At 35.9% G+C, this 72,089-nt stretch overlaps 3 protein-coding genes, 2 long non-coding RNA genes and 1 other non-coding gene across 10 annotated transcripts; 3 read left to right on the top strand and 3 right to left on the bottom strand.

The window, feature by feature from the left end:
• Positions 1-27,471: 27,471 nt before the first annotated feature.
• Positions 27,472-30,427, bottom strand: LOC113333537. 2 transcript variants are annotated; one of them, XR_003352124.1, is made up of 7 exons: positions 30,214-30,427; positions 30,088-30,136; positions 29,872-29,944; positions 29,186-29,497; positions 28,827-28,898; positions 28,368-28,638; positions 27,472-28,085 (listed from the first exon to the last, which is right to left on the bottom strand). It is a non-coding gene; the product is annotated as an uncharacterized LOC113333537 (long non-coding RNA). The 2 variants fall into 2 exon arrangements; XR_003352125.1 differs by lacking the exon at positions 28,368-28,638.
• A 6,243-nt stretch (positions 30,428-36,670) lies between these two features.
• LOC113333533 lies at positions 36,671-39,162 on the bottom strand. Its single transcript, XR_003352115.1, has 5 exons — positions 39,012-39,162; positions 38,309-38,355; positions 37,629-37,715; positions 37,411-37,517; positions 36,671-36,939 (listed from the first exon to the last, which is right to left on the bottom strand). It is a non-coding gene; the product is annotated as an uncharacterized LOC113333533 (long non-coding RNA).
• A 2,600-nt stretch (positions 39,163-41,762) lies between these two features.
• On the top strand, positions 41,763-43,175 carry LOC113304521 (probable dolichyl-diphosphooligosaccharide--protein glycosyltransferase subunit 3B). Its single transcript, XM_026553656.1, has one exon. The coding sequence runs from the start codon at positions 41,905-41,907 to the stop codon at positions 42,946-42,948; it is 1,044 nt and encodes a 347-aa protein (XP_026409441.1). The 5' UTR covers positions 41,763-41,904; the 3' UTR covers positions 42,949-43,175.
• A 2,389-nt stretch (positions 43,176-45,564) lies between these two features.
• LOC113304494 (syntaxin-132-like) lies at positions 45,565-50,549 on the top strand. Of its 4 annotated transcripts, none has more exons than XM_026553641.1 (13): positions 45,565-45,618; positions 47,465-47,575; positions 47,721-47,777; positions 48,021-48,069; positions 48,268-48,356; positions 48,463-48,536; positions 48,624-48,666; positions 48,738-48,798; positions 48,903-48,928; positions 49,003-49,080; positions 49,270-49,350; positions 49,429-49,494; positions 50,159-50,549. In XM_026553641.1, exons 2-13 carry the CDS (start codon positions 47,519-47,521, stop codon positions 50,318-50,320), a joined length of 843 nt encoding a protein of 280 aa, XP_026409426.1. In that variant the 5' UTR covers positions 45,565-45,618; positions 47,465-47,518; the 3' UTR covers positions 50,321-50,549. The 4 variants fall into 4 exon arrangements, with proteins under 4 accessions (XP_026409426.1, XP_026409420.1, XP_026409434.1 ...); XM_026553635.1 differs by lacking the exon at positions 45,565-45,618 and adding an exon at positions 45,625-45,849; XM_026553649.1 differs by lacking the exon at positions 45,565-45,618 and adding an exon at positions 46,550-46,614.
• Positions 50,550-50,636: 87 nt separating this feature from the next.
• Positions 50,637-53,622, bottom strand: LOC113333522 (isocitrate lyase). Its single transcript, XM_026579961.1, has 3 exons — positions 53,543-53,622; positions 51,134-52,736; positions 50,637-51,022 (listed from the first exon to the last, which is right to left on the bottom strand). Exons 1-3 carry the CDS (start codon positions 53,570-53,572, stop codon positions 50,925-50,927), a joined length of 1,731 nt encoding a protein of 576 aa, XP_026435746.1. The 5' UTR covers positions 53,573-53,622; the 3' UTR covers positions 50,637-50,924.
• TRNAW-CCA lies at positions 52,902-52,973 on the top strand. The gene has a single exon. It is a non-coding gene; the product is annotated as a tRNA-Trp (tRNA).
• Positions 53,623-72,089: the final 18,467 nt, after the last annotated feature.

Here is a 72,089-nt window from a genome sequence, read left to right as displayed (position 1 = left end):
GGACAGCGTAGTTTACGTGCCTCTACATTCTCTGTGCAGCAACATCAGCAACATTATTTTGAGCTAAGTATCTTCTTCTCAGTTACAGTTACATTATTAGTACTTTCACCAACAATCTAAAGGAAATATCCTCTTTACTATATTTTGTAACAACATGGGAAAGAGTACTGTAGACAAACCCCCAAAGTTTAGTGGCAAAGACTTTAAACGATGGCAGTCCAAAATGTTATTCTTCTTAAAAGACCAAAGGCTAGATGAAGTTTCCTTAGAAAGACCCTCAAGAAGGCTTCATGACCGTGGTTATGAAGATAGACTGGATAGGTGGACTAGGAAAAATTACATGTGCAAAAACCATATTCTTAACTGTCTGGATGACTCCTTGTACGACTTTTATAATGCAAAAGAGAATTTTACTGCTTTTGATTTATGGGAAGCCCTAGAAGAAAAATATCTTGCTGAAGCTGCTGGAAGCAAGAAGTTCTTGGTGGCTAGGTTCCTGGAATATAAGATGACTGATGAAAAGCCTGTTGTAGAACAATTCGTCGAACTCCAGCTACTCATCAACGAAATTCTTGCTGAAGGCATGCATATTGATGAATCTCTACAAGTATCTGCAGTGATTGAAAAGCTACCACCCTCATGGAACGAGTACAAGAGGAGGCTGCGACACAAGAATCGTGAAATCACCATGGTGGAGCTGGGGAAAAAGATCCAGGTGGAGGAACTTCTGTGCTGCAAGGACAAGAGCCTGATGCTGAGCAAAGACATGTCAAACAAAGCTCATGTCCTGGACGATAATGCTGCGTCAAAGAAAAGGCACGGAGAATCCAGCAAAAATGGTAAACGTAACAAACAACGTAACTCCAAAGGTAACCATCTTAAGCCAAAGGGTGGTGTCTCCAAAAACACCATCAAAGGCGACTGCTATAACTGTGGGAAAACTGGTCATATGGCCAAAGATTGCAGGGCACCTAAAAAGACCAAAAATGATCCTAAACAGAAAAATAAGGCAAACGTGTAGATGATTCTGGATATTTTACTGGCATGGTGTCTGAAGTCAACCTTGTCTCTAATGTGACCAATGTGAGAGACTGGTGGCTTGATTCTGGAGCCACTAGGCATGTCTGTAAATTCAGAAATGCTTTCTCCTCCTATAACAAAGTAGGAGACGATGAGAAATTGTTTATGGGAAACTCTTCTACCTCTAAAGTGGTGGGAAAAGGCAAGGTTGAATTGAAACTCACTTCAGGAAAAACTCTCGCATTGAATGACGTGTATCACGTCCCGGACATATGCAAGAATCTTATCTCAGAAACCATCTTACTTGGGAAAGGTTTTAAATTTGTAGCTGAGTCTAACAAGGTTGTAATCTCTAAAGGTGGTGATTTCGTAGGAAAAGGATATGTCACTGATAACATGATTAAGCTTAGTGTACTTTCTTTGAACTTGAATGATAATGCATCTTCTTCTGCTTATGTTTGTGACTCCTCACATGTTTGGCATGATAGACTAGGACATGTTAATTTCAAATCTATTGAAAGACTTGCTAAATTAGGCTGCATTCCTAAAATAAACTTTGACAGAGGTCATAAATGTGAAATTTGTGTTGAATCTAAATATGCTAGAAAACCCTTTAACAAAAAGGTTGAACGTAGTACAACTCCCCTAGAACTAATCCACTCAGATTTGGGAGATTTGAAATCAACACCAACTAGAGGAGGTAAAAAATGGTACATCACTTTTATAGATGATCACTCAAGATACTGTCAGGTTTATCTTCTTAGAAGTAAAGATGAAGCCTTAGACGCTTTCAAATTATATAAACTTGAAGTAGAAAACCAAAGAGGTGTTACTATTAAAACTCTTAGGTCGGACCGAGGCGGTGAGTATGTGATACCTATAGGAGAATTCTGCAAACTTAATGGCATCATTCATGAAACTACTGCACCTTCTTCACCTGAGTCGAATGGAGTAGCTGAAAGGAAAAACCGAACACTCATAGATATGGTGAACGCTATGTTAGCTAGTTCAGGGCTACCTTCGAACCTGTGGGGGGAAGCAATTCTCTCTGCTTGCTATATCTTGAACCGAGTTCCATTTAGAAATCCGAAAAACTCCATATGAGTTATGGAAAGGAAGACAACCGTCCTATGCATACTTTAAAGTGTGGGGGTTTGGCCAAGGTGGCCACTCCTCGTTCCAAGAAAACCAAACTAGGACCTAAAACTGTAGATTGTGTTTTCCTAGGATATCCTGAGCACACTAGTGCTTATAGGTTCATGGTAATTGGTGAGAACACCATAATGGAATCCAGAGATGCAGTGTTTTTCGAACACATTTTCCCTTTAGGGTCTGGACCTCATAAAAGGGTCCGCGATGATCTCTCAGATGTTCCTTCGACTAGTCAACCCCCGTCTCTAGATGCTGAAACCGAACCTAGAAGAAGTAAGAGGGTCAGAACCGAGAAAGGTTTCGGTCCAGATTTTGTGACTCTTACGGTAGAGTCTGAACCCCAAACCTATAAGGAAGCTATGACTTCTCCGGAAGCTCCCTTCTGGGAAGAAGCTTCAAATAATGAGTGGGATTCCATTCAACAAAATGAAACTTGGGAGCTTGTAGACTTACCTCCTGGTAGTAAAACCATAGGTTGCAAGTGGGTCTTCAAAAGGAAACTTAGAACAGATGGAACTATAGAAAAACACAAAGCTAGGTTGGTAGCTAAGGGGTACAGACAACAGGAAGGATTAGATTTCTTTGATACCTATTCACCGGTCACTAGAATCACTTCTATCCGGATGCTGATTGCTATTGCTTCTATTTATGATTTGCATATACATCAGATGGATGTTAAAACTGCTTTTTTATATGGTGAATTGAATGAAGAAATTTATATGGACCAACCTGAAGGTTTTGTTGTGAAAGGTTTTGAAGATAAAGTATGCAAACTGAAAAAATCTTTGTATGGTTTAAAACAAGCACCTAAACAGTGGCATGAAAAATTTAATCATGTAATGATATCTAATGGCTTCAAGGTTAATGAATCTGATAAATGTGTTTACATTAAATCTGTGGATGATTCTCATGTTATTGTGTGCCTATATGTTGATGATATGCTCATATTAGGTAGTAACCTTGATAGTATTAATACCACTAAAAGCATGCTTAACGAAAACTTTGACATGAAAGACTTAGGCCCTGCTGATGTAATCTTAGGGATGAAAATCAGAAAGATGTCTGATGGATATAGTCTTAGTCAATCTCATTATGTTGAAACTGTGCTTAAGAGATTTAATCATGAAAATGCTAAACCTGCAACTACTCCTTATGATCCCAATTGCAAATTGAAAAAGAACAAGGGTGAGGGTATTTATCAACTTGAGTATTCTCGTGTTATTGGCAGTCTTATGTATTTAATGAACTGTACAAGACCTGATATTGCCTATACTGTGAGTAGATTAAGCAGGTACACTTGCAACCCTGGGCAGGATCACTGGAATGCTCTCTACAGAGTTCTACGGTACCTGAGAGGAACTTCAAACTATTGCTTAAGTTTTGGGAAGTATCCTGCTGTGCTAGAAGGGTATTGTGATGCTAACTGGATATCAGACTCAGATGAGTGCAAATCCACTAGTGGGTACATCTTCACACTTGGTGGTGCGTCTGTGTCATGGAAGTCTACCAAACAGACATGTATAGCCCGATCCACCATGGAGTCTGAGTTTATAGCCTTGGAGAAAGCTGGAGAGGAAGCTGAATGGATACGAGGTTTCCTGGGTGGAATTCCACTCTGGCCCAAGCCTGTGTCTTCGATCGCAATCCACTGTGACAGTCAAGCTGCTATTGGATGCGCAAGAATAGTGTATACAACGGAAAGTCATACATCTTCGAAGAAGACACAAGACAGTGAAACAACTACTCTCTACTGGCATCATCTCTATAGACTTTGTAAGGTCTAAAGAGAATATTGCAGATCCTTTGACGAAAGGGTTATCTAGAGAGGTAGTTAGATCCACATCGAAGGGGATGGGACTCAAGCTCATAGAATAAATCGCCATGAAGGACACTCAACCTTGTGAACGGAGCTCCAAGATCAAGGTTCAATGAGATAACTAATTTTTGGTGATGTCGAGAGAAAGCACTATCTTTGTCCCTCCCTATGGTGTAACCGTATGATAGTGCTGCATGCATGTTTTAGGATGATCTGTCAAGATCTTAATGAGTTCCATGGCTTTGCTTAAAGCGGAGTGTGGCAGGACACTCTTAATGGACTCACCTATGTGGATGTTGGAAGTGGGGTCGCTTCCTATGAGAATTTGAGCTTTTTCTCTAGAGACATTCATTAAGTCCGGGATTTAGCCCACGGCCAAAACGGGCACAACGGCAAGAGCTTGGCAACCTTTTTTTTTCTTTGAGACATCAAAGTGTGGTTGTTATTTCTGAATTGCACTCACTGTTGACGGTTCAAGACATTGTGTTCACCGAAACAACAAGCAGTTCCGGTAACCTCTCACTATGTTAAGGTTCAATCTCTGGGACACCTTAGCCTAATATTGATGTATTATGTTTTCTCGTATTTCGTCGATATGTTTTATCATTCATGTGGGGGATTGTTAAAAAAACGCTTTAAAATTACCAATTTTTCCATGGACTATGTTTTGATCCCTAGACCTATTGCCCATTAATTGTTTTTTCTTTTGAATAGATAAAACAATAGTCCCCCATTGACTAAAATCTAAAGAGTTTTAGACATAAATACCATAGAATTGGCTATAAGGTCATGGCCCTTGGGTCATTAGACTTTTGTGCTTGGAGGGAAGGCTTAGACTAGGGAAAGGTTGCCTTTCCCGTATGCGCGGTGCTTCGCACAGAAGCACGCACGCCGCCGCCGTCCGTGCGGTCGGTCGGGTCGGGCTCGGGTTCGGGTGTGGGTGTGGGTGTGGGTTCATTAGATCCTATCTTTTTGATGAAACTTTTGGTACGTGTTTTACACACATGTAGAAGAATCTTCTTCTTTGTCTGCACATGTTTGTCTTGGCTTTCTTGTCTGTACGTGTTTGTCTTGCTTTCCTTGTCTGCACATGTTTGTCCTGGCTTTCTTGTCTGTACGTATTTGTTTTGGGTTTCTTGTCCGTACATGTTTGGCTTGGCTTCTTGACAACACACTGCTCTAAGCCTGACAAAAGCAACACTGTTTTTAACCCAACATTACCAGTATTTCTGTCATACGCATGGTTTGGTTGCATGCATTTTTCCTCTCGTTTGTAACGTCTTAAACACTATATAAGGGAGGAGTCTTGAGATCATTTTACACACCACAGAGAAACATCTCTTCTACTCTCCTTCTGTTTTTCTGTAAACATCTCTTCTACTGTTTTAAGTTCTGCCAAGCTCTAAGGGTACCCTATTTGTATGCTACATTGAGGGGTACTAACTGTAGTTGTATCCTGGAGGTGACTCGCCAACTGCTGTAGCATCTCAGAGGAGTGGCAGGCGATATTGCCTTTAGGACAGCGTAGTTTACGTGCCTCTACATTCTCTGTGCAGCAACATCAGCAACATTATTTTGAGCTAAGTATCTTCTTCTCAGTTACAGTTACATTATTAGTACTTTCACCAACATATACAGGCCCTGTTTAATCAGTTGAAGTCCGGCCCATCCAAATTTTGCAGCTGAATCTTCAGAAAACTCGTTGAAACTCCTCACAGCAAAATACGCAGGTGTGGAAGTTCTTTCCCGCCAATTTCCAATTTTAAAATGGTGAAGATGATGCCCCTAACCAGAGTAGGGGTGTCTGTAGACATGGGGTGTAAATAACACATCCGGGGTGCAAATAGCAGTGGAATGCCCCTTAGTAATTGAAATACCCCTTATCCAAATTGAGAGTCCGAATAGTATGTGTCCTCTTGGTGCCTTTATCAACTTTTCGAGCCGAATTTCTCCTCACAAGTGTATTTCTCCAAAAACACCTACAAAGATATAAAAAGCTATAATAAATACAAAATCGAGCACTAACGATACATGCAATTGAGATCATATTAGACACATAAATGCGTCTATCACTCTCTTCTTGTATGCATATAGCTATGTTTATAAGCTTCGCCTAGCTGAACTCAAAATATGTGTATATGGATAACAGTATTCACTGCGTAATGAAGTACCTAAATATGTAAAATTATCAGAACAGTATTGGTGCATGTTGCAATAATCCCAGGTGTCCTAATATTTTATTATGAAAACTCAAGCTCTAAGATGAATCGCTCACTAGTACAGATCCCAATGAGAACTTATTTAGTGTGTGTTCCCAGCTAAACTCTTAATACTAATATTCATGTTCATTCTCAGCTAAATATCATGAATTTTCCAGAAAGTCTGAATTAAGATATAGATGAAAGGCATCACAAATCGCGCCAACAAGAGAAAGTGTGCTACTCGTAAGAGTAGCCAAAAAATTTAATGATTTCCGTAAACGTGAAAAATCTATCATTTACGCAGTTTTGTGTTAATACACAAAGTTTAATTATTTGACCTAATTTTGCGTCAACTCGCAAAATTTATTTTTTGCCCTAAAAATGAAGCATGTAGGATATCTTGATTCCTATTGGTTGAAGACCAAACCTAGGCAAGCTAGGAAGTAGCCTATCATAGGGAGGTTAGAGTAAAATCCTAATGGAAGTTGGAAAACCAAATTAAAAGGAAACCGTGAGTCACGGGAAGGTGCACAATGGAGCCACTTGGCCGGTCAATTTATCCTGCCTCCCGCCTCATTTGGACGACCGACCATGTTCCATGTTAACTACCCATGTTGTTCTTCTTAACCGACCAATCGGATCGCTCCTAGCCTACATGCTCTGTCCTAAAGCGTCGACCAAAGTAGGCGCGTCGAGCTGCTTAATTTTTTTAAGGATTAAATCTTGCCCGTCCAAGTTAGTCGCAAACTAATCACGACCATCCAACTTGGCCGGTTGATTTGGCTAACCTAAATCCTTAAATACTCGGTAAACAAGGTGACATCGTGACTACTAGTCACCCACCTATTATACCGACCAAACAGAATGCTTGTAGCTTGCATGTGCCGCTTCCAATGTCCGTCCAAATTAGACTAGTCGAGCAGCTAGGCTTTATTTAAAATTTGATTTCGTCTATCTTAGGTCTCTTTATGGTTGGCCGATCAGGAGCCATAATGACTACTTATCGCTCGTCTATTATTCTGGCCAATCGGTTCATTAGTATCCTACATTGCCAGCTCCCAGTGATGGGCCAAAGTGATCTAGTCGAGATCATTACTTTTATTAAGGAACTAAATCCTGACGGACCAAGTCAGTCGTGAAGCAATCACGACCATCCAACTTGGTCGGTCAGTTAAGCTAGCTTAACTCCTTCCTTACATAACCGAGCAAGCTTCACAATGATCACCGGTCGCCCCTCTACTTTTTCAGCCAATAAGAACACTCCTAGCTTACATGATATGCTCCCAGTATATAGCCGAAGTAGGCTAGTCGAGTTACTTCAAAAATCCTAATTAGGTCAAATAAACGGTCCTGGCAGTCGCAAATTCACCTCGACTGCTCGACTTCGCTAGCTAATTTGATCGGTTTAGATTTGATTTTGGTCAACCAGTGAGGTACCATGACTACTACCAGTCATCCCTCTTCCCAATAGACCAATTACATTGTCTATAGATTACATGTGTGGCAACCATTGGTCGACCAAAGAGGGACGATCATGTTCCTAAAATTATATAAAAAATATTTAAAACGGACTGTGTAAGTCGCACGTGTCCAATCTTTAAAACATTAACTTTAAAGGATTTGCGGCAGGATCAAATTACTTTATTGTACATTACATGTATTGGTTTTGAATAGAACATAATAATGATACACTACATGTATCAGTTTTGTTCACAAACCTAATAACGACCAAGTGGAGATCCCCACTCCTGGCAAGCCATGAGAGGCTCGAATTTCCACCATCTATAATAGCACACATGTGATTGGTCAAAACTTGCATGTCCTACATGCATGATCAACACCACGCAATCACGTCTTCTTATCCACCTCTCATAGCTACTCTCAGTTAAGGAGAGGTGTTAGCATAACCACGTTCCATACAACACGACTTGTTGACCTAGTCATACAGGTCAGCCTAGTCATGCAAGACAAGCTAGTCATGTAAGATAACTTATTTCATGTTTTACTCGAGACATAATTATGTCACAAATGGGGTATTTTTATCAGGGTATTGGTCTGGCATCCTACAACGTGCGTTGTGCAATACACCCATTATGAGAAAGTGACGGGAAGAACGGGCAGTTAACGGGGAGAGGAGAAGTGGGTACACAATCGTCCAGTCCTACCTTCACAATATGGTCACGGTTTTTACCACTCTCACACGATATCCACTACTCCACTACTCCACAACTTCCACTTCCTATGAGATCACGACATTTGACTATGACTTGATATAAATAGATTTTTAATCTAATTTTCAACAATTAACATAAGTATTCAGAGAACACAGAGAACATACAACTTACACCTTGCAAACAAGTTCTCCCTTATGATACATAGTCGAAACAACCAGACCTTATAGAGTCTGTCTCTCTGATCTCAACACCTTTTCTGCTTCCTTCACTAAGATCAACCCTTGTCCTTCATTTCGTGACCGAAGCAAGACTAGAATGGCCATTTCTTGGTTTAGGACAGAATTCTACAGATTGATCTCTCAAATCTAAAGTACTCATGTGCAGTACATATTTTTAGGGTCTAGACTCGTTTCTCATCAACCTACCAACTTTTACTCTTTTCTCCAGAATCAGTTTTTACACTACTACACAAGTATTACAAGTAAGAATGGGTACCCCTTCAAGCTTGTAATCAATTTAAAGGGAAATTCATGGAAAGTAAAGTGTGGGTTGGTTTCCATAACCATCCGGATCGGGAGAATTTTGTTGGGGCACTCCATATTTGCAAAATTAAAACCTCATGAATTCAAGGAAGTAAAGAAATTTGTTAGAGCATTGCTCAGTTGTACCCACCAAGCGTTAGTATGTCAAGTTTTCCTGGCTCAGGATAAGTGTATGTGAAGAAAAAACTTCACTATTTATAGACCAAGGTAGTTTAGACACCAAGGAATTTCCATAACCGAAGATATTCAAAAGTAAATTCGGTTTTAATGAATTCCAACCAATATCCAACTGTACAACCTAAATTTCAATGGAAAACTCAAAATTATCTAGCAGATAACTAATATATATTTCCAAAGATATGCTTCGATTGCTGGTAAAACAAAACATATTAGTTTCGATAATCTCAAAAAGATTCTCTACTAATTTCGAGTTGGGATCTCACCTTGAGTATCTTTGAACAATTAAGAATTAAGATTTGAGCACATGTTCAAATTACTCGCTATGTCGATATCTTGAACTTTCCTATTTTGCAAACCCAATTTCCAAATCACACAAACCATAAAGTATATGTGACTTATAGAAATTGGGTTTGCCTATTGGGATCAGTTTTACCATGATACCTAAATCAAGTTAGGATCGGTTCTACCTTGATTCCCGATATAGGTAGGGATCATATCTACCTTGACTCCCAACATGAGCTAGGATCGTTTCGACCTTGATTCCCCAAATATGTTAGGATCGGTCATGCATAAGATCTTCAATGAAAACTGAAACCATAATCCTTTTGATTTCCTTTCGACTACGAAACAAGTTTATACGTCTACTCCCTTAAACTTACGTAATTAAACATAGTTTTCTTGGCATGAAATCAAACCTATGTTCACTACACAATCTAATAACGAGTTATAAAGATTATGTCGATGTCGCAATTACGAAGTTCCAAAAGATAAGCAGTATACTTCGTAAATCAATATACCAATATAAAATGCTTATTACTTATTGATATATTTTTCCTTGATACTTTGATCGCAATATAATGATCAAGTCTATTATACTAGAGTTTCACATATATAACTTCGCATGTTATGTTTTCAATCAGAAACGACTTGGAAGTAAACGATATATAAATGGAAACAAGTCAAGTCATGTATTTTTAACCTTAAGTGGAAGTATGATGTTGTCATCGTTGTCGATACGTCTTCGGAATCTTCAAGTCTTCAGAGTAATACTTGTGTATCTCAACATTTCTAGACTTCCTAGTTTAACCCAACGAAGTTGACTCTAGTAATCTAATCAAGCAATTTTATGAGTTTTGATACTAAAATATGACAACCAACCTTGACATAGTAACACTTGGTGGATTCAACCGGACAATGCTCTAACATTGGTCTTTGTGAAAACTTAATTCTGAGAGTATTCAAAGCTGGACTAAGTCCCGGGGTTTTTCTGCATTCGCGGTTTCCTCGTTAACAAAATCTTGTTGTGTTCTTTTAGTTTACTTTCCACTTAATAATTATTGTGTAGTCATAATTAAAGTAATTGCACTTGTTTGTTAATCCAAACACTTGGGTTGATCCTTATAGTTAGATTCGGTTTTGGACTTTTACTATATACCTAATGTATGCTTTGTGGCTGCTGTCTTCTTGACAATTTTTGTCTATATTATCAGATTCGGTTTTGGACTTTTACTATATACCTAATGTATGCTTTGTGGCTGCTGTCTTCTTGACAGTTTTTGTCTATATTATATCCCACAAAATATCAATCATATAGCTTCATATCAGGTGTATGGTACTCTCGTCATTTCAACATGATTGTTATTGATCAATCAGATCATTGTGGGTCATTTACTTAGTTATAAAATTTGGGATTAATAAATATGTATAAATTCTTGATTACCATACCCCTCTGAAACAATAACATGAAATCTATAATTTGGGGGTTTTATTAAAATCACAAATCTATCACAATACGTACCAATAAACGACAAAAATAATCTCTTATAGATCCAGATCCTAAGTATCTCGTTTTTTATTTGAAGATTGAAAAAGCGGAGGTCTAACAACACCACCCAATATTTCGCTTAGCAATCTGTATGGACTAACTCCGAAATACTTTGCTAGAGAATCAACTAGACAGTCAGACTCAATCTAGATAAAAGTATCTCAAGGAGTTAATATCTCTCTCTTGATTTGATTTTTACTCAAGCTAAAAACAATAGCGAGTCTTTATCAAATACAAGGAATACTTGGACGGTACCAAAGACCAATGTCCAAGGATCAATCAATATCAATCAACAACCAAAGGTTGGATTTCCAATTGATGATCACGAACGCACAACCTGTATTATTTCAATTATATAAAAAATAATACGGAAAAGAAATAACACAGACACCAGAAATTTTGTTAACGAGGAAACCGAAAATGAAGAAAAACCCTGGGACCTAGTCCAGATTGAATACACACTGTATTAAGCCGCTACAGACACTAGCCGACTGCAAACTAACTTCGGACTGGACTATAGTTGAACCCCAATCAGTCTCCCACCGATCCAAGGTACAGTTGTACTCCCACACCTCTGATCCCAGCAGGATACTGCGCACTTGATTCCCTTAGCTGATTTTCAACCACAACCAAGAGTTGTTGTAACCCAAAATCACAGACTTGATAATAAACAGATCTGTCTCACACAGAAAAGTCTATAAGAGGATAAATCTGTCTCCCACAGATAAACCCTAGGTTTTTTTCCGTCTTTAGATATAAAATCAAGGTAACAGGAACCAATTGATAATCCGGTCTTATATTCCCGAAGAACAGCCTAGACTAATCAATCACCTCTCTACAATCCTTCCTGACTACACAAGCGGATTGTCGAGGAATCACAAACAGTGAGACGAAGATGTTTGTGACTTCTTTATCTTGCATATCGGAGAACTCTCACGATCTCAAGCCAATCAATCGATTGTAATCGTACGATAGAAGATGCAAGATCAGATCACACAACTACGATAAAGTAATATCGGCCTGTCTTCACAATCCTAATGAAGTCTTTAAGTCGTTAACCTGATTTTAGAGAAGAAAATCAAAGGTTAATGGAGATCGACTCTAGCGGGCGAGTTAGTAGCACACAGACGTGTGGGGATTAGTTTTGCACAATGCTAGATGTCTCCTTATATAGCCTTCAAATCAGGGTTTTGCCTTACTTACAAAGCAATCCATATTCACCGTTAGATGAAAACCTGATTTAGATTCAAGATAATATTTTTCAACCGTTAGATCGAAAACTTATCTTGTCACACACACTTGGGTAGACGTTTACTGGGTTCGTGAAAACCATGCCCAAACGTGTACGTGTATGTTGGTTCAACATAGTAACCCAAAAGGTTAACCATATGAGCATTTCATATTAACCTTGTTCTTCTTCACCATAACTAGTTCAATTGACTCAAATGGACTAGTTAAAGAGTTGTTTCAATTGATATGAGATCTTACGTAACTACACAAGACACAATTGAAACAAAGTTGATTCGATTCGATTGAATCGTCTCATGAACATTATAGCCACGGTTTGCATAAAGCATTCCTTAGTAATTTAGTGTTTCATGTTCAGAGCACATCTTTAGATTATAACCTCTTAAGTTCACAAACAAGTTCGCGGACTTAAGTTAATCGGTTGAGTTTTCAAACTCAGCAGAAATTCTCGGAAAGAGAACTTCCGCCAGTTCGCGGACTGGCTTCGCGGACTGAGTTCGCGGACTTAGCACACAAACGATTTTTGGAAAATCCCAGCAGAAATTCTCGGTCGAGAACTTCCGATAGTTCGCAGACTAGGTTCGCGGACTTGGCAAGCCAATTCCACAATCCTCCCGATTTCTCTTGATCAACAAAGTTCAAAAACTTCGGTTCAAGGAATATATGGTTATGTAATCTAAACTCTCATTTCAATCATTGAGACATTCTCAGAGGACGCTATGTAGTCGTTATTCACAGACCGATTCACGTCAGAGCAATTCTCAAAGTGATTGAAACTTTTCATGACTTTCGTCACTAGGTGAAGATAAACTTGATCAAAGCAAAACGCTTTACCAACATACGATTTCGAGATAAAAGATAAGCAATGAATGCTCAGCTCGAAATGTCAAATGTGTATGATCTAGTCTATATAGCATACGACTTTTGTCTCATGAGAAGTAGGAGATAGAAGAGATAGACTTTTGACTGATAGATAAGTTCAAGTCTCCATATATCTTTTTGTTGATGAAGTTCCACGGTTCCTTGTATAGATCTTCGTCGTTGTATGATGAATCGCCATGAAGTCCTTGAGCTCAACTACACTTTTCTATCCTAGTCCGAGACTTAGCTATGTAGGCTAGAAATCAAGACTTATAGTTTTGATCACTAACATTGACAAACATGCTTGAGATAGCAACGCATGCGAGGTTGACCGAGATATGCTCTAACAATCTCCCCCTTTGTCAATTTTAGTGACAAAACTATTAATGCATATGGAATACAAAAAAGATAAACTTTAGTGGCTCCTATTCCATAGTCTAATCTTCAACGTTCCTTAAAATCTTCGTCCTTCCAAGTACTCCAATGATCCCAAAGGTGGTAAGTTTAGCACCATCGTTGTTGAAGATCCGTAGCTATAACAATGAGAGAAATCGAGATTCTCGATCATTATTATACAGTGTCATAATATTATTATATAACATCAAAGTCCAATTGTATCACGACTTTAACAATAATACTACGGTGATATGTATCACTCCCCCTTAGTCAATACTCCATCTCGATCATGGAAACCACTCCCCCTTACACAATGATCCGAAAACCATATGTATTTTAGTATGAACTACAATATTTCTCCCCCTTTTTGTCAATAAAATTGGCAAATGTACAAGAATGGGATCATAATGAAATTTCCACAAGAGACATTTCATGACCAAAAAAAAAAATACATACCAACTTAATTTAGATACAATCTAATAGCCGAAGCTAACATCATTCATCAAGGAGTTTTAAGATACAAGATAACCCCTATAAAATTCCACAGCCGCACTCCCCGCAAGATATTACCATTAAGCACATGTTCAAAAGAACTCTCCCCCATTTGATGTCATTCCCGAGAGAACAACAAGAGCGACCTTAATTTCGAAAGAAAAGAAGGATTTTATATTGGACACCAAAAACCATAGGAATGATTTTCTATATCCAAAGCTCAACCAAATTAACCACAAGTAAACCCATGATTATTTCAATTGGAATACACAACTAAATCAAACCACAAAAGTGATCAATTTAATTGAAAGTGCTACACATAAGTAAACTCACGGAGCTACGACTAAGTCAATCACACGGAGATGACTGATAGGATCCGGAGATACCTATTTATATAAACCGCAATTGCACAGTGTCTAACTAGTAGAACAATGGCAAGTACAGGTCGTTCCCACGAGGAGCGGTGGAAATACGTAATCAATATCTCTAATGGACTAACAAATAAAGATGTTTTTGGATTTTTGAAAGAATAAAGAAAATGAGAAAAATAAACTCAAGTAACAAAACGAATCAAATGGGAGAGTTGGTAACCAGGGTTTAATGTATCCACCACTATTTCTATTCAAATACTGAAATGAAACATAATTCATGAATTATTTATTGTTCGTTCTATTGACATCATCTATTATATATATTAGAGTCGCAAATATCACTGGGACGCCCTAAGCATGGCACATCAAAAGACTAAACCAAAGCATGCACCGTCAAATTGCATTAGTGAGAAATTTATACGAAAAAAAATACAGGTTCTCAAATAATACCTGGCTATTCTAAGCATACCCCATCAAAGGATTTAACCTAAGCATGAAATATCAAATAAGTAGACAAATATATTTTCGATCCTAACAATTATGCACAATGGTTATACGAAACCGGTGAAGCAACAACTCATATTATCATTAAATAAATATATAAAATCATGGAATTATTTATTCAATTCAAAATGGTCTATTGCTATATAATCCAATCAATCAAAAATGGCCTAATACCCATGTAGTTTCAACCATAAAAACCCTAGTTACAAAATAATTAGCAAGCCATCGCTTTCTCAAAAGCCATAAATAAATATATTAGATATTCACTAGCTAATCGAAATGGAATTGGAAAAACGGAAGAACGCAAACCCTTCTCCTTATCTCCTTCACGGCTCTGTAGCCTCCTCCCTTCTATTCGTCTCCTCAAAACCGGCCTCAGAACCCCCCCCCCCCCCCCCCCCCCCTCTTTCTTCTTCACAATATAGAAAATATATACCAAATAAAGGTGTGTCGTCATTCTCTTAATTATCCTTAATTGAAACTTTCATGGTGGTCATCAATGTGATCTCCCCATATATATATTCTTCTTCATTTTGCTTGCATGCATATTTGGTAGCCTTAAAAAGAATCCCACTGGTGGGAAAGCAAAATCTTTTTAATTCATTTTTCTCCCTCCAACAAGATACTCACGTGGACCCATTTATTTTTTCCAATATTCCACTACCTAACAGGCTTTCCTTTCCAACTTCCCAAAACTATGCATATATGCAACGACACATGGCATAGTAACCCCTATAATGTTTTCTGCTTGCATGAAAATCACACGACTGTTCTTCTGAGCCCCACAAAACCATGATTCATGGGAAATCATGTGTACGTGCTTTACCTCCTTGTTTTCAATTAGACCGTCCCCCTTGTGTATCATCCCTTCTCTGTCTGGCTTTGGTGTCTCGAGTAACCTTGCTGGGTTTTTTGTGGCAAGCACTGTTTTAGCTTCACATTTCTCCATTTATTCTTAGATGATTGGATTTACTTCTACTTTATACAAAAGCATTAAAATAGTATATTAGCAACAATATCGAGTCCTAGCTAATATAAATATGGGTACAAAATGTAGCACATACGTGCTTATCAATGACTAACTTAACTGTTCAAATACTCAAAATAAGGAAAACCTTACGGAATATATGACTACATTAACCAAAGAACATGACAGTGTAGCCTTTCATATACTCAACACAAGAACTTGTGGAATATATGAAAACTCAACTAGATTAATTAGAAGAGAACCTATAATTAATCTAATTGGAATACAAATAACCAAACTAATCACTGAAGTAATCAATTTAATTATTTTGGGCTCAACATGAAAAAAATTATGGAACCCCGACTAAGTTCATCATATAATAGACAACCTTAACCGTACATGTACTCTACATAAGAAAGAAAACTTATGGAGTACAAACTAAATAACCAAACTAGTTGATTAATTTAGTTCTTAATGCTCGACATATAGCATCTTATGGAACAACCAACAAAGCCAAGGTAAACCGACTTAGTTATAAGGTGCTCAACATAAGACACACAATGGATCCTTCACGGTAAAACATAATAAAATGGATCAATGAAGATCAATACCGTGGATAACATACAAGGATCTATTCTATTTTCCATCATAACGACATAATAGACTTTATCCTTGTTGAACTAAAGATTTTATCCTATTTTCCATCAAATTAATGATTACATAGGCTTAAATTTTGTATATGTCAAAAGTCCATTCGTCCTTTCATCAATATGAATACCGATTTATGAACGACTTTACTTTTGACTGCAATATGGGACCTTCAAGTTCACGTACGTAAACAATACATATCCCATAAAAATATTGCAATATCATAAACCATTAAAATACTGCAATAAACATCATCCTCCAAATATTTTTAGAATTTAATAACCAGTAAACCTAAAAAATAACATAAGAAGATGAAAACAAAAATAGCTATGTGTAGTCACAATCATCGCTATTCAAAGCACTAGTTATTCTTCCAACTAATCCAAAAAGAAGACATCCTAGGCGACGATGCCTTTGAGAAATTCAGCATCATTCCCAAACTCCTTGTTGTCAACAGCCATTGGAACATAAGGTTCACGAAGATAGGAGTTTATATCAACGAACTGTCTTGTCTGATTATGTCGTACCAAGGCTCTCTGAATTTCTAAGGACTTTGACACAAAAGCCTTTATTTCATGAATCTCCTTTCTTACTTCCTTCAACTCATCAAGAACATCGGAAAACTTCTGAGAGTTAGAATGTACAGCCCTGAGATTTCTTTTATTCCTTCTTTTTCTTTTCAGGGACTTAGAAACAGGAGATTTTTTTTTCCTTGATTGAAGATTTAACAATCATGTTGACATCCTTTCCATCTGACATGGTGCTTTGAGCACAGTTATAAACAACTGGATTTGTGTGATTGAATCACCTAACTCAACAAGCAATCTTATATAGGATGTCAAAAAGGAAAAAGGAATGTAGGGTTCGAAACCTATTGACAGGTTTGTATACACCCAACTCTAAAACCCTATAAAGAGTAGAATTGTCGATAATAACCCTTTATTTTATTTGATAGAGAGAAAATAACAAATCTAAGAAAAGAAGGAAAAACTTTACTGAAGCCTGAATCATCACTCAATCTTGTCTCTTTTCGTCAGGCACATGAGACAAGATTTTCCCAACAACACAATCAAGTTGTGTTGCGATGAACAATGATTTTTCCATATTTTTCCTCAAGGGAGGAATCTTCAGACTTCTGTCTATCAAAACGATTCGACTATACTTTCTTTTCAAATGGTCTTACTCTATCCCTGGAAACCAACTTCTTAGACGAAGATAAGATCCTACATACCTCGGCGGTCTTCTGAGCAAGTTTCAGCTTCTTTGCTAATCGATCTGCTCTTCGTTGAAGTTTGTTGGGTGCCTTATTTGGTGCTTGTACTTGTAACACCTTGATAGTTCGTGTCCCTTCATCGAACAAAACGAGCACGTCAAGCTTGGATAGTATTTAGGCATCTGAGATGTGCACGCAGCTAGACATACAGTAGATCTTGAAACATTACTGACAGGGTTTCCAGTTAGAGAATCTTCCAGATTGATTGGGTTTCCTTCTTCTCCGAACCCATTGAGGTTGATATATGTATTGCTACAAGTATCAAAATCGATGTTTTCACCAAGGATCCCTACACTTGATTTCCTATCTTCATCAGAATCATAGATTTCAGACATTTCATCAAGTGTTACAGCTAGACCTTTGTTCCCAGTGTATTTTCTACGATTTGGGAATTCGTTAGCAAAATGGCCAAAACTCTTACACTTAAATCACTGAGGCATGTCCTCGTCATCAGCCTCGTCAGCATCCCTGTTTTTAGGAGGTACGCGACCGTGAGGTTTGTCTGATGACCTAGGTTTGTCTCTTGAAAACCGTTTACTTCTCTTCAACAGAAGATCCCTAAACTGTCTTGTGATCAAGGAGACCGACTTGTCAAGGTCTTCATCTGAAAAATCATTCTCAGACTGATCATCCTCAGAGACATGAACACTTTTACTTTTGGCAAGTAATTTAGTGCTCTTCTGTGCTTTAAAGGCAACATCCTTACCGACTTTGGATGTATGCTCATGGTCAAAGATATTTAGCTTCCCAACCAAGGTGTTTCTGGAAAGATTATTGAGGTTATTCCCCTCAACGATGGCATGCTTCTTAGACTCGTATCTAGATGGCAGCGATCTGAGAATTTTCATCACAATGTCCTTTTCAGGAGTAGTCTTACCCAATGCAAAAGATGCATTAAGAATTTAAGACACTTTGTGAATAAACTCATCAAATGTTTCTTCATCTGCCATACGAAGGTTCTCCCAATCGGAATTAAGGTTTTGAATCCTATCTTCCTTTTCACTGGAGTTTCCTTCAAATACGGTTTCTAAGATATCTCAAGCATCTTTAGACCTAGTGCAATTAGACACGTGGTGTTGAAGACTTGGTGCAATGGCATGTATGATAGCATTTAACCCTTTAGAATTCTGCTTTGCAGCAAGAATCTCGGCAGCATTATATTCACCAGTATTCTTGGGAACAGTTCCGTCTCCAGCTGTACAACGGGCGCATCATAACCATTCACCACATATACCCATGATTGAAAATCACGCGATTGAAGAAAAGATTGCATAGCAATTTTCCACCATAAGTAAGTGGAGACATCGAAGACTGGTGGTACGTTAATAGAGATAGCACCTTTGTCCATAGATTCAGATCGCTACAAACACGGACTTGTTAGGTCTTAAACGTGTTTGCCTGCTCCGATACCAATTGAAAAAGCGGGGGTCTAACAACACCACCCAATATTTCACTTAGCAATCTATATGGACTAACTCCGAAATACTTTGCTAGAGAATCAACTAGACAGTCAGACTCAATCTAGATAAAAGTATCTCAAGGAGTTAATATCTCTCTCTTGATTTGATTTTTACTCAAGCTAAAAACAATAGCGAGTCTTTATCAAATACAATGAATACTTGGACGGTACCAAAGACGAACGTCCAAGGATCAATCAATATCAATCAACAACCAAAGGTTGGATTTCCAATTGATGATCACGAACGCACAACCTGTATTATTTCAATTATATAAAATATAATGAGGAAAATAAATAACACAGACACCAGAAATTTTGTTAACGAGGAAATCGCAAATGCAGAAAAACCCCGGGACCTAATCCAGATTGAATACACACTGTATTAACCCGCTACAGACACTAGCCTACTGCAAACTAACTTCGGACTGGACTATAGTTGAACCCAAATCAGTCTCCCACCGATCCAAGGTACAGTTATACTCCTACGCCTCTGATCCCAGCAGGATACTGCGCACTTGATTCCCGTAGCTGATCTCACCCACAACCAAGAGTTGTTGTAACCTAAAATCACAGACTTGATAATAAACAGATCTGTCTCACACAGAAAAGTCTATAAGAGGATAAATCTGTCTCCCACAGATAAACCCTAGGTTTTATTCCGTCTTTAGATATAAAATCAAGGTAACATGAACCAATTGATATTCCAGTCTTATATTCCCGAAGAACAGCCTAGATTAATCAATCACCTCTCTATAATCTTTCCTGACTACACAAGCGGATTGTCGAGGAATCGCAAACAGTGAGACGGAGATGTTTGTGAATTCTTTATCTTTCCTATAGAATAACTCTCACGATCTCAAGCCAATCAATCGATTGTACTCGTACGATAGAAGATGCAAGATCAGATCACACAACTACGATAAAGTAGTATCGGTCTGGCTTCACAATCCCAATGAAGTCTTTAAGTCGTTAACCTGATTTTAGAGAAGAAAATCAAAGGTTAATGGAGATTGACTCTAGCGGGCGCACGAGTAGCACACAGGCGTGTTGGGATTAGTTTTGCACAATGCTAGATGTCTCCTTTATATAGCCTTCAAATCAGGGTTTTTCCTTAGTTAAAAAGCAATCCATATTCACCTTTAGATGAAAACCTGATTTAGATTCAAGATAATATTTCTCAACCGTTAGATCGAAAACTTAGCTTGTCACATACACTTGGTTAGACGTTTACTGGGTTCGTGAAAACCATGCCCAAACGTGTACGTGTATGTTGGTTCAACATAGTAACCCAAAAGGCTAACCATATGAGCATTTCATATTAACCTTGTTCTTCTTCACCATAACTAGTTCAATTGACTCAAATGAACTAGTTAAAGAGTTGTTAAATTGCTATGAGATCTTATGTAACTACACAAGACACAATTGAAACTAAGATGAATCGATGCGATTGAATCGGCTCATGGACATTATAGCCACAGTTTGCATAAAGAATTCCTTAGTAATTTAATGTTTCATGTTCAGAGCACATCTTTAGATCATAACCTCTTAAGTTCACAAACAAGTTCGCATACTTAAGTTAATCGGTTGAGTTTTCCAAACTCAGCAGAAACTCTCGGAAAGAGAACTTCCGCCAGTTCGCGGACTTAGCACACAAATGAGTTTTGGAAAATCCGAGCAGAAATTCTCGGTCGAGAACATCCGACAGTTCGCGGACTGAGTCTGCGAACTAGGTTCACGGACTTGGCAAGCCAATTCCACAATCCTCCCGATTTCTCTTGATCAACAAAGTTCGAAAACTTCGGTTCAATAAACACATGGTTATGTAATCTAAACTCTCATTTCAATCATTGAGACATTCTCAGAGGACGCTATATATCCGTTATTCACAGACTGATTCACGTCAGAGCAATTCTCAAAGTGATTGAAACTTTTCATGACTTTCGTTACTAGGTGGAGATAAACTTGATCAAAGCGAAACGCTTTACCAACACACGATTTCGAGATAAAAGATAAGCAATGAATGCTCAACTCGAAATTTCAAATGTGTATGCTCTAGACTATATAGCATACGACTTCTGTCTCATAAGAAATAGGAGATAGAAGAGATAGACTTTTGAGTGATAGATAAGTTCAAGTCTCCACATACCTTTTTGTTGATGAAGTTCCACGGTTCCTTGTATATATCTTCGTCGTTGTATGATGAATCGCCATGAAGTCCTTGTGCTCAACTACACTTTTCTATCATAGTCCGAGACTTAGCTATGTAGGCTAGAAATCAAGACTTATAGTTTTGATCACTAACATTGACAAACATGCTTGAGATAGAAACGCATGCGAGGTTGACCGAGCTATGATCTAACAAAGATGAAAAGATGAGGGTACCCAAATACTCCATAATCTTTTAATATTAACCTCTAAGCCTGATACCAAGTGTAATCGTCTATGGATAATAATCGAGACAATACGACAACTTGATATTCACTTGACAATAGTTACGGTAATGCAACCGATTGACTATAAGATAAATGTCAAGTCATTAGGATTAACGCACAATAATATTATTTACTTAATTATAATAAAAACTATAATAAGGAAGTAAAGTAAATAGCACAAACAAGATTTTGTTAACGAGGAAACCGAAAATGCAGAAAACCTCGGGACCTAGTCCAGTTTTGAATACTCTTAGAATTAAGTCGTTATACAAAGAACATAATCCAACTTCGTATAGTTGAGACCAAGTAAACTACTCTTAGTTACTTAGTTCCATCGGTATCCTTGGGTCTCAACCTTTTGGTCACACACATGAATCTCAAGACAGAAATCACTATCTCAAGTTGCTTTACTCCTTTTGATAGTATTCCAAACAACAAAGGAATGAAACTGTTTGGTAACCATTGTAATCAATCTTTGGTAAAAAGATATGTATAAGTTGTCGACAAAGGCTCTTATGTTTAATCTAATAATCACCTTTGTCTGGTAAGATCAATCCAAAATTTAATTACCGAAATAATCAATTTTCGGATTTGCAATCAATCAATATAGAACTCAAAGAGTAACTATAAAGTGGTGGCGATCTTACACAACTAGATAATCACAAGTCTATCAAAGATAAACAATATCTAGTTGGATCCCAGCCGATCAAGATGTGTGCACCAATCACGAGATACGAAAATTAATAAGAAAATATTTTTCGTCTTCAAATCTTCAATTGCCTTCTTAATAACCTGCACAACACAAACTTGAATCCTCTTGTGATCAATCACACACAGAACATAGTCTGTTAACAGTGGATTATCACAAGATGTCTTTGGATACGACAGTGGTTCTAAAGATCTCGTAGATGCTTTGATCTAGTTTGAGTGACCCTTATGTCAGAAGATAAGGCTCTCAAGAATAATCAAACTGGGTGCAATCAAAGTTTCAACAACCATTAGTCAATCAAATCAATAATAGAAAACTAAAATAAAAATGCAATTATCTTGTTTCCCACCAACGGTACTCGTAGAGATTATTGATCCCACGGAAGTCTTTAAATAAGCGGTCGTAAGAGATTTCGCTGAATTAGGGTACTTTCCTCTCTGGATAGACGACTCCACCAGAAACAACACGAATGAAGTTTTCCTGGCTCTTAGGATAGTTTACAAGAAATGCAAACTCAAGTATTTATATACCAAGGTTGTTTGGACAACATGGAAATTCCAAAATCGAAAATATTCTTAAGGTATGCATTAAAGTACCCAATTTTGGTTTTCCTATTTCCAATTAAATTTCAAACAATATTTCCGCAATCTCTCTTAGAAAACTTCTATTACTAGTTTAGCACATTAACTAATAAACCTTTTCCACAAGATATGCTTTAATTGTTGGTAATTGAAACATATATTCTTGAAAATCATAATTAAATGCTTTTCAATATTTCGGTTGAAAATCATAATTAAATGCTTTTCAATATTTCGGTTTGGGATCACCTTGAGCATCAAGGAATATCTTTGAACAATTAATGATAAGATTTATGAACATGTTCAAATAATATCGACATCTAGAAGTTTCCTATCTTTGCAAACCCTAATTCCAAAATCGCACAAAACATAAAGAAATATGTGAATATCGGAAACTCGGTTTTGCTCTTGGGAACGGTTATACCATGAATCACGATATAGGTTCTGACCAGTTATACTATGCTTCCCAATGTAGGTTGTGACCGGTTACACCTTGCTTGCCAAAGTAGGTTGTGATCGGTTACACCTTGCTTCCAAATGTAGGTTGTGATCAGTTACACCTTGTTTCCCAAAGTTAGTTAGGATCAGTTACACCTTGTCACATAATATAAGCTATGACCGGTTACACCTTGATTCTCAACATAAGTTATGATAGGTTTTACCTTGTCATCTTTCATTGGTCATCCAAATATTATTCAATGAAGAAACGGACCAACACACTTATGATTTCCCTTTCGATTATGAAACAAATTCATACATCTACTTCTTTAAACCAATATAAGAATACATGGTTTCCTAGGATGAAATTACACCTATATCCCACACATAATCAAGTAACTAAATACATAGATTATGTTGATGTGGTATTTACGAAGTTCAAAAGATAAGTGTTATACTTCGTAATTCAATATAATTCCTTGATACTTTGATCATAATGCTATGACCAAGGTCCAAGTATAATCACTAAAATATCATAATATAGCTTCGTATGTTATGTTTTCAATATAAAGCGACTTGAAAGATACATTACGAATGGAAACAAGTCAAGACAGTATTACTAACCTCAAGTGGAAGGATGATGTCTTCGTTGCGGTCGTTACTTTTTCACATTCTACAGGTCTTCAGAGTAATACTTGTAAGTCTCGACATTCCTAGACTTTCTAGTCTATAAAAGAAGTTGACTCTAGTAATTAATCAAACGACTTTAGATGAGTTTTGATACTAAAATATGACTACCAAACTTGACATACCAAGGCTTGGTGGGTTCAACCGAGATATGCTCTAATATAAGAGATCTAATCATGTTGAAGAAATCCAATCCAATTTACCAAACCTTAAGTCTAAGGTTTTTTTTCTTTAAAAGATCTAATCCTTAAATCTAAATTGGTGTGTATGTTTTACTTTTATTTTAATATCTTTGGGGAAAAATAAAGAGGAAAATAAAAAGGCAAAAAATAGACAAAATAGAGAGGATCAAAAATGAAGAAGGGAAACAAGCCAAAAGGTATCCACAAAAATTGGTTTTTATTATTTAAGGTAATCGTAGTTTACCGAGTTACGTATTTCAATAAAAATGTTATGAACAAAGCCAAAAATAACTTTAATACCCTTGTTAACTTATGTACGGGTGCATAAGTTAACAAGACCCTAATCACTGATGCTATATAACCAAAAAAACTCTAACTTAAAAAAAGATCATTCATTAATAGAAATTACAATCTTAACATTGTTTCCGTCTCTTCTGACTCTCTCCAAACTATTGCTCATTGACCGACTTACAAAGGTAATTATAAAATCCTAATTCCTGAGATCAGATCATCGATTCAAAGTCATAACTAGAGTGATTATATTAAGATTGTGATTTTGATCATAGAACTACAACCAGAATATCTTGAAAGTACCCTTCCACACAAGATGACGCATCTTCATTTAGATCTGCCCTGAAATGGCCGATTTGAGCACCAGATGCGGCATTGTGAGCTTTCAATTTTCTAATTTTCTTTAAAGGAGTATTTAACATATCTGTTGTATATAAATGTGTATCTAAACATTCAAATATATCCAAGCTTGATGTGATGAAATACGCCAGTGTTGAAATCCTTAACCTTCGGCGGGTAGCGGCTAGCGACGGTAACCCGCGGTCAAAATTCGGGCAATATTGCCAATACCATGCCACCTATACCCGATTCAGCGAACCATGCAGCGTACGGAGAGCTCCCCGGCTATGATGTGGTCCGGTTCCTCTTTATTTTTTGACACATATCCAACTAAAATACCTGCTCCTTCCAAATCCCTTCAACCGCTCTACTTTTTGAGAAAAATTAGGAAGTTAAAAGAATAAAAAAAATAAACAGCTATGTAATAAAATTGGTTTGGGAAAAACACGATTTATTTCAAAAACCAGTCCAAAAGTACTGTTTAGTCCATCCCGAGTTAACTAGGTACAAATTAGTCCAAAAAAGATGCAAAGACATTAATATCCTTCACATATTTTTCGTAATCCACACGTGCTTCGAATTAAAACCGTTATTTTTCTCAATACCTGAACAAAAACTAGAAGAAAAAAAACGAAAAAAAAACAAACAAAATAATCATTTAACCGAGAGAAAAAGAAACAGAAACTAGTGAAGATTCAAATCAAAACCTAGCCATAGATGAACATCGCAACAGCAGTAACATCATGGTGAAGAAGACGCAACAACAAAATAGTCGAGAATCATCATCTAAATCGAAATCGATGAATTAAAACAAATCAAGAGCTTCAAAGAGAACAAAACGACAACAAACATTAGATTCAACATCTAATCAGGAAGTAAAAGATCCAAAACCATCATTATCTAAAAGGAAATCGGCTATTGAAGAGAAATCAAGACCTTCAAAGAAGAAAAAACAACAACAAAAGAAGTTTCAACATCTATTCAAGTAACAAAAGGTAAGATCATCAACTACTTTCATATATTGGACTGTTATGTGTGTACGATTGCTATTTTGATAGATTTGTTGTGATAGTATACATATTTGTACATCGACGTGTTGTTTCAGGGATGTATCGCCTATTATATGTGTATGAATTCTATTTTTGTTAGATTTGATATGATAGTGTACGGGTTTGTACAACGACATGTTGTTTCAGGGATGTATGGCCTTTATGTGTGTGAATGTTGTTTTTGTTTGATTTTTTGTGATAGTGTACAGTTCTGTAGACCGTAGTGTTGTGTCAGGGATGTATGGGCTGTTTTGTGTGTATGAATGTCGTTTTTGTTAGATTTTTTGTGATAGTGTAAAGTTCTGTACACCGCAATGTTGTTTAAGGGATGTATAGATTGTTTTGTGGGCATGCACGTTGGTAGTGTACAGATTTGTTGTGGTAGTGTACAAATTCAAACATTGTAATGTTATTTCAGGGGTCTATGGATTGTTACGTGGGTATGAATGTTGTTTTTGTTAGATTTTTTGTAATTGTGCACAGAGTTGTACAACAACATGTTATTTCAGGGGTATATGGACTATAATGTGAGTATGAATTCTATTTTACTTAAATTAGTTGTGGTTGTGTTTAGATTTGTACACATGTACTAGGATATAACCCGTGCCGTAACGACCCAGGATTTGGTTCTCGCAATTGTGTTTTTTTTTGATAATTAAACCACTCATATGAACAAATGTGACCCCCATCCAATGTTATTTTCTTAAATTATGCCAACAGAATCACAAATCTCATTATTAAGATAGTTCATTCAGTTTGGACTCCAAACATACACCACCAAATGAGCCAATTAAACCCTTCAAATAACGAAAATGATTATTTATCATACCGTGATATTATTTTGCGAGTAGTAATTTCGTGTAAGAGGAATGGTGAGACCATTTCCACAGGGATGGTGAGACCCTTTCTACCATTCCCAAACCCAATGGTAGAGTCACTTGTATTCTCTCTACCATTGGATCCCTATAAACGATAATTCAGGGGATAATACCCGGTGAATATAAAAATACTCTTAAAATAAAAGAAAAATTGAGCCAATTAATGATAGTGATTTTTTTTTCCTCTACGGATGCAAATATTTATCCATACACTTGTATTTTCAAATGAGCATTGTTGCATTAAATTGATCTTATATTTTATTTTTGCTTAATCATACTTTCATTAACATTGAAACTCAAGAGATACAAAAATAACCAAGACATTCCAACGGTGCATTCCAATGTAAACAACAAAAGAAAAAGCAAAAACAAAAAAAAAAACTAATTAGGCCCTATCTAATACGTCTTTAGTTCCAATAAACGAATTCTCTTAAGACTATATAGTCCAGGTATTATTCACACGCATATACAGAAAAGGTATTGCAAATATGAAATAATAACACTTCAATATGGTGGAATTATCCTTTGGATTTTATGTGGGTGTTAGTAGGAATTTATAGATCTTCCCATTTTCAGATTTTGTTAATGCGTATTAAAAAAACCGGGACTGGTGTACTTACAGCTGAAATCAACTTGCATTTATTGAATAAATACAAAATATTGCCGACATGTAATGACCATTTATCAACTTTGAGGCGAAAAATAAAAGTTTCGGATGAATATGTCATACTTCATTTCTTTGAACAATAAGATGCCAAGTCGAGGAACTGATCAAGATATTGATAATTGATCATTTAAAGTTAGTTTAGAAAACATACAAATCTTATGCACTTTTTTTCCTTTTCTTTTTTGCGAGCAAACTAAATAAGAAAAACTTGCATTTGTTAGCAAAATTTATTGCCGAGTAACATGGCTGATGGCAGTGGCGTGGGTTTAGAATCGATTGTGAACTTGAATATAACATAACTTAGGTATCAACTCCTTGTCTTCAAACTGGCAAGATAGATATTGCATTTTCAACTCCAAGTCTTCTGACTGGGTGAAGCAGAATTTGTAAGGGAATGGACGTAGCGTACGTAGGCATCCATAGAGTAAACAGCTGTGTTCCGATCACTGTTGGTTGGATGGAAATTAGGTTAGTGAAGGCTCAAATGCACTTTGTCTAGAGAATACAAACTCTCTTCTCCGATTTGCTTATTATTAAACTTCCAAATGGGATGTTTTTGGGGAAACCGTTTTGCAATTTATCTCTTGAATAGGAAATGGTGAAAGAAAACCCACATTGCCTCCGACATTTACTAAAGCCCACAACCTGTTGAAGGTGTTGAAATTCCCAACTCTTGCCATTTTTCCTCCAGCTCTACCACCACTTCCTGCATATTGCAATATCTGGATTTTAGAATTTATCTCATAGAATTCAAATTGTCTAACTTTTCCAATTCCATGAAATGTCAAGTTATAATCATCGAAGAAGGGTTTTACATACACTACACAAAAAAAAGAAACTAAGACAATGAGTAGTTAGTTGCAACACGTTTGCAATAAATTAGAAATACAACATAAAAATTGTCAAAGAATGCATCCTATAATTAGAAATTCATCAAAAATAAGCATATAACTAATTAAGTCTCTAATCGGATTAAGAATCAACTAACCGCATCAAGTGTGATCATAGGTGTAGCACCACGTCCTGGTTGTTTGAATTATTTCCCGCTAATCGAAAATTAAATTTTAGCTTGGGGTCATTGGAGTATATGAATATCCAGAGCTATACTAACCATTACACAAACAAACAACAACCTCTCTTTAAGTGTATCGGGAATTATTTTCATATGTGTAAATAGCTACCTGTCTTCCATGACCTCTTTCATTTGTGGCTATAACTAATTAATTATCTCATCTCCACTAGAGTGGTGACCAAAAAAGCTACATGACCAAAAAAAAAAAAAAAATCCGTCATGTCAAGAGTAGGCAAAGATATCCACTTTAATGCATACATAAGCCAAAGCAACTTATGCCACTATTGCAAAATTCATAAAGAATGTACTCCTATGAAACCAAAGTCTTATTAGGAGAAAATAATCAGAATCAAAACATAATCAAAATAAACTCACCAAAAAAGGAGAATTTTCTTCTTTAATAAGAATCTAGACCGACTGATAGTTGAAGATACCTCCATAACTTACCTGCAAAAGAATTTAACCAATTAGAAAACATTCATTCAAATTGTCCAGCATTAAATACTCCATGATAATAACTAAGAAGAAAAAAAAATCAAGGTCAAGCCGTTCAAACTTTCTCTTTCATAAGCTTAATGGAAATTATACTTACCAGCATGATGGGTGCATCTTGGATAGTGCACATATAAACTTTCTTTGTATGTGAAAAGTTATGAATCCAGTAAATTAAAATTGAATTCTACAAACTATATGAAAAGACCTGTATAATGAGTTAATAACAAATTTGAACGTACCATAATTAAAAAGGAAAGCTCGGTGAACAGACACATATACCTCGCTAATCTATTAACTGTAATGGCTGCATTTCTTGACAATCTCGGCATGCATAAATGAAGATGTTAAAAACCACATGATCACTATGAAACTGGTCACTTTAGATATATGTCTTCAGTATCCAACTTAGAACAATGGATAATCATCCCAAACAATTTCCTTGAAGTGATTGTTTCCTCCGTGGAAACAGTAATTTTGCCTTGGTTTATCATGAACCCTTGCCCATTGTACTCGAAAAAAAATATACGTATTATGAACCGTTGCCAATTTTACTGTAGGAAGAGGCAGATGGGTAAGAAAAGGAAGATGTAAGCATAAACAACCAAGAAAAACGTAAGACTCACAATCATAATGCAACTTTTTAGAACGAAAACCGGCGTAATGCAGGTAGAAGTCATAAACAACAAAAATATGGATTCTGGATATTCACTTTCACAATCTATTACTCTACCATATTAGATTCTGATACCAATAACAGGAAGGAAAACCTCATACAAATTCTAAATGCTTAAAACGAATAAAACCCTATAACAACATTAGTCAGGTTAAGACCTTTTGTAGATCTATGTTACAACTTACATAGGTATGAGAATCTAATAGGGTTATTTGTTGATCAACAAAGATTTGAAGGGTGAGTGCTACTTACATTGTCATCCATCGTGACGACATCATCCGCATCCATAAAATCTAACTCATTTTTTGGAACTCAATTACATTACCTAGATGTGTGTCAATGAGAATTGGCATCAATTGATAATCACAACATTCAAAGCATATAACAATAGTTGCCACATTGACATTATAACAAACAGTTGACATGAATGATAACCAATTCAAATCATGGAATTCAACTGATATTTACCTGAGACCGATGTTGGTTTTTCTACGAATCTATAGTTCACAACAACAACCTGCAAAAGTAACAAATATAAACAAAATAAAACCAACAAAAATATGAAATATACACTATCAAATTAGAGAGACGTACTTGAACTAATGAACCTTGATAGAGAAGAGGGAGACTGGCAACCACTGGGAACCTGTGCAAAGTAAAAATTTTGAGGGTTTATATAGCCCAACATTTAAGGATTGGTAAGCAGAAATAATGTTGTTGTTAATGGGTATCTTTTATTCTTGTAACGTATGAACAATTGATTTGATTTTTCAGGTTTGAATCAAAAGTAAATATGGTGGTTCTAATTGATTTCCTTCGTTACGGATTTAAAAGATGGAGTTGAATAAAATCGTAGTAATAGGCGTAACGAAAGGAAATTAAAAGAGAGAAGCAATTTGGGACGTTGGATGAAGGCGTAGGATGGGGGTGTATTATGAGCCACGATTTATCTCCTTCACTTTTCTTGCATTTTCAAATAAATGGGGACCGTCAATCGTTGTAGAAGGCCAATTCAAAACCGTCGGATCAAGCAAAAACCATTTGTTTTTGTAAGATATAAATAAATTAGAAATAAATGAGTAGTTAGTTGCAACAAGTTTGCAATAAATTAGAAATACAACATAAAAAATTTCAAACAATGCATCCTATAATTAGAAATACATCAAAAATAAGCATATAACTAATTAAGTCTCTAATCGGATTAAGAATCAACTATCCGCATCAAGTGTGATCATAGGTGTAGCACCACCTCCTGATTGTTTGAATTATTTCCAGCTAATCGAAAATTAAAGTTTAGCTTGGGGTCATTGGAGTATATGAATATCCAGAGCTACACTAACCATTACACAAACAAACAACAACCTCTCTTTAAGTGTACCGGGAATTATTTTCATGTGTGGAAATAGCTACCTGTCTTCCATGACCTCTTTCATTTGTGGCTATAACTAATTAATTAGCTCATCTCCACTAAATTGGTGACCAAAAAAGCTACATGACCAAAAAAAAAAACCCGTCATGTCAAGAGTAGGCAAAGAGATCCACTTTAATGCATACATAAGCCAAATCAACTTATGCCACTATTGCAAAATTCATAAAGAATGTACTCCTATGAAACCAAAGTCTTATTAGGAGAAAATAATCAGAATCAAAACATAATCAAAATAAACTCACAAAAGAAGGAGAATTTTCTTCTTTAATAAGAATCTAGACTGACTGATAGTTGAAGATACCTCCATAACTTACCTGCAAAAGAATTTAACAAATTAGAAAACATTCATTCAAATTTTCCAGCATTAAATACTCCATGATAATAACTAAGAAGAAAAAAAATCAAGGTCAAACTTGCTCTTTCATAAGCTTAATGTACATTATACTTACCAGCATGATGGGTGCATCTTGGATAGTGCACATATAAACTTTTTTTGTATGTGAAAAGTTATGAATCCAGTAAGTTAAAATTGAATTCTACAAACTATATGAAAAGACCTGTATAATGAGTTAATAACAAATTTGAATGTACCATAATTAAAAATGAAAGCTCAGTGAACAGACACATATATCTCGCTAATCTATTAACTGTAATGGCTGCATTTCTTGACAATCTCGGCATGCACGAATGAAGATGTTAAAAACCACATGATCACTATGAAACTGGTCACTTTAAAATATATGTCTTCAGTATCCAACTTAGAAAAATGGATAATCATCCCAAACAATTGCGTTGAAGTGATTGTTTCCTCCGTGGAAACAGTAATTGTGCGTTGGTTTATCATGAACCCTTGCCCATTGTACTGGGAAAAAAAATATACGTATTATGAACCGTTGCAAATTTTACTGTAGGAAAAGGCAGATGGGTAAGAAAAGGAAGTTGTAAGCATAAACAACCAAGGAAAACGTAATACTCACAATCATAATGCAACTTTTTAGAACGAAAACCAGTATAATGCAGGTAGAAACCATAAACAACAAAAATATGGATTCTGGATATTCACTTTCACAATCTATTACTATACCATATTAGATTCTGATACCAATAACAGGAAGGAAAACCTCATAAAATTTCTAAAGGCTTAAAACGAATAAAACCCTATAACAGCATTAGTCAGGTTAATACCTTTTGTATATCTATGTTACAACTTACATAGGTATGAGAATCTAATAGGGTTATTTGTTGATCAACAAAGATTTGAAGGGTGAGTGCTACTTACATTGTCGTCCATCGTGACGACATCATCCGCATCCATAAAATCTAACTCGTTTTTTGGAACTCAATTAAATTACCTAGATGTGTGTCAGCGAGAATTGGCATCAATTGATAATCACAACATTCAAAGCATATAACAATAGTTGCCACATTGGCATTATAAAAAACAGTTGACATGAATGATAACCAATTCAAATCATGAAATTCAACTGATATTTACCTGAGACCGATGTTGGTTTTTCTACGAATCTATTGTTCACAACAACAACATGCAAAAGTAACAAATATAAACAAAATAAAACCAACAGAAATATGAAATATACAGTATCAAATTAGAGAAAAGTACATGAACTAATGAACCTTGATAGAGAAGAGGGAGACTGGCAACCACTGGGAACCTGTGCAAAGTAAAAATTTTGAGGGTTTATATAGCCCAACATTTAAGGATTGGTAAGCAGAAATAATGTTGTTGTTAATGGGTATCTTTTATTCTTGTAACGTATGAACAATTGATTTGATTTTTCAGGTTTGAATCAAAAGTAAATATGGTGGTTCTAATTGATTTCCTTCGTTACGGATTTAAAAGATGGAGTTGAATAAAATCGTAGTAATAGGCGTAACGAAAGGAAATTAAAGGAGAGAAGCAATTTGGGACGTTGGATGAAGGCGTAGGATGGGGGTGTATTATGAGCCACGATTTATCTCCTTCACTTTTCTTGCATTTTCAAATAAATGGGGACCGTCAATCGTTGTAGAAGGCCAATTCAAAACCGTCGGATCAAGCAAAAACCATTTGTTTTTGTAAGATATAAATAAATTAGAAATAAATGAGTAGTTAGTTGCAACAAGTTTGCAATAAATTAGAAATACAACATAAAAAATTTCAAACAATGCATCCTATAATTAGAAATACATCAAAAATAAGCATATAACTAATTAAGTCTCTAATCGGATTAAGAATCAACTATCCGCATCAAGTGTGATCATAGGTGTAGCACCACCTCCTGATTGTTTGAATTATTTCCAGCTAATCGAAAATTAAAGTTTAGCTTGGGGTCATTGGAGTATATGAATATCCAGAGCTACACTAACCATTACACAAACAAACAACAACCTCTCTTTAAGTGTACCGGGAATTATTTTCATGTGTGGAAATAGCTACCTGTCTTCCATGACCTCTTTCATTTGTGGCTATAACTAATTAATTAGCTCATCTCCACTAAATTGGTGACCAAAAAAGCTACATGACCAAAAAAAAAAACCCGTCATGTCAAGAGTAGGCAAAGAGATCCACTTTAATGCATACATAAGCCAAATCAACTTATGCCACTATTGCAAAATTCATAAAGAATGTACTCCTATGAAACCAAAGTCTTATTAGGAGAAAATAATCAGAATCAAAACATAATCAAAATAAACTCACAAAAGAAGGAGAATTTTCTTCTTTAATAAGAATCTAGACTGACTGATAGTTGAAGATACCTCCATAACTTACCTGCAAAAGAATTTAACAAATTAGAAAACATTCATTCAAATTTTCCAGCATTAAATACTCCATGATAATAACTAAGAAGAAAAAAAATCAAGGTCAAACTTGCTCTTTCATAAGCTTAATGTACATTATACTTACCAGCATGATGGGTGCATCTTGGATAGTGCACATATAAACTTTTTTTGTATGTGAAAAGTTATGAATCCAGTAAGTTAAAATTGAATTCTACAAACTATATGAAAAGACCTGTATAATGAGTTAATAACAAATTTGAATGTACCATAATTAAAAATGAAAGCTCAGTGAACAGACACATATATCTCGCTAATCTATTAACTGTAATGGCTGCATTTCTTGACAATCTCGGCATGCACGAATGAAGATGTTAAAAACCACATGATCACTATGAAACTGGTCACTTTAAAATATATGTCTTCAGTATCCAACTTAGAAAAATGGATAATCATCCCAAACAATTGCGTTGAAGTGATTGTTTCCTCCGTGGAAACAGTAATTGTGCGTTGGTTTATCATGAACCCTTGCCCATTGTACTGGGAAAAAAAATATACGTATTATGAACCGTTGCAAATTTTACTGTAGGAAAAGGCAGATGGGTAAGAAAAGGAAGTTGTAAGCATAAACAACCAAGGAAAACGTAATACTCACAATCATAATGCAACTTTTTAGAACGAAAACCAGTATAATGCAGGTAGAAACCATAAACAACAAAAATATGGATTCTGGATATTCACTTTCACAATCTATTACTATACCATATTAGATTCTGATACCAATAACAGGAAGGAAAACCTCATAAAATTTCTAAAGGCTTAAAACGAATAAAACCCTATAACAGCATTAGTCAGGTTAATACCTTTTGTAGATCTATGTTACAACTTACATAGGTATGAGAATCTAATAGGGTTATTTGTTGATCAACAAAGATTTGAAGGGTGAGTGCTACTTACATTGTCGTCCATCGTGACGACATCATCCGCATCCATAAAATCTAACTCGTTTTTTGGAACTCAATTAAATTACCTAGATGTGTGTCAGCGAGAATTGGCATCAATTGATAATCACAACATTCAAAGCATATAACAATAGTTGCCACATTGGCATTATAAAAAACAGTTGACATGAATGATAACCAATTCAAATCATGAAATTCAACTGATATTTACCTGAGACCGATGTTGGTTTTTCTACGAATCTATTGTTCACAACAACAACATGCAAAAGTAACAAATATAAACAAAATAAAACCAACAGAAATATGAAATATACAGTATCAAATTAGAGAAAAGTACATGAACTAATGAACCTTGATAGAGAAAAGGGAGACTGGCAACCACTGAGAACCTGTGCAAAGTAAAAATTTTGAGGGTTTATATAGCCCAACATTTAAGGATTGGTAAGCAGAAATAATGGTGTTGTTAATGGGTATCTTTTATTCTAGTAAGGTATGAACAATTGATTTGATTTTTCAGGTTTGAATCAAAAGTAAATATGGTGGTTCTAATTGATTTCCTTCATTACGGATTTAAAAGATGGAGTTGAATAAGTAACGGGCGTAACGAAAGGAAATTAAAGGAGATAAGCAATTTGGGACGATGGATGAAGGCGTAGGATGGGGGTGTATTATGAGCCACGATTTATCTCCTTCACTTTTCTTGCATTTTCAAATAAATGGGGACCGTCGATCGTTGTAGAAGGCCAATTCAAAACCGTCGGATCAAGCAAAAACCACTTGTTTTTGTAAGATAAATGAGGATATATGGATTATTGCATGGGCATCATGATGTTTTTTTTAGATTTGTTCAGGAGTTACATACTTGTACGCCGCTGTATCATGTTATGGGCAAGATGACTTGTTTTGTGGTTTTGAATGTTGTGGTTTTGCGATTTTTATAGGTGTGTACATACTTGTACTCTGATGTATCATGTCATGGACATATGTCATGTTTTGTGTAAGCATGTATGTTGGATTTTTCAAATTTTTGTAGTTGTGTACATACTTGTACACTGATGTATCATGTCATGAGAATATGACATATTTGTAGTTTTGAATGTTAGGTTGTGCCATTTTTATAGGTGTGTACATACTTATACATTGTTGTATCTTGCCATGGGCATATGGCCTTTCTTGTGTGAGCATGGAGATTGGATTTGTAAGATTTCTGTAGGTGTGTACATACTTGTATACCAGTATGTTATGTCATGGATATATTATCCGTTTTGTGAGTACGGATGTCGCGGGTCCTGTAATTTTCGAAGTTGTATTTGTTGGGTGTACATACTAGTACACTGGTAAGCTATCTCATGGATATATTGCATGTTTTATAATTTTTGAAGTTGAATTTTTCTGATTTTTGTAGGTGTGTACATACTTATTGGAGATGGTAACATCAGAACCTGCAGAAACCTATTAGTGATCCTGCCAAACTGTAAAATATCGCAGAAAATAAAGAATACCAAGATTAGCGTGCAAGTAGAAGAGCAACAACTTGATTGTTGTTTGAAACTTGCTTAAATTGTTTGTAACTTTGTTAAACTTTTGACAACTATGTTTCTTAACTTTCTTAAACAAGTATTATTACAATTAAACCTTGAATTAATCTTATTATTACTGTGAATGATGTTTTTAATGTAGATTGGCGTCAAATTTACAGGGTATATTATAAGTAAAAAATAATAATCATGTGTACATAATGGTGTACGTGATGGTGTAATCTACTGACAGGATAGAAAATTAAAATGTACATGTTGTTGAACATGTACTGACATGTCAAAATATTATTCATACCTGCAGAAATAAAGACACATGTATTGAAGTAAAAACCAAACTAGATTCTTCAAATAAATAAGATAATATATATCATCCATTTTAACAAGCTACATGAAAACAAAAAGCACAAAGCCGTAAGCAAGAAGGATAGTAAATCATCAACGGAGGGGTAAGTAAAGCACTCAGTGCACATCATAGGTATTCTTTAATTCTCCCTAACAATTTTATTGCGTTGAGTTCTTCATCTTCCAAATGGAGATATGGATATGAGACTAATGATCCTATCCATAAGAGCTTCTACCCTGTCTCTTAGACATAAATACGATAATCTTCAACCTGGAAAATAAAACATAAACACCAATAAAATGATCTGAAAAAAGCAAAACAACATAAAGTTGCGGAACTATGCGCAAATTTAAAAATAATAAACATGTGTATAAATATCATTAAGAAAAAGCATGTGTACAACTATGTACACTTAGTTGCAGAGCTATCCACATCTTCAAAATAATCAACTTGTGCACATCCGTACCATAAAATTCCATATATAAATGAGACAGCACAACGTGCACCATTTTATACACACATACAACTTGAATCGTGTACCTAAGCAACAATATCACTACCCATATTGAATAAAATCATTTTGAGCTTGAGTCCCTAAATTTATAACATATGAAATCATATAATTCCCAACGAGTTTGAAGTGTGACATATCATCAATCTGAATATCATATGCATCATTACTAGGATGAACTATGCTCAAAATAAGGTTTCAAGTTCAATTGCAAAGGTAAAGAAACTTACCCTAGTGACATCCACCATTTATAAATAGAATAATCAAGAGGTAATCATCTCTGCATCGTATCCATGTCCAACAATCTTCATTAACTGTGACCAAATGATTCATGCACCTGTTACAAAAAAAAAATTAATGACAAAGGTGGATAAGGGTACAGATGCATACCAATAAAGCATGCCATATAATATTGAGACAACACAATGGTGTAAAATTATGTACACACCTTCAAAAATCCAAATTCAACATCCCTATCCGCAAGACAGTACATAAAATCATGAGAGACCATACTAGTGTATAAGTATGTACACATCTGCAGAAAACAATAGAAATAGAGCATTGGCTCAAACAAAACAACCCATGCATTTATCAGAGAGAAAGTTTTAGTGTAAACAAATGTACGCATGTACCAATATATGACAGAATGCTCAGATATGGTTGGTACCCTATATATTACAAAAAAAAAACATATATCAATAACATATACGGTGTACATTAAAGTGCATGAACATGCTCTATAAAGTGAAATATATACTAGTGTATAAAAATTTACATCTCTACAGAAAAATAACAAATTTTAGCATCATACCCACATGACATGTATACCTCTATAAAAACCTAACAAAATCTAGCATTCATACCCGTATGACAGGCCATATATTCATCACATAGCATTTCAGCGTACAAACAAGTACACATCTACAGAAAAGTAGCAAAATCTAGTATATATACCAACAAAAAATGTCATGCAATCATCACAGAGCATACTAGTGTACAAGTATGTAAACATTTACATAAAAATAACAAAATAGAGCATTGATTCAAACAATACAACCCAAGCATTCATCATAGAGAATTTCACTGTACAAATATGTACACATCTACCAAATAGGGGCGAATACTCACCATGATTCAAGATAGCATACACAATCTTCTCAGACATGGTTGATAACCTGCATATTACAGAAAACATATATCAAAAACACATTAAGCTCTAAACAACATACAAAATATCTCAAAAAATAACATTCTTAGGTTCAATCAACACACAAATGATAAATCAAATAACTAATAAAAAAATTTGGATCACATCTAAAAGATCTCAATCGAATCCAGTAACACAAAGATGTAACAACTAAAGATCTGAATCATAAATTTATTAGAGAACTAATTTTTCGAATTAACGTTAAATCACAAAAAATCGGAACATATACAGTGTACAAGAAAGTACACATTCTGCATAGTCAAAAAATTAAAAAAATCAATTACTCTATCAATGTAAACCATGAATAACCATTAATTAAAGACACAGATGAAGAAATGAAAAATAAATAAAAAAAATGAAAGATCGAATTGATTTCATATCATACATCCAAAAACAAATAAAAAGAAAGATCAAAATGAAAAACATAAATCAAAAGAGTTTCATGAAAATCAAAACCTAACAAATAACAAAATCAAAACCAAAAAAAGAAATCAAAAGACAGAAAGCAAGATGAAAGACAAAATCGATTTCATCTCATGCATTAAAAAAAAAAAATCAAAAACGCATAATCGAAGTAACAAACAAAATCGAATGAAAGATGAGATTGAAATTTAAGTCTCTAACCTGAGATCGAAATATGATGAACAAACGATTGAATCCAAGAAATCGCCTCAAAATATCTCTCTGTTTCTCTCCTGATTTGAATCTGAGATCTAAAAATTAAAAACTCATTCTTATTCCTGTATGCTCATACGGAAGGGTAATTATGCTAACGGATTAGTTTGGATCGTTACGAGTTTGGAATAACTCGTTAGAAATTTGGACCAAACTGTTTACACGGTAGGAAATACCAATAGGTTCTAGGAATAATATATTAGAGAGAGTCTAGTCATTTTGACCCAGTCATGTGTCTGTTTGGTCCTTTTTGGAAATATATATTATAGTTTGGTCCTAGAAATTATGGTTTGGTCCTAGGGTGACGTCATGGATGATGTAATTATCGTTTGGTAGGGACAAAAATATCCTTTTGGGACCCATATATATGCAAAAAATCAATGGAAAATAATTTTATTTTCAGATTCACTTTCTCTCTCTTAGTTTTAGATCTACTTTCTCTCTCATTTGATTTATTTCCTGCTGCTGTTTTGTTTGAAGATTGAGATGAAGATTTTATACAGAGAAAACTTCGAGATTTGCTTCTGTTTGGTTTTACGTCTCTCAATTAAAAAAAACCTAGGTCCGCAACGAAAACTTCGTCGCATTCTTCTTCTTCTTTCTAGAAAAAATCAAGAAACGAAAGAAAAAAATGGAGTTTGATTTATATTTTTTCATATTATTCACTTCTCTTTTTCTGTTGCTGTTGTTAAACTGTTGATTTTGAAGATTGGGTTAAAAAAAATTCGTTTGTTGTTGCTGTGAAATACAATGATGATGATAATATTTTTGTGTTGCTGCTGTTTTTTTGCGACGGTTGCTTGATGATAAAGATCTGCAGTTGAAGATTACGAGATCTGTTTGTTTAAAGACGATGAAGACTTCAAGATGATGATAATATTTTTGTGTTGCTGCTGTTTTTTTGCGACGGTTGTTTGATGATAAAGATCTGCAATTGAAGATTACGAGATCTGTTTGTTTAAAGACGATGAAGACTTCGAGATATGTTGCTGTTGAAGATGCTTTGGTAAGTTTCAGATCTACAAAATAAGATGAAGATGAAGGAGTTCATTTCTGGAATGAACTCTGGTTTGTGATGAAGATTTTGATGTTTTTTCCTCTGTTGTTGCTGCTGATGACGGAGAGGATGAAGATGATGAAGATGAGTTGCTGCTGCTGATGAAGAAGATGAAGATGACAGAGTTCATTTCAGGAATGAACTCTGGTTTGTGATGAAGATTTTGATGTTTTTTCTTGATGGAACGAACTCATCTTCTACTGTTGTTGAAGATTTAATTAGGTTTTTGTTTTCTTGATGTTTGCTGCGATTGGTGATGAAGATGAAGACGAACTCAAGATAGATTTGTTGTTGTTGAAGATTTATTTAGGTTTTTTGGTTTTCTTGATGTTGCTGCGATTGGAGATGATGATGAAGATGAACTCGTAAAACCCTAGAAATCTGCTGCTGCTGTTGAAGATGAAGATTTATGCGTTTTGTTGTTGTTGTTGTTGCTGCTGCTTAAGATGAACTTCATTCCTGGAATGAACTTCATTCCTAGAATGAACTTCATTACTGAAATGAACTTCATTTTTGGAATGAACTCTGCTGTTGATGAACATAATCGTTTATATAGGTTTTTATCAGGAGTTCATTCCAGAAATGAACTCTGGTTTATATAGGTTTTATAAGGAGTTCATTCAAGAAATGAACTCTGGTTTATATAGGTTTTATGAGGACTTCATTCCAGATATGAATTCTGGTTTATATAGGTTTTATGAGGAGTTCACTCCAGAAATGAACTCTGATTTATATAGATTTTATGAGGACTTCATTCCAGAAATGAACTCTGGTTTATGTAGGTTTTTGTTCTTAATAATAATTTTTTTTTAGAATTTTAATGAAATAATGAAGTTCGTTCATATGTGATTTAATTTGGTTTTTATTAGATTTTCATCTGTAAGAATGAACTTTGATGGTTCATCACACATAATGAACTGCTACAAGAAAATGAGTAAAAATTAACAAGGAAGGGTACTTTTGTCTGTTATATATTTTTAAATAATTATGAACCAAACAGTAAAGGCGTTTGACCAAAGGACTAAGCAGACATGGGCCCACCTAAAAAAGGACCAAACGATATTTTTCCCTTATTTTTGGACTAGGAAGTAATAGGCTTGAGGACGCTGGACTAGAGTGTCTAAGAGCAACTGCAGTGGTGCGATCAAAACCAAAGACCAAAAAAAAAACGACCAAATTTGAGTTTAGTCCGTGGTATTACACTAGGATGGAAGAGTAAATTTGGTCAGGATCACATATAATGTCCGTCCCATCACAAGGATCACATATAATGTCCGTCCCATCACAAGGATCATTTTATACGTTCGTCCCATCACATGATCACTTTATACGTTCGCCCCATCACAGGATCATTTTATACGCTCGCTCGACTATATTTGGGTTTGGTCTTGGTCCCAGACCAAATATAATCTGGGATTTAATTTTGGTCCAGCTTTTACTCGATAGTCTGTCCCGCTGTGTCTCGTTTCTTGACCAAATATATAGATTTGATCGCCCATTGTGGATGCTCTAAAGCCCATTAACTTTGGGACTAAACGTCAATTTCTACAATTGGTTTCAGATTTTCTCCACTTTATATGACGAGGGCCACGACTACATTGTAGCCGCACCGTACCAAGAGTACCGAAAGAGCCTCCTCAAAATGGCCTTTGGGCTTCGACTGTGAAAGTACCCATCTCCCAGTTCCACCCGGCAGATTTCATCTTCGACGACTACAAGTCGTCTCTCTCTATCTCTCCTCCTCAATCGCTCTTCACCATCGAGTTTACCAAAACCCTAGGGAAAATGTGGATCTCTGGAAAACCCTGTCTTCCCCTGTTGCTTTTCACCATTTTCATTCTGTCAACATCTTTTAATCTCCTCGTAGATTCATCAGAATCACATTCAGACAGAGTTTCCGAACTCATTTCCCTTCAATCAAAATCAAAATCAGGTGTAATTCATCTCAATGATAAATCTCTAAATCGTTTCTTAACATCAGCAAAGTCCAGATCTTACTCATTAATCATCTTCTTCGACGCTGTCCAACTCCATGATAAACAAGAACTTCATCTAAAAGATCTGAAATTTGAATTCGATCTTGTATCAGCATCATTCATCAAGAACAATAAAGATACACCATCTCAATCTAAACTATTCTTTTGTGATATTGAATTTAAAGAATCACAAAATAGTTTTGGATTATTTGGTGTGAATGCGCTTCCTCATATCCGTCATGTTAGTCCACAAGTACGTAATGTTAAAGATTCTGAACAAATGGATCAAAGTGATTTCTCTAGGATGGCTGAATCAATGGCTGAATTCGTTGAATCAAAGACCAAACTTAGTGTTGGTAATATTGAGAGACCACCTGTTGTTTCACAGAAGCAAGTTGGGTTTTTGATTTTAGCACTTTTGATTTCATCCCCATTCTTAGTTAAGAGAGTTCTTGCTGGAAACACATTGCTTCATGAACCTATGTTGTATTTGATTTTCTCTGTGTTTGTTTACTTCTTTAGTGTTTCTGGTGCTATGTTTAACATCATTAGAAAGATGCCTATGTTTTTAGCTGATAGAAACGATCCGTCCAAGCTATCTTTCTTTTATCAAGGTTCGGGAATGCAACTTGGTGCTGAAGGATTTGCAGTCGGGGGATTGTATACTCTCGTGGGTTTGCTGTTGGCAATTGCTACTCATTTACTTGTTCAGGTTAGGAACAGGAGTGTGCAGAGAGGATTCATGGTGTTTGCGCTGATTGTTTCATTTTGGGCTGTCAAGAAAGTTGTGTTCTTGGATAATTGGAAGACTGGTTATGGGATTCATGGATATTGGCCTTCAAGTTGGAACTAAGGTTTTTGGTGATTGGAATTTTATCTCTTTTTGAGGTAAGGGTTTTGATTTTTACATGTTTTAGTTAAGAAGTGCATGAACTTAAATTCCATGAACTCTGTTATAGAAACACTAAAGTGCAAACTTCTATCATGTTGTTTTTCTCATTATCTACGCTTGGGAAGTTTACATTTATGACGAATACATGCTTCGTTTATAGTTAAATTTTGAGCATCGATATGTTCCTATTTGTACTTCAATTCTGCTGGTTTGTTGTACTGGATCAGCTAATTTCAGTGCCATTGGGCATAGCTAGTATCATATAGTATATGGAGCCATTTACAATGTGCTTAATGATGACGTTTTAAGTATTTTTGTAGATGGTGTGCTTACTGTGGATCATCAATTACTGTTTGTATTTAAGGTAGGTAGTCATTCACACAACATCAACAATAATGCATTATCGCCCTGCTTTCGAGCCTTTATTTTTGGGGTGCAAATACAGTTGAAATCATATCTTAGTTTTTTTCAGGAAACACAAATTTGGTTTTGGCATAGAGAATTTTAGATATACTAATTGATGCCAAAAACATGTCATGTTTCAGGATTAGAACTTTAGAAAGTATTTGTTTATACATGATTGATGATTCTACTTAGGTTCTGAAATTGTTATGCTACTGTACTGTAAGCATTTCGAATAGGTTGTGTTAGATTTTATGCCCAAATAGTGAATAGGTGCTTCTAATGTTTCACAGACCACATTCTAAGATTATGTTGCCGTAGCTTTGCACCTCACAGTGTGTGCCTGATGATAACATTAACATCTTTTCTGATGCTTCAACATAAGTTTCAGTGTAGTGTCAAATTCAGGTTTAACACACATTACTACTGCCTTGAGGCAGCACACTTCTTTAGGACCATGCTTCAACGTTGGAAAATAAGCTGGCATGTGATCTACTTTTTGGAGCAAATTTGACCACTTAAAATGTCCAGAATTGTGCTCGGCCATTTTTACTTCCAGAACTGTTTTTTTGCCTACTCGAATATGTACTTCATTATTTTATCCAAGCATGAAAGGCTTAGGTAGGTATTGCTGTATAGAGGATTGTAGATATTAAGATCTTTTAGCAGCGTATTCGCCATAATGTCCTTTGATGAGTCATCCTACCCGAGGGTCTGCCCGTAGGTATTGCTGTATAAGAAAATTATGTACAGTAGGTATTCCTGTATAGGGGATCGCAGATCTTAAGAACTTTCAGCAGAGTGTCCGGCATTTGTCCTTCGACGAGTTATCCTGCCTGACTGTATTCCTGCAGGTATTGCCATATAAGGTATTGTAGATCATACGAAAATGCTAGTTATCCCCCACTCATGTCCCCCAACCATTTCCACCATTAGGTGTCATGGAGATAGTGGTCTAATGCCACACAAAAGGACCCCCATGCTAATCTCAATCCAAGGGATCAAGGGGCTAAAATTTGACACCTCATGGGGGAAATGGGCGGGGGGGATTTGTGGGGGAAGTGTAGCACTGCCGATCTTTAAATTTGTGGGGAAATGGGCGGGGGGAAATTTGTGTCTGCCATACTGTCCTTAGATGAGTCACTGTCTGACTGTAATTTCTCCTCACTGGTTCACCATTTCTTTTAATTTTCTTTGTTTTATTAAAGTTTGTTATGCATATGGTAATGTACATGATTGGAGAGGTTTCATCATCGCTAAGAGATGCTCTTCTGGATTTTAAAGCTCCACCATAACTGGAACATATTATGCTTGTACAGAGCAAATGGCACTGCGTTTGTGAAAGTGTCATGACGCCATGTATGCAGCATGAAATCAGTTCATAATTGATTGCACTTCCTAAGGGCAATAACCCAAAACTTAAACTTAGAAAGTTCTCCTGTACGTGTAAATAAAATCCCAGTGCCTAAATTCCTCAACCCCTTGGCTCTAATACGTGCTGTTCAAAATCCCAGTGCCTAAATTCCTCAACCCCTTGGCTCTAATACGTGCTGTTCCTCGCCGACAACATGGGAGAAGGCTACATCCTTTTTAATTGTTGGATTTCTTTGACTTTTTGATTTTAACTGAAAGCAAAGATGTATGGAGCTGGTTTTGGGGTTCTGCGGAGGTTTGATGAAATCTCATGTGTGAAGACTGTAGACAGGTATAAACTAAATGTATGCATCCGCTATACACTGAGGAACTTTTTTTTATGGGTAAAATCTTCTGCAATGTTCAGATGTTATCAACCTTGTTGTATAGCAATACGGTTTTCCATGAAACGCTTCTCGTTCACAGTTTCAGTGGAGGACAATGCCATCAGATGCTGTATCTTTCCTGCTAAACTGTGAACAGGTGAGTGAACGGTGGATCAGATACAATTGCGTATTGCGTATCTCCAGTTCCATTTAGTTTGCCTACTCCGCCACGCGTCAATACTCAATATCCAGATTTGCGAAATGGGTCAGGCGGATGATGTGGTTTAGGCCTAATCGGGCTAGTTCAGGTGTATTAGGTGGGTTGTATTGGTTATACTAACCTTTATACCTTTAAAAAATCTGCAAGTGGATTAGGTGGATTATAATGGTTTAAAAATTCCTAGTAAGTGAAATAATTAAGGCTACAAAGAATTTCAGTTCCAACCAGTTGGGCCTTCAAAGTATAACGTAAACCTCGTAAACATCTCAGGTGAAGAAATTAGTAACGCCCTCTTCTTAACTTTATTAAGTTATTTAATCCCGCTTTTGTCTGTACCTTGTTCTTTTTCTTGCTTGCCGTCCAACAATAAGTATTCTTCACATACAAAGAATTCCGTTTTTCAAACTACCTTATTCTCGCTGACGACCTCATCCCGTTCAAACTTTTCCTGTACTCTCTCTCTGTCTCTGGTTTTGATCAAACATGAACGACTTACTCACGGTAATCTTTTACTATTCTCTGATTGTTTTGTGGACTATATGATGATTTTGTTGCTTTCTTATTTCGTTCCATCTTTAGATTCGAGTTTTCTTTTAATATCTCTCACTAGAAGCAAAGAAATTTTGTTCCATGAAGATTAAGCAGACTTAGTAATTTGTTTATTGTTTTTCTGGGGTTGTTTTCATATTACTGACCATCAGTAGTTACTGAGCCATTAGGTTGCTTTCTTATCAGACTAAAAACAAATACAAACAAGCTTTAGGTTTCACTGTAGGGTCAATAGAACCAGCCTTCTTGTTCTTCTGTAATGAACGGTCAGCTAGAATTCAAAAGTTCAGAAAATGTAGTTTTGGACGAATAAATGCAGAATGTCTTTACCTGTAAACTTAGGTAGGTGCTCCTAGCATATATAGACATAAGTTTGCAGGGTATTATTGTTGCAAAAAATGCAAAATTTTGACTTCAGAGCTTTACAACTTGTTCTGTAGTGGTCCTAGTGGGGGAGTACTGAGCTTAACTTGCAGGATATAGAACTCAACTTTAAGAATACTGAGGCCAGTAACTTCTATAAAAAGCACCCTGATTGGACTTTAAGACCTCACTTTATGATTAAGGTAGGTGGTTTTAGATGAAAATGATCTGCACTACTACAAAAAAGACCTCAATTTATGAGTACTTGTGCATCAATAGGTCTTTGAGAAGATTACTTGTGGTTCACTCTCTTTTCTTTCTATCTACCACAATTAAAGAACGCGTCAGTAATTAGTAAGCACTCGCAAACCTCAACTGCCACTATGAAACTTCCTTATAAATTCCTTCACTGAAATCCACTACATACACAAATCTTCTCTCTGCATTTTATTCATTAACAGTGTGAAACTTAGATATCATCAATGGAGTTGTTTGAAGATCCTGAGTTCTTGAATGCACAAAAAAGTATCAAAGAATTAGTGAGAGTTAGATCTATCAAAGATGCATCTAAAATCATGGTGAAAGCATCTCCATCAAAATTCTTCTTGATATTCTTATATTTTCATTCTCCCCCTGGACCCCCTCTCGTTATTCCAACTCTTGTTTGAAGCTAATACTCGATACGTATTCAATCTTGTTTTTATTTGTTTTTCTGGGGTTGTTTTCATTACAGAACAACTTCATATGTAGTAAGTTACTGAGCCATTTTTGAAATTTGAAATTTGAAATTTGTTCTATATGACGCTTGGATCTTACCTGCTTGTAGAGGTCGCAGTGAAACGTTTCAGTTCGTGAATACACGCTTGGATCGTTTCTGACTAATACTGTTTGATTCAAATTTTTGAGGATTTGAATTTTCATTTGTGTTTAATAACACGGTACTACGACGGAAAACTGTTTTACAATATAAGTATCTAACTAAAATACTACTCGAAAGAAACATCTAACATTTTCTTTTTCCGAATTTTGGTTGTTTCCGGTGTGTTGTGAAACAAAAGCGCTTACCTTGCTAGACCAATCATTCTACTTATTGTTATCAAAACCATTGATTGTTATGTATATTGTCCATGTAGATAATGACCGAACCAACAGTCAAATTTTATTAGATTGCTCATTCATAATATGTAATTGAGCGTTGCTGCAGGATTCATTTGTAAGTGGAGGCAAAGACGAACCTCCAAGAGACAGGGATGTTGAAATGGGAAGGATTCCACCGAGTAACTCAGATTTAGGAATGGAGTCCTTTTTTAAGCAGGTATACCATGCTCAAATACAAGTCCTAAGCTTGGAAATATTTGCACAAATTTATTGGTAATCAGGGAATATGGATCAAACTTGAGTATTTTGTATATGAAGTCTCGTATGGTTTTTCTATGCTACTCTTGTGGATCCTGTTTTAGGTTGGAGATCTTGAGAAGCAGATGGAAAATCTTGCAAAGATACTTCAGAAGCTTCAGGTACGAGTAGTCCTCTTGAGACCTTTTAATATAATATGAATTAAAATTTGGATTCTGAATCCAAACAGAGAGACAAATCTCATTGACTTAAGAAGATTAACTTTCCTGGTTAACCAAGTTTTGGAGACATAGATATTCGTCGCATTCTACACATTTCTAATGAATGCACATCGTTTATATGATGCTCTTCAGAAAAAAAGTCATTTGCTAGACTTAGGATTCACTATATAACATCATTTTCAGGATGCTAATGAGGAGTCAAAGTCCGTCACTAAAGCTGGTGCTATGAAAGGTATAATTGCTCAACCTTTATACCAATTAAATCAACCTGTTTTCCACATGGAATAGATTGACCAAAGCACATCAAATCATAGCAACTTGTTCCATGCCTCTTTGTGTAAAAGAGGAAGAAGCAGAACCTAGCTTACTTACTGCCTTATTGCTGATGTATTGCTGATTATACTTTAACGAACTGTTAAATCTCTTTCAGCTATCAAGCGGAGGATGGCAAAAGATATTGATGAAGTCGGAAAGATTGCACATAGTCTCAAAACAAAAGTAGAGCAAATAGACAAAGATGTAACGGCTCTATTTGTTTGCATAAACCAGTCACCTTTTAGTTTTCTCCAAGTATCTATTTTACATGGCATACCAGTTTATATCGTGTCCTTTCCTCTGTCTCAAGAACTTAGCCAACCGAAAAAAGCCTGGCTGTGGTAAAGGAACCGGCGTTGATCGATCCAGGGGAGCTATGATAGCGTAAGTTGTAAATCCAAATTCACATATCACTCCAGTTTTAAATCTTTTAAGTTTTGGAGTTGTTAAAAGGTGAACATATACCTGCAGTGCCTTAAAGAAAAGGTTGAAGGAACGAATGGATGATTTTCAGGTAGTATCTTGGTATTTTTCTTTTGCTACAAATTCATCAACATCGCCTTAATTTTCTTCTTTCTCATTTAGGTTCTCAGGCAAAATATTCAAGATGAATATCGTGAAGTTGTCGAGAGGACGGTCTTTACAGGTAAAAGTAGTTCGACTTTTGTGGCCTTTCCCTGTATGGTGTTATGGTTCCCTTCCTATTAGTAATTTCCAGTTTCTTTAACTTCCACTTTTTTGATTCATCAGTGACTGGGGTTAAACGGGATGAAGAGGTGAGCCTACTGGTAATGCATTTCATTTTTGATTGATACGACGTCACCCTAACCACATTTGAACTCTTTGTTAGACTATCGATCAATTGATAGAGACTGGAAACAGCGAACAGATTTTTCAGAAGGCAATTCATGAAATGGGTAGAGCACAGGTCTGGTGCTGCGGTTTTTTATTTTTCATGTTACTTATACAAATTCTTTTCTTTCCTCTCCATTTATGATTGTTGAGCACGTCTAGCGTTTTATTTATTTATTTGGATTAAGATGTGAAACTTTTTTTGAAGCCACTTTTGTTTAAGTAATGGCCATGCCCTGTTGTCTAATTTGAGAATTTGTAGCAGGTGTTAGATACTGTTGCAGAAATTCAGGAAAGACATGATTCTGTGAGGGAACTTGAAAAGAAGCTTTTTGATTTGCATGAGGTACTATATTTTGGAAACCGCATTCAAATTCTCATATCGTGAACTACATTTCAGAACTCATCCTATATACTTGTTCAGGTTTTCCGTGATATAGCTGTTCTTGTGGAAGCTCAAGGCGACTTTTTGGACAACATTGAAATTCAGGTATGTTCTGTACCTCTCTCTCTCCCTTTCCCTCTCTAAATTGGAATTTCACAGTCAGCCATGTACCCACAGGGAATTGTGCACTTCAAGATGCAAAGAAACTGCAAAAGAGTTCCCTGAAATGCATGTGCATAGTAGTTATTCTGGTACTAATAATAGTCGCCGTGACAGTTGTTGGTGTGACTAAACCATGGAAGAGTGGAAATGGTGCTTAGAGTATATGTCCTGTTTTGTGTACCCGTTTCTGAGTTTCCAACTGTGTTGGGTTGGCATTCACCCACATAGTCGCATTTAGAATATGGCAAGCAGTAGTACGCTAGATATTGGACCTCTTTCCCAAATTTTTTTTCTTAAATCAAATAAACATGAAAAATATGTTCTCAATTTGTATGCAAAGACTGCACTGTGCAATGGTGGGTTGTTGCCTCAGGGTGCATACCAAAGTTGGCAAGAAGAATGCATCTTTTTTGTCTTTCTTCTCTTGAACAAATTGGCTTAAATTCCCTACTCCCAGACCCCTGAAAGTTGTCTATGAGTCTACTGGTTGATGTTTATAGTATATGTTAATTACAATAGTGAAGACAGTTTAACCGTTGAATATGTTTGTTCAATTGTTCACATTCTCCAGAAACTTGTACGAAGTAATGCTGTCTTTGTCTTGTAGGTTGCAAATACAAAGGATCATGTTCAGACTGGAAACGACTCTTTAAAAACGGCGAAAAGCTTGCAACGAAAATCAAGGAAATGCATGCTGATTGCTATCATTCTCGTTATAATCATTGCAGCTATTATCGTACTCTCAGTCTTGAAACCATGGAAAAATTAGGGAGAGAAGCTTGAGAGGGTGATTTATTTACTTCTCATTAGTTTGGAGATATTGGCTTTCCTTATTAGAGAATCGTTTTTTGTAAGATTTGGAAAAGAATAAAAAGGAGAAACATTTCCCATCTCTTTTTACATCCGAATTTATGTCTTTCACACTGGTAAGACATAGATATTCATTGCCCACAAAGGCACAAACTAATTTATTTCCAGCAAAAACTTTCTGACGACAATCAGAAATTCTCTAAGACAAATATGAAACGAAATAAAATGATTTTTCATATCAAAATACCAACAATACAAATTCAAAAACACACTGCTTGAATATTTAGTGCTTCCACATGTATACGCTTCAAATAAAGCTTATACAAAGAGGTTCTAACCATCATGAAATATATTGGCCTAAAATGCCAAAATCATGATCATCAAGTAAGCCCAATAATATCCCTCCTGGAATTATTTATACAATAATTAATGAAAATATACTTATTCTAATGAAGTCCACTTAATTAATAGATGAACCTAATTAAAACTTCATGAACTACCCTTCTTCATTATCAGTGCAAGTAACATAGCTAGCTTGCTTCATCTCATGATCATCATTAGGCTTACATCCTTGACTTTGCATTCACCATTGCACCGCCTCCGGTCATCTCCATACTTCCTGGTCGAGTCCAGCTTTCCTTGAACTGCTCTTCAGTCACACCTAGAGACAGAAAATTACTCAAATTGTTTTAGTAAGGAATACAACAAATTCAGATATAAATTGATCCGTGCCAAGATTTAAACTGTAGAAGCGGGAGAGCGTGGAAATTACCTTTGCCCATGGCAGCAGTAGAAGAGATACCTCCTTGAACAGTCTTAAGAACCCTGTCATAGTAATTGGCACCAGACCACTTCTGGTGAGCCAATGTATCAACACCATTAACCCTTTCCTCCCTCTGAATTCTTTCAACATAAGCAAGCATTCCTCTCCTAGCAAAATCCTTAGCGAACGTATCGACAACCAATGCATCAGCATGGAAACCAGCCAGAGTTATAAACTGCCAACAGTATCCCAATTTTGCAATGCGGGGAATGAAATCCATCATTTGGTTATCATTCATTCCAGATGCATCCCAATTGAAAGAAGGTGACAAATTGTATGCCAACATGATTTCAGGTTGTCTGGCCTTCACACCTTCAGCAAATGTAGTGCACTCAACCATATCAGGACTTGAGGTTTCCATCCAGATGATATCAGCATGATTAGCAAAAGCCCATCCACGAACAACAGCTGCCATTACCGAACCTTGGAATCTGTAAAACCCTTCTCTGGTTCTAGGCAAATCCCAGTCCCAGAAAAGATTGGTGAGTCCCAACCTCTCTGCAATCTCCCGGCCTTGTTCATTGGAAAGACATTTATCATAACTAGAGTGGTTCATCCATTCGTTTAATCTTCTTCTCTTCTCTGCCTCTCCAAGGTTCATGCTCTTAATGGCATCAACAACACATTCAGAGAATGTCTTCAAGTTTGCCATTGACAACCAGTTATCCTCGATAGCTTGAAGATCAGCTCCTGTTTTTCCATTAGCCATAGCAGCAGCAAGAACAGTGGCTAAACCCTTGCCTTTTAATTGTGGGTTAGTTGAACCCAAGATGAACTGATGATCTCTAGTATCAACATTGGTCTGAATCAATGTCGCCGCCACTGCATCAGTTCGAGCAACCAATACAGTTTCGGTTCCCATGATATCAAACTGTAGCCTAGCGGCAACCAACCTATTAATATGTTCACTCACTGAAACAAGAACTTTTCCAGCCATGTGACCACATTTTTTGGTTACAGAAGATTGATCTTCGATGTGAACTCCAGCAGCACCACGTTCAACGAAAAGCTTGCACAGCTTAACGGTTGCAGTTGCACCACCAAAACCGGTGTCACCGTCAGCAATAATGGGTTTCAAGTAATCCACAAAAGGAGTTCTTGCTCTTTCTTCACGACTCATACTCATACGAGCTTCTCTTTGTTTCCTGTCATGGTATTGTTGAGCCATGAAGAGATGTTCAACTTTGTTTGGAACAGTATCATAAGGGTAATCGGCGAGGTCAGGACCTGGTTCGTTAGTTGAAGTGTGAGTTGACGAACATTGCCATCCAGAGACGTAAATCGAGTCCAAGTGCTTAGCCATCATGGTGACTTGAACAGGGTCGAGTGCGCCGAAGGTTCTTGAGGCAGTTCCATTGGCTTGGTGAGTTTTGAGAGTTCTCCATAGCTTTTTTGCGAGTTCGTCGGAGCCGTAACTCTGTTTGAGGTTTCCTCGTAGGGAGACAACATCCCGAGCTGAGTAGGGACGATGAATTAGCTTGAACCTCTCGGAACCCCACCATGCTTGCACCGCTGCAACTTCTGACTCAAACCTACCTTCTTCTTCCATGATCTGTCAAAAAAACAGTCATTGCACAAAGTATATGGTTTAGGAAATGTATTAAAACAGAACTACAAAATGATTAAGTACGATGTATCTGTCAAAAAACAGTCAGTGTACAAGGTTTAGGAATTTTTATAAGAACTCCAAAATAATCAAGTCCCAGATGTATAAAAGGGATCTGTGGTGCAATGGTAGCGCGTCTGACTCCAGATCAGAAGGTTGCGTGTTCGATTCACGTCAGGTTCGATCTTTTTTTTTTCATTTTTTTTTTCTTTCATTTTCAAAACCAGTTTTTTTTTGGCAGCACAAGACACACTAGCCCGAGGAAGTGATCTGACTACTCTGTTCTCACTGATATTCAAATGATTCTAATAGATTTTTAGCTGAGATCACACAATAAGCTTCGTAAACATAATAACATGGTCTTGACCAGAGCAGATGCATGTAACGAAATTTAGAAAGCGGGAACACAAAAGGTATAGATCTGTCTTATCAAACATCTAAGAAATCCATTAGTCGAGCGTGGGTGCAGATGGTGCAAACTAAAAACATGGGTATTCCCACAGAGTGCTTAGTGGTAATGTGGTACTGATTAATATGGATACGATTAACTAGACCATCACCAGGGTTACAAGCTTCCGGCAAGAACTTCAAATGTAAAATTCGAGAATCATTGACAAATGAACTGACATGCACCGTTGCATACCCATTTCCACGAACTACTCAAACGAAATATTTCAATTAAAAACTAAGAAGCTAGAAGTAATATTTAGCTAAGACAAGTAGAGAGAAAGGTGAAGAAACTGTTAACTTACCATTGAAGGTACTGAGAATGATGCAGCCATGGCTAGAACCTCAGACAGAAAAGAAACGATACTTCTATAAACTAGCTCTAGTTACAACAGTAGAAGGAAAAAAGTTCATGCAATAGTTCGTCCAAGCTTTCCCCAATTTATAACAGTTGTGAAGTACTGGTGTAACTTCTATTATTGATTTTCCCGTCTGATTAAGATATCATTTTATACTATTATTTTATTTATTCCAAAGAGATAAATATTGATACTTGTGCTAAAATGCGCATTGTTAATTCGATTGAGATGACCCAATGGCTCTCTTGGTCTGTCTCGTTCTGTTTAAGTGTGATGTCATAGTAATTTTTCTAGATTTAGGTTGAGTAGCTAGTTAAGTTTGATAACTGCATTGCCAGTCAGTGGGTGTTCTTCATTTCAAGGGGATTGGTTTTGAATAGCAAGTTTGAAGCTTATCCGTATTTGTAAAATCGTTAGTTCCAATACACTCAGACACGTATAGCTAGTAGCTAGGAAACAGACAATATATATCAGTTTGTTAGTTTTTATGTCAGATTTTAATCTAGTAAATGTACAGCTTCTGTTACATGCGGTGCCGACGCATTTGAATGATCGGTTACACACTCATTTATCTTGGATTAGAACTGGAAGGAGCTGTTACCGGTTCTTACATTGTTTGCCACGTGGTTTCCCGCACAGCATCAAAATTTCGTGATCTTGAATTCTTGATGTAAATTAGACTATTGGAGGATTCGACTGACCATGGTAAAATTTTAAATAGGAAATACCAATCAAAACTAGTCATAAAAATCCAAGGTGACCAAACTTGTGGTACAAAAACCCTATTCAAATGTTGAGATCCATTAAAACTCCATCGTAAACAAAATTGATACAAAAATCCCAAATTTAAATGTTGGTTTCATCAAATTTTATTTTGGTTTCATCAAATTATGATGAAACCAAAATAAAATGTGATGAAACCAACATTGAAATTTGGGGTTTTTGTGTTAATTTTGTTTTAATGGGGTTTTTGTGTTACGTTTGTTTTGATGGGTTTTTTGTGGAAGGATGGTGACACCTCTGGGGTTATAACTCGCGGACCGAATACCAATAGGTCATAAAAATAATATATTAGAGAGAGTTTGGTCCAGTTGACTGAATCAACTGTCTGTTTGGGCCATTTTCAAAATATATATTACAGTTTGGTCCTAGGGTGACGTCATGGATGATGTAATTGTCATCTTGTAGTGGCGGAAATACCCTTTCAGATTCATATATATAGGAATTTCTTAGCACAAAAGAAATCATTTTCTTTTTCTTTTTCTCTGTGCTAGTTTCAGATCTAGTTTCTCTTTGTTCTTGTTTTTCCTTTTCTTTTGTTTTGCTGCTGGTGTTTAAATATGATGAAGACGATTGTGTTGAAGATGAAGAAGACGATGAACGATGAAGATTTATATTTATTTTTTTTTGTTGTTGAAAATGGTGGAGACGATGAAGACGATAACGAGAATTTGTGATGAAGATTTTGGATGTTTTTTCGTCTCTGTTGTTGCTGATGATGATGGAGACGATGAAGATGATGAACATGAGTTGCTGCTGCTGATGAAGATGACGAAGTTCATTTCTGGAATGAACTATGGTTTGTGATGAAGATTTTGATGTTTTTCGTCTCTGTTGTTGCTGTTGATGATGGAGATGATGAAGATAAGTTGCTGCTGATGATGAAGAACATGAAGATGACGAAGTTCATTTCTGGAATGAACTCTGGTTTGTGATGAAGATTTTGATGTTTTTTCGTCTCTGCTGTTGATGCTGATAATGGAGACGATGAAGATGATGAAGATGAGTTGCTGCTGCTGATGAAGAAGATGAAGATGGCGAAGTTCATTTCTGGAATGGACTCTGGTTTGTGACGAAGTTCATTTCTGGAATGAACTCTGGTTTGTGACGAAGTTCATTTATGGAATGAACTCGTGTTGAAGATGAATTCATGTTGAATTACTAGGTGTTCATTTGAAGGAATGAACTCCGGAGTTCATCAGACAGAATGAACTCCGTACAAAAAATAAGTAGGAAACTTAGTTTGGTTTTATTAGGAGTTCATTTGAAGGAATGAACTCCGGAGTTCATCAGACAGAATGAACTCCGCACAAAAAATAAGTAGGAAATTTAGTTTGGTTTTATTAGGAGTTCATTTGAAGGAATGAACTCCGGAGTTCATCAGACAGAATGAACAGCTACAAAAAATAAGTAGGAAATTTGGCTTATTTTTATTAGATGTTCATTTGAAGGAATGAACTCCGGAGTTAATCAGACAGAATGAACTGCTACAAAAAATAAGTAGGAATTAACACGGAAGGGTACTCTGGTCCATTTAATATTTTTAAATAATTATGAACCAAATGGAAAAGGTGATTTCTGAAAGGACCAAACTGACTTGGGACCACCTAAAAAAGGACCAAACGATATTTTTCCCAAATTTTAAGGACTCAACCCATTAGAGATATATCCTAAACCAGAAGGTTTTAGTAGCTTTCTATTCATGTTTTGCTAGTATTTGCTTTTTGGATAACAAATCAACGGTATCACTATATCTTCGGTTTTTAATGTAATTAATCTGATGCCAAGATGTAACCAATTTCATGGGAATACAGAAATCACATGAGGTTGGTCATTGAAAATATTTTTTCTTTTCCATTTTACTTTTTGAAAAAAGAAGCGAACCTTGTCCTTTAAAACGGATTCGGAATTGTTACATGACTGATTTTTGAGATTACAACCATTAGTGCGTTTTCAAAGGAATATTCAAAGAATAAACTACCACCACTGATACCAGGACTCTCCATAAGCCATAGAATTCAACCATTACAACCATCAAAACCGTCAAATAGAAAATACAAGAAAAACTAGGTTAAGTGGGCATATTTGGATTGTTATAAACAAAACCAGATAATTTAACATAAATGCACAATGCAAAGATGTTAGGATAAACAAGTAACCAATCCATTTCTCAAGGTTTTCCATAACTAAATTAAAAGGCCATGTAGACAACATCAAACTATATAAAAACACTTCACAAAGCATAGAAGTTAGGATCAGCAAATGACCCATCCATTTCTCAAGATTTTCCATAATAAAGTAGCTAAAGTAACAAACTAAAATTAAACTCATGTAACAGAAAGTAACAAGTTCGATCGGAGTCGTTCTTTGTCGATCTGCAACGGTCCGAACCGGTTTGATGTGGCTTGAATCAGTCTGAAGTGGTGTTTGAGTCTCAGCAACTGGTTGTTGATGTTGATGTTACTGTTGCTTTTGTTATTGTTGTTGTTATTGCTTTCGTTGTTGTTGTTGTTGAAGTGTTCGATGTTGGCCTTGTTCTTGTTGAAGTTAGTGTTTGTTTGGAAACTATATTTCCAGTGAAGCTAACACATATCATGAATTGACAAAGCAAAAACTATAAGATTTGGAAACAAAATTCGCTAATAACAAACCCCTAAGATGACATGACAGAAAAACGAGAATATTTTTTTATTGTTAAAGAATTTGGTGCTGAAAAGTATTGAACTTAGGTCTCTGATATCATTACTCAATGACTTTAACACTGTACTACAATGATATCGACAAAAAACAAGAAAACTTAATAGAAAAACTCAAATCTAAATAAGTTTAACTTGCAAATCAAACACGAACAAGAAACTATTAGAAACTTCTAAACTATACGTTCTTAATTTGGTGTGTCCCTATTACTAAAACTTTTACCATGAGCTATGCTCAAATTGTATAACCATAACTATACTAAAAGAATCTTTTGTTCAGAATCGTAACTTGATTTTAAACAACATCAAAGCAAACAATTCAAAGGGTCCTCACTTGACCTCTTTTCTATTTGATAGAATACAATGTCCACTATTGGTCCACCCTTTGTCATACGTAATGAGTTTTTAGATAAACCGATTGTTCACGGGAAATACATTTGGAATGTTACATGCATATAGCGGATTAACCGTAAGTCGACTTTATTTGTGTTTTTTCTTTATTCGTCAACTCTTTAATTAGTTGTTTTTCATTCTTTCTAATAAATGTAGGAAAAACCGGTTCAAATGACTTGCACTCTATATGCAGGTATTTATTAATCTTGATAACGTGATTTTAGGTAGAGGGAATTATTGTGTGACGTATATGTGAGGGTAAAATATCTGATTGTCACGTGGAAGCATCCGAGAGTGGGAAGCAAAATAAGATCTAAGACAAACTATATAAGAAAACCCTAAAAATTGTTGCACCTGAACTAAGATATCTACCATTTCAACTCAGTCAGGACTCGCGGAAAGTGGATTATGCCATATGACGGCCAAGTTCAAATATTGAGCATATAATCTAATGATCAAACGGGTGAAGTAGGAAATAATTGCAATGGAATGACGTATCCAACAAATGACAAACCATCCCAAGGACGGACTGAAAATCTGGTAAGAGTCACAAGAGTTAAGGTCGGACAACCTAATCGAGACATTAGTCCGAGCAAAAGAGTGATGTGCCAAACTGTGACAGTATGAGATGTACATGAACAAGTCTTCTAATTAATTTAGGTTATATATATATATATATATATATATATAACTTGTATAAAGGAAAGGGATCAAGTGAGTCATTGTGTAGAAGAGTGAGCTAGTGGTGTGAGAGTACTGATATTCTTCAGAGCAGAACAGAAAAGTTATAGGGTTCTTATTGTTCTTAAGTGAGAGGATTAGATCCTCGTAACTTGTTGAATTATCTTGAAACCAATGGGAATGGATTTATAATAAAGATAAATAGGTAAGGTTAAACAAAAATGATTTTTGGATTCCAAAATTTAGCGCAACATGTATATGTAGCTTAAGGGTAGCTAAAAAGGGCATACAAAATTAAGCGATTCAAAAAAATATCTCCCTCTCTTGACATCAATATTTACCATTTACAATTGTGAAATTTTTAACCAACTCAATTTTATTTAAAAGCAGTTTACAAGTATTTTTTTACATGAAATGATCGACAAACATTGAACTTAAATAAATAAACATCCACTGTACTAATGGTGGAGATAGAGAGAAAGAGAAAGGGAAAACCTTTTTGGGGCTGCAAGAATTTTTTGAAAGATACACAATAGGACGAAATAGGACTTTGTGGAATTAAAATCAATAACTCTATATCCATATATTCTATAACTAGTTGGTGAATTGAATGTTAGTTTCTAGACTAGAATACTTAGGTTAGATTTTATAGACATAATAGTTTAAATTAGTCAATCACAACATAATTGTGGGTGTCATAAAATAGGTTTTACACATAGTTTTTACCCTTTTTCGACATGACCGTAGATCATACTTAAAGTGGTTTGCAGGAAACAAAAATGTCTATGCATGGTTAAGTATAATAGTTTTGTTCCCGTAAAAAACACTTCAAAAAAAAAACATATAATAATTTATTATTTAGGTAGAAAAATATTAGGCATAATCGTTGACTCTACTTGAAGTTATCTAAACACAACTGTCAAAGCATCGCCCGGTCGAACTCATAAGTATTGATATCTCAAGTTTGTTGCAAATGTTAGTTGCAAAAAACTATATCTTGATTTCTAGTCTACTAAAGTTAAGTCTCGGATTATGATTAGATCATGATAGCTGAATATCAAATATCACTTAATACCCTCGAAGATTGAAAACTGAAGGAAAAACGAAGATATTTGTGAGAACTTCATCAACAAAGGTATGTGAAGATTGACTTATCATATTTGCTCAATGTTTCCACCATTATTTCTTACATGAATATGTTGTATCATTTTAGTACGATTTTGAATATTCCAACAAAAGAATAAATTCAATTTCAAGATTGTCTTGATCAATCTCGAAATATGGCTCAAGCAATGGTTGTTCATACATCTTTGGCAATCTTATTCAAAAGTAATTTATTGTTTACAAACTATTTCATTAGTGTTAATACATTAAATTAGTTTTATAAGATCAAATTATAGATTATAGTTAGTGGTAAAACACCAAATGAAAACAATTAAAACCAAAACTTTTGGAAATTTTCTAAGTTCAGGAACAATTGGTCGATTCTGGGTTATTAAAATCTCTGAAAATCATACTTAGACTCGCTAGGTATGTGTACTTCATTGCATCTATCCATCGAGTACAAATAACCATAAAATGAAGAATACCTACCGATTCTAAGTATGATTTTTCGGGGATTTGTATAACCTATAATCCTTAAGGTATAGTTTATTTCATCTGCCAACTGTATACAAACATCCTTGAAAATCAAAAACATTTGCTTGATTTTGGGGTGATGTTCTTCTTGGATGAAGAACATCAACAACAATCAACTATCTTGTAACTTCCTTATTGGTAGATTGTTCTTGAAAAAGGTTAAATTTCCAATTTCTGATCGGTTATGAGAAAATGAAAATTGATTGGAAGTATTAGGGATAAGGATACAAATAATCATTTGAACCACTTGAGAGTAATGTAGTATTTTTATCCTTTTTAGACACCCCATATTTCCTACCATTAGTTGGTAGGCCTCAGCTAATTTTAGTGCGCTTTAATCTAGCCGAGAAAAAAAAAATAGGACCGACGATTACAACCCAAGTAAAAAAAGCTTGTTAGTACTAAACAAAAAAAAATAAAGAAAATACTTCAATAGTGCCCTACAACCCCTGCTAACATAGTAACACCAAAAACAAAAATGATTCTACCACTAGAAGAAGAAAAAAATGACTCTGTCACCACCATTTTTTTTTGAAGCCTGATATTTATTTAGTTCATTAGAGAAAAATTACAGGGGTGTGTGTTATAGTCTTCTTTGCTGAGAAAACAAACAATAACATTAAGAAAACAAACTGTTACAAATTTCAGTTAAGGGTACTTCTCCATGAAAGTTTGCAGAAAATGAGGAGAAGGATTCCATATGTTCTTTAAGCTGAATTTCCTAACTCGACGTGCAAGTCGATCAACTATTTTATTCCTAACACGCTTAACATAAACTAACCTAGAATTCACACAACTAGAAAAAGAACTCCGACAATGGTGTGTGTTATAGCCATAGAGCCATTTAATATAATTTTATTAAAGAAGGATTGGATAATGTGGTCTCAAATTATTTTCCAGCCCGACTGTCGTCTGATACATGATTCGTCAACCCATCCGCTGCCTGGTTTCCTCCGTTGTAATTGTGCTGGACAGCACATTCTGGAATTTGACGCATTCCATATTTTATTTTGATAATTATAACTATCTAACATGGAGGTTCAGTATCATAGTTTAGAAATCGAAGTAGATTTTCTGCGTCCGGCTCGAATTATACCTTTGGTCTTATCCATATTGTTGTCCTTCTGGCCTCTGGATACAATCCACGTGACCGAAATGTCAGCTATTAACGGCGTGGTGGTTAACATCCAAAAGCCTTTTATTTAAAGGAAAATGTTGAATTGATTAAAATCCAAAACTATCTCTTCAACCATATGATCAGACGAGAGGGGTGCAAATCACTTGGCTACTTTCATATACATTTAGAGCATCTCCAATAGTAATCCGTTGTAAAACCAATTCAAGTTCTTTTTTTACAGATGTGAGATCAAAATCTCCTTAATATAAAGAGGTGAGTAGAAAACATCTTCTTCATTTTCTTGGAAAATTTTTAACCATTGATTTTAAAATTAGTTATTAGAATATGTGATTATAGCCGTAGATAATGAGGACTAGGTTTTCTACCTCCTCCTTTAAAACAAGAGGATGGACTGAAGGATGCAAATCTACCCGTTTGCGACATAGTCCTTACATCCTCTTTTAAAATTCACGTTGGAGATGAATTCTTAATAAAAGAAACATAAACCCTATGTGGCCTTTAAAATATGAAGTTCATGATGTCCTAGTGAAGATGCTCTTAAGTTGCATATTATTTTGGAGCCATTTCATGTTCAAAATCTACCGTTTTCAAATTAGCGTGAAAATGTTTTTCATTTCTGCCATAGCCAAAGTCGGTTTTTCAAACCTTTAAACCCGAGTCTAAGTTTGTACCAGCATCATTTCGGGGTGTTTTTTGTTTTTTATTTATTTGTGGCCTGCTCAGTGACGACTAAACCGTTATAACTTTTGTATTCCCAAGAACTTCGTAACAGAATAAGATAGAAAAAGAAGACCTCTTTCATCGATCTTTCTTCCTCACCATCATCCCTTTTCTTTTTGGCAACTGCAATCGACGTAGGCAAGTCCAACTCTCTTTCTCTCCTGCTCGCAGTCAATCTGATCTCTTTACTATTACTTGCATAACCAGACAAACCAAGACAGTAGTCGTCTGATCATTATCTCCTCAGCCGTTGCACGAGATTAGAGAGATCGACGCTTACTTTTTGTTAATGGGCAAAATGACATCTACTTGGGATGCTACATGTCTCGTTTAGGATTTATGAATATGCCATGTAACACCTTTAATAAACTTATCCTCACCGTCAAGATTGAGTTTATATCGACGTGGGATTTTATGAGCCTTTTGCCATGGACGGGTGGATGCAGATGATAAGATATGCTCGTGCATAGCAAGGATATGCAATTACGGATTGTTCAATTTACCTGTCTCTCTGTCATTCTATCTAGGGATCTACAAATGGCCCGCAGGTTAAGATAGCTATTGATTGATTAATTATTAATGGGAGAAATGGATGCTTTACTTTTGAGCACTTCGAGAAAGAACCTTCCCATTACGGTCTCTTCTCTTCCGGGAGATATAACGGAGAACTTTTTTTTTTTTCTTCGACTCAAGAAGGGCAATATATTGATAGAAAAAAAAACAGTATTACCACAAAACAGTGGCAAAGCTGTTGAGAAAAGAGAAACTACAAACTCTCAATTCTAACCGAGATAAAAGAAAATGAAAACTAACAAAAACAAAATAAAAAAAAGAAGGCTATTGAGACCCTAAAACACCCTCCCAGTTATACAAGACCATATTAAGAGAACATTCTCAAATGTATCTGTATCCATAGACCAGTTAAACATCAGAATCTTCACTTCTTGCAACAGTAAATCGTACATTTTGTAAGCTCTTTGAAAAGTTCTTCTGTTGCGCTCATTCCATATAGTCCACCAAATAGCAAAAGGGATTAAACCCCATAACCTTCTTTTTAATGAGTTCCCTTTTTTTTCTGCGCTATTCCCACAAAGTAGATCTAACATCGAAACCCAAAACCCATTGTGTCTTGAAGCTGTTAAAAAAGAAATTCCACAACTTACCTGTCACCTCACAGTGAAGAAAAAAATGAGTATTTGTTTATGGAGCTTTCTTGCACAATATGCAGGCATTAATCACAATGGAATTCCTGATAGAATCAAGAGTAGGAGCAACATTATAACACAAACACCATGTAAAGAATATAACCTTCATTGGAATTCTTGGATTCCAGATACTCTTGTAAGGAAATCTAAGAAAACCTTTATCTTCTAAAGCAAAATAACAGGATTTTACTGAAAAATAATTCTCAGGAATCCAAACAATAGTGTCATCACCATTCTCTACTATGTCAGGGTTGTTTATGAGCTGAAGAAGATTTGCCACCATTTCTACTTCATCATTTCTGAGAACTCTGGAAAAATTAAGATTCCAAGCTTGGTTACCCTCAGTGACTTCCACCATTTCATAAATGGTTGCAAATTTGTTTCTTGAAAGCCTGTAAAGAGTAGGAAACAAGTAAGAAAAATTGTAATGCCTTATCCATTTGTCCAACCAGAAAAGCACTCTATTACCACTGTTAACAATCACTTTTGAGTTTTGCTGCACAATTGACTTAGATTTTAAGATCCAGACCACAGACTTTTCCCTACTGATTTAGAACAATCATTTGACAGCAAAGCTTCAACATGCCCACCAAATTTTTGATGAATGATTGACCTCCATAGAGATTTCTTTTCTTTCCCATATCTCTAACACCATTTAGCATGTAATGCTCTGTTCATAAGCCTCAGTTTCTTAATGCATACACCCCTCTTTCTTTAGGCAAGTTAATTCTTTTCCATCCCACCCAACTTTTTTTTTTTTAGAATCAGATAAGCCCCATAAGAATTTCCTCATTATAGAGACCATTTGCTTTTCTACAGAAGTAGGTAATTGAAAAAGAGATAAGTAGTAAATGGGCAGACTAGATAACACACCTTGTATAAGCATTAACCTTCCTCCTTTAGTCAAGTATCTTCTCTGCCATGTTCCAAGTCTTTCTTGAAATTTATGCAGAATTGATTCCCATACAGTGACAGACTTTGATTTACTGCCCAAAGGAATGCTTAAATAGTTTTAGGGAAATTGAGCTTTAGGACAACCAAAAATTAAGGCACTAGAATCTGAAAATTGTGCATTCTCAACTGCCACCAGTGCACTCTTGCTGAAATTTTCCTTTAAACCAGAAACTATCTCAAAACCAATAAGCAGATTCTTAAGATTAGTTACTTGCTCCTCACTGTAATCTAGGAAAACTATAAGATCATTAGCAAATTGCAGGTGAGTTATTTCTATGCCTTCATTTGTTGGTTTAAAACCTTGTAGAAGTTTCAAATCAGCTGCTCTCTTAATCATTAAAGAAAGTATTTCCACTACCAAAATGAACAAATATGGAGAAATGGGATCTCCCTGCCTAACTCCTTTACCATTTCTAAACAGATTAGAGCAAGAACCATTCAAAGAAATAGCAAACCTTACAGTTGAAATACACCAATGAATCCATTTCCTCCATAAATTACCAAAAACAAACTTTCTCAAAGTGTAATCCAGACAATTCCAATTTACATTATGAAAAGCTTTTTGCAGATCTACTTTGACAATTAAACCTGGAATATTCATTCTTTCTCTAGAATCAATCAACTCTGAAGCAATTAAAATCCCATCTGTGATCTGTCTTGAGTATACAAAAGCACCTTGGAAATTTGAAATAATTGTTGTCATGACCACTTTCATCCTGTCAAATATGCATTTAGAGATAATTTTGTAAATACCTCCAATGAGACTTATTGGCATGTAATTGTGCATAGAAGTAGCTCCTTCACATTTTGGCAGTAAAATGATATTAGTGCAGTTCAATCTCCAATCCAAAGTACCAGAAGAATGAAAGTCATTAAAAAATCCCATCAACTCAGGTTTAATTATTTCCCAAGTAGCTTTAAAGAATTCCATAGTGTAACCATCAAGCCTTGGAGACTTGTTCTTTCCAAAACAATTGAGCACATTTTTTTTATTTCTGCTTCCTCAAAAGGGTTTTCAAGCATGATACTGTGATTAACACTAAGAGAAGGAAGAATCAGATCATCAAAAACGGGCCTTAATGGTGCATGTTCAGCAAACAAATCAGTGTAGAACCTCTTTGCTTCTATATTAATAACATCCTTATCATGATTCATAGCATCATCAATGATCAAAGAGCTAATTCAATTGGCCCTGTACTACATGAAGCATTTTTGTGAAAAAAAAGAAGAATTCTTTTCTCCATCAGCTAACCACTGACCCTTTGATCTATCATGCCATTTATTTGCCAAGTTTAGAGAAGCAGACTTATGTTTAATTATGAAATCTTCTCTTTCCACAAATTCTTCATTAGATAAAGTATTTATCTCCTCCAAACTATCCATGACATCAATAAGATCTTCAAGCCTATTAACTTCAGCTTGCAAAGAGCCAAAATTCTCTCTGCCCCATTTTTTAATGAAAAATTTAAGGCCCTGCAGCTTCTTTGCCAACACAAAACTTGGTTTACCATAAAAAAGTAAGATTGTTCCACCAGATTTTAAAAATATTCAGGAAATCAGGGTGATTCAAAAAATAATTTTCAAATCTAAATGGAGATTTGATAGTAATACCTCCATTACAGCTCAACAATACTGGTGCATGGTCAGAAATTAGCCTTTTCATTCTTGATTGAAGTAATGCAGGACATCTATCTTCCCAATCTGGAGACACAACAAACCTATCTAATCTTGAAAGTGACGGAGGATTTTGAAGATTAGACCAAGTAAAACGACCCCCATCCATAGGTAGATCCATTAGATTTTGTGTATTCAAGAAATTTCTGAACTTTCTTCTATTAATTAATATTCCACCATCTTTATTTCTCTCAGACTGAGTGAGAATGGCATTCCAGTCTCCACCTATGCACCATGGCTCATGCATAATTGTTCTTATATCAACAATTTCTTGCCAAAATTGAGCATAATCTGAAGGATCAAAAGCTCCATAAACAGATGTGAATATCCAAACAAAACCATCTTTCATATTACGAAATCTAATAGTTAGAGAAAAAGCACCCAATAAAGTTTCCTCCATGATTAAATCTCCACCATTCCAAAGAACAATTATACCTCCAGACCCTCCATTCAATGGTAGCACAACATATTCACAATTGTTACTACCCCATAATGATCGCACTAATGAATCAGTGACAGACTCCATTTTCGATTATTGTAAAACACAAAGAGAAACTCTATTTTTCTAATAGCGTTTCTTACTGCTTGAACTTTTAAATCATCATGAAGACCCCTAATATTCCACGTCATAATTTTAAGATCCATTACATACCTCAGTAGTCCCCACTGCAGCTGAAGAATTTTAAATTCCTTCTTCTTCAACAATCAAATCCTCATCTGAATCAAAATCCCCCATTCCATCGAGATCTTATTGCATATCTGATGAATTAGCCTCTTCTGATTGTTTTAAACGCAGCAGAAGATCTTTACAGATCGATCTCAAAATTGGGTTATCACAATTAATCCCCAACTGCTTATTGAACGAGACATGAAAATCTACCATTTTTTGAATTTCAAATCCTGTGAAGCAGTGGGTATTGCATTATCAACAGCTCTTACATCCACATCTGTGTGAGACAATGAGTATAAACTAACGCCTGAGAATTTGAATTATTCAAAGGTCTAGCTGATAGTGCCGATAATAACGATAAGAACCCAAAATAAAATTGAAAACCATTAACTCTAGACATGTCTGGTTTACACGCACGCGAGACAACATTGTCTGAGTTGGTTTTTAGATTCCATTCCGACTCATCGTTTGGAACATGCGCGGAGCTGACAAGAAACTCCGGATTCGGATCCGCAATTGAGTTTCTCCCCCCATCATGCCCATATATTTCTCCGGTACTGAGTGTTATTGGTCTTGGACAGGCCTATCCCGTCCGAAACCCGAATTCGTATTTGAATTCATAGGGAGACAACCTGCCATATGGCCCAAATAATGACCGCCACCTGTCCTATTCTTTCTTCTAACGGTAATCCATGGATGAGTTGTATTCAAAAAACCAGTATCCGAAACCGTTGCCAAACCCAAATCCTTGGAAGAAGTGATTTGAAATCCCCCCTTCCTAGTATCTGGTGGTGAATATACATTCCCTTGTGACTCATTTACCGCCGAAATACCAGGTAAATTTGAATCTTGGGGAATATTCACCGGCGAGAAAGAAGGTGGAATGCCAGAGTTTCTGTTTGAAACAAAACCCTGTGATTGCGAAACTGACTCCTTAGATCGTTGAGAATGATTCATGATCTGTTGACCATTATCATCTACCATAACGATTTCCGATCTGAGTTTAGGTTTGGTAATAGCTTGATGATCTTGAATTATCGTAATCTCTTGTATCCACTCAATGCTTAGCCAAATACCTCTAAACTTAATAGCTGCAGGGATTTTACTCAAGTTACAGATAACTTGAACCTTACAACTGTTTATCTTCGAAAAAGAAACAGTTGAATCATGAGAAATAACTTTGGCCCATGCATTAAAAGCAGATTGAATGTCATTTAAATTCCACAAATCCAAAGTCAAACCTCTAATCCCAATCCAATGATGATCTCCAGTAGAGTTGAAACACTTGATAAAAGAATCCTCTTGTTTCCATTGGCTTAGAGATAAACTTTGTTTACCAAATTTTAAATCATACTGGTTAGCAAAGGTATTATAAACATCCAATGAACTCCCTAGAAACACTGCAGTTCTCCCATTAATGTTCTTCAGATTTGGATTATGAATCCAACCAAAATGTTTAGAAAGACCAGTAGTAATCTTAGTCCAACCAATATGCGCATTATGTATCCTCACTGTAATACCTAAGGCACAATAATCATTCTTCGTAGAAGAAACAACAGCAGCAGCATATTTAGAAACTTGCGGATTTCCTACCGACGAAGAATCCTGTGAAGTGTTCATCTTATTCGATATATGGTCTATGTTTTTTTTATCTGACGCCTGAAATTTAAAGCGCTGAACCAAACAGCGTTGGGCAGTGGTCCCAGCTGACGTGGACTGCTAAACTAGCTCCTAGATTAGCACTCATATAGGACTTAGGGGGTTGATCTAGATGACTTGGACTTCTAATCTAGCTGCTAGATTAGCACGCATACGACTTAGCCTTAGGTTACTAGTGACTAGGGATGGCAACGGATGACCGATATCCGAAATCCGTTTCCGATTATTCAAGATCCTATAGGATTTTATCCATTTTATCGGATACCAGATATCGAATCGGATAACTTGTCGGATAGTTTCTCCTTAACCTATCGGAATCGGATTGGGCTCTATCCGTTAGGTTAATATCCGATATCTGATTGTATAGGGGCGTACTAGTAATCTTCCCATACCGAGTCTACTAGTTGCGGAGTCGAGAAGAGAACTCATTTCCCTTTTCTTTTTTTCTTCTCTTCTCACTCAGTTCTCAGTCTCAGTCTCGCTCCCCCCTCTCGATTAATCACTCGGTTCTCACTTCTCCAATAATTAATCACCCAATCAGGTATTGATTCGCTCCCCCCTCTATGTTAATAATTTCTCTTTTAATTTGTTCGATTTATATGTTCGATTCTTATGAAATTAGGGTTTATGTGTTGCAGTAAAAAATTAGGGCTTCTGTATGGATGAAAGATTCGAGATGGGTTTAAACTGAATTAGAATATGAGATCGAAGAATAACTTAATATTAATAGTTAGGTTTTGATAAAATTACAAGTTTTTATATCAGTTCGATCTAAATCCCTCCTTCTTCTAGGGTTTTCAGTTTCATGGTTCATGAAATCTGGGATAATCTCTTGTTGTTAATGTTTATTGCAGGCTCCCAAGAAAGGTGTTAAAATTCCAGTAGCAGCAAAGAAGAAGAATGTAAGTTGTAATCTCCAAGTGTTGTTAGTATTTTGATTAAAAAAATGATGTGAAGTTTAGCCAGATGTTATATTCTCACGTCTCTTAAAGTTTCTCAGTTCATGGAATTAGAGCTAATACTGTTCCTAAAACACTTTCAAGGTTGTGTTACTATTAAATTGTCTCATATAGTTCAATGTTTAGTATTTTAAACTTGAAATTTTCTTATAAAGGGATTAACTTCTGGCTTCTTGCTTTTGGAGTTTGCCTTGAAAAAATAACAAAATTTTGCAGATTACAAGTAACAAATTCATATAAGTACTGTTGTGTTAGGAGGATGAGAAAATTGATATTTAGTTGACATCTTTCAAATTTCTTTAAAATACTACTGCATCAAGTGGGAACAAGAGTTAAGAGGGTAGAGTAATGTTTCCATTATATGTCAAGAACCTGTCGGCATAGTTTTCTGCCCTGTCCATTGTTCTGTGACTTAACCTCAAGCAATATGCCTGTGCAAAACAGGGTGAATATACTACTGCTTACACTTGCAGTGTTCTGTTTTATTTTCTTTATGTGTTCTGCCTTTTAGAAGTTTGTATGTATGATTGTTTGGTCATCTAATATTTGGTTCATGTTTTTCTCAGAATGTCTCAAAGTCAAAAAGCATCCAATAGAGTTGGAACTTCAAGCCGCAGTTAACCAAATTCCGAACAACCAGAACAAAAGATCAAAGTGTTGAATGTTCAACAATTGTTTCAACAATACCTTCTTCGAGTAATTGGAAGTATGACCCTCTGGTTACTAGGGATTGCCTTGCTAAAATGATTGCTAATGCTAAGCATGATTACCCTCTTAACATGGTTGAGCATTTCTACTTTAGAGAGTTTGTTAAGTCTTTGAACCCTACTGCTAAAATGCCATTTAGTAATACAATTAGAACCGATGTGTTGGGGTGTTATGCTGAAATGAGAGATGAATTGCAATTACAATTAGAGAAGGAAGATCATCACTAGCCTTTTGACATTGTTGTTAAGTTTTTTACAAGAAGACATGGTTTTTTCTTTTTTGTTATTGTGTAGATTAGTTTGCAGACTGTTTGGGTGTTTGTACTTTGTTTTTCATGTGTGATGTGACTGAGAGACTAGGATTAGTTTGTATGGGTTTGTCTTTCAGGCTACACTGAACAATGAACATTTTGAACAAATTTTTTTTACTCTGTTAAAATTTTAACATTTACTTCTGTGTTCCCAGCAATCGGATTTTATCGGAAAAAAATTCGATATCCGATAACTTAACCCTAACCTTATCGGATTGGATCTTTTTTTATCCGCCAGATATTATCGGATACCGGATATCCGATAATCCTTAACCTTAATCTTATCGGTACTGCCAATATCCGCCGGATATTTATCCGTTGCCAGCCCTACTAGTGACAGTCACAATTATCATAAACCTAGCCATCTAGAAAATAATAGCTGACCGTATGTCTTAATGTCTCAATTTTCCCCGTACTGTATTACTTTGCAACCTGCCCTTGAGGTCTTCTGGTTTTTGAGAACTGTATATTTTAGAAGCCCTAGGCGAAGATAAAACGGGGGCCCTTCATTTTTTATGGAAGTAGTTGAAATTTTTTCAACAAAAGCTTATCATTTTGGCGTGTTCTGTGTTTTTAGTTTATTCACAAACCCTGATCAGTTTGGTAAATAATAAGAAGGATGAATTGCAACTCGATGCATTACCACCATTCATTCATTCTGGCAGGATTCCTGGTTAGGCTATTCCAATGATAAAATTGCAAACCAAATTTTGAAAAAAATAGTTACGAAACTGAATTCAGGAGTTCAGAGCATTGATTGGATTATAGGAAACAATAAACATATCACAGCTAAAGCCTTATGTGTTTGCTTATTATTTTTGAGTTGGATCAGCAAGTCAAGATTTTAAGAATTAAAATTAGGTGTAAAATAATGTAAGTGATTACTGCGTTGTTGTTTCAACTCCTCAAATATTTTCAAGGCTAGAATATTAGATTTGTTTTAGGATATATATATTTGTGTTCCGTCATTAGTATCTGTGTATGGGTGAAAACTGTTTCCGCGGTTTTTGGTAAATTTGGGTGTGTGTGGATGAGAAACGAATCTAAATCCTAAACAAATGCACTGCACGGGAATGCTTTCTGATTCGAGAGATCAATTTGTACAATTCTGGCCTAAACCAAGAAATGGCCGTTCCAGACTTGCTTCGTTCACAAAGCGAAGGAGATGGGGTTGATCTTAGGGAGGGAAGCGAAGAAGGTGTTGAGAGTGTGAAGGTGTTGGCTGTTTATGACTTGTATCAGAAAGATGAACAGGCTTGCAAAAAATATAAGCAATCAGCTCTGAGTGTTTGAATATGTTATATCAACACTTGGTTTCTGTCTGTTTTGGAAATAGGGAGGAGAACCTATTTATACAAGCCATTGAGCATAACCCTCGTCTCTCGTGGGAAGTGGAGGAAGTGGAGTGATGGAATAGTGGGGTCGTGTTAGTGTCACACGATTAGTCCTTGCCCACTTCTCCCATCATCACTAATCGTCCATGTCTTCCTGATACGTTCTTGTGATGGCGCGTTGCACGTTGTAAACCGCCAGACCAATACCCCAGTAAGTATCCCCCAGTTTGTGACATGCTTGATGTCTCGAATGTGTGGATCGTGGGACCCACAAGAAGTAGCATGCAGTGCTAGGTTAAATAACTAAGTTATTTTTGGGAAATCGATATTTATAAAATATCGTGTGTATTCTATGCATGTAATGCATCGAATACATTCAATATGCATGAAGCATCGCTGTTTTAAAGCTTAACGGAGTAAGTCACGGATTAAGCGTCTTAAAACATCATCACGTCCAGCCATTTTCGAGTGATCGTTTGGAAGCCTCGTGGGCAAGCCATCTCATGGCCGATCACTCCATGTGGAAGAGTGGCGGACGGTGATTACAAAGACGCTTCATTGGTCGTCTAGCTCTTAACCTAGGATGCCCGACCAAGCTAGCGAAGTTGGACGGACGAGATGGCTTAAGACCCTCATCTGCGACCGTTGATGGAATATTAGGTTTTAAAGAGGTGCGCAAGCATCACTCTTTGGCTTGATCGAACTCAAGCATGGGAGCCAGTTTTGGTGGGACCGATCGGTCCTGCATGGAGGTGGCCCGTCAGTGTACATGTCCATGCTGGCTCGTCTCGCGAAGATGCGATCTAGGCCACTCAATTTGACCGGCAAAAGTGAGTGGTTGAAATCGGTTTTCGACAGAAACCCGTTGCCGCAAAGGAATTGAAAACCGCGCGACATTCCTACTTTGGGCGCGCGCTTCGAGGCGTTCGGTCATGGTTGGCCTAGGCCGATCGGTCATGCGTGTAGATGGGCCC

The sequence above is a fragment of the Papaver somniferum genome, chromosome 1 (genome assembly GCF_003573695.1).
Source record: "Papaver somniferum cultivar HN1 chromosome 1, ASM357369v1, whole genome shotgun sequence".
In the NCBI taxonomy this organism is placed as follows: domain Eukaryota; kingdom Viridiplantae; phylum Streptophyta; class Magnoliopsida; order Ranunculales; family Papaveraceae; genus Papaver; species Papaver somniferum.
Note: the sequence above shows the minus strand (reverse complement) of the source record. Positions and strands in the feature narration are given on the sequence as shown.

What these genes read in the sequence shown, in the direction of transcription:
- LOC113304494 (XM_026553627.1), top strand. Translation starts at nt 46,743, where the DNA reads ATGGAGTTGTTTGAAGATCCTGAGTTCTTGAATGCACAAAAAAGTATC. An exon ending in AAGATGCATCTAAAATCATG is followed by an intron (nt 46,839 to 47,464) that starts GTGAAAGCATCT and finishes GCGTTGCTGCAG; the next exon opens with GATTCATTTGTAAGTGGAGG. An exon ending in GGGTTAAACGGGATGAAGAG is followed by an intron (nt 48,929 to 49,002) that starts GTGAGCCTACTG and finishes ACTCTTTGTTAG; the next exon opens with ACTATCGATCAATTGATAGA.
- LOC113333522 (XM_026579961.1), bottom strand. Translation starts at nt 53,572, where the DNA reads ATGGCTGCATCATTCTCAGTACCTTCAATG. An exon ending in CATTCTCAGTACCTTCAATG is followed by an intron (nt 52,737 to 53,542) that starts GTAAGTTAACAG and finishes TTTTTTTGACAG; the next exon opens with ATCATGGAAGAAGAAGGTAG. An exon ending in TACTGCTGCCATGGGCAAAG is followed by an intron (nt 51,023 to 51,133) that starts GTAATTTCCACG and finishes TTCTGTCTCTAG; the next exon opens with GTGTGACTGAAGAGCAGTTC.
- LOC113304521 (XM_026553656.1), top strand. Translation starts at nt 41,905, where the DNA reads ATGTGGATCTCTGGAAAACCCTGTCTTCCCCTGTTGCTTTTCACCATT.